Below are 71175 nucleotides of genomic sequence, written 5' to 3' on the forward strand. Positions count from 1 at the left end.
AGCCTATACTAGGGGAGGGACCCAACAGGGTCACGGGGAACCGATGAGGACTAAACCACCATCGGACCATACGGGTGCACAGCACCCACATGGATCTTGAGTAAGGCCATATTAAGTGACAACTTTTTGATGGGAGCAAGGGTTGAACCCTTGACCTCCCACCCCACACTAAAGGCCAGCTCCACTAAAGGGAGTTGGTTCTCCTCTTGCTTTCCTTAGTACAAAACCTCAAGAATTTTTTTGTTTTTGTTTTTGGAAGAGTTGTAAAGAGCGGTGTGAGAAATTTTTTTTTTCAATTGTGCAAAGTGCGAAACCTGATTTCGTCTCAAATTCGATCCATTCTGACCAACTAGAATCAAACATGCCTGCCATTGTGACCCGCTCCTCACAAAGTCTCGAATCAAATACATGCCAGACGAAGATAGTGTTCAACGAAAGCCATTCTTCAAAGAAACATTTGCGTTTGGTTCGCCAATTTTTTGTCACAAAATTGGTATCAAAGGAATAACAAATCGACACCAAATATTGCCACCATTAGTGCTTGGCACGGTTCAACACAGGTATTGGATTTGGGTATTTGGAAGATACTTCACTGAAGGTTAAGACTAGAGTTGCACAGCAATCGAACCGCTCGCGAGCAGATCGAGTCAAAAGTCAATTCGATCAATATCGAACTTGAGTCAACTTCGAGCTAATCAAGTCAAATTCAAGTTCAAAGATATTCAGATCTTTAACTCACGAATTAACTCGATTATATATATATGTGTGTGTGTGTTATTTTTATTTTAATAGTGAAATTATATATATATTCCTAATATTTTATTATTTGTTAAAAATTACTATTTTATTCATTTTTAAAAAATAAAATATTTTTTTAAGTTCGAACTTGAGCTAGATTCGACATGAATTTGAATTGAACTCGAACTCGAGTTCAACAAAATTAAATCAAAATTCAGCTCAATTAGGCCAAAATTCAACTTGATTCAATTCATTTATAACCCCAGGTAACACACCTCACAGTTAATGAAAAGCAAGAACTACAAAGGAGGAGAAAAGGGTGCATGTGCAGATATTAATCCTCATTGTGACGTCTCCCTTCTTTTCTTTTCTTATATGTTTTTTTTATTTCCTCTATGCAACACTAATAAAATAGTTTAATTAGGATATGAGAAATTAACAATGAGTGACATGGTGAGCATATTCATTCATCTAAAAAGAAAACAGAAAAGAGATTTTAGTGGTTATATTATAGCATCCAAATAATTTTCAATTTAATTGTCAAACTAGCCTGCTCATGTACATAGAGTAAAGAGTTAAACCACAATCACTGGCAAAAATAGCATGAACCTCCCAACTACAACATGGCAGGAAGGAGCTTTTGCTTGCTTGCCGAATTAGTTTGGAACTGCAGCAAAAGGCAAATGCTATTTGCTAATTCCATCAGTTGCTACTGTCTTCAGCTTGATTTACCCTTACAATGTAGACCTGCATGCCCAGTCAGTTAATCATGAATACAGGACAAGACATACGAATCTCAGCTGGAATTGGTAAGAACTAAACACACAAAAACTTTTAACATGGTCATGATTGCTAGTTTCACCTCATGTATTAAGGGTGTAAACGAGTCTAATCAAACCGAATACAATAGTATTCCAGCTTGTTTGATTCTTTTAACAAACTTGAAATTTTGTTTAAGTTTGGCCTGTTTATTTGCCGAACCAAGTCTCAATGAGTTTTCTATCGAAATTGAAAGTTACTGAACATGAAATGCTATTCAAGTTTTGGTTTAACTTGTTAGTGAACCAAGCTCAAATAAGCTCTTACCAAACCAAGCTCTTACCAAGCCAAACTCGATTCAAGTATCGAATAGTTTGGTTCATCTTTCAACCCTACCAACTTGTGGCAAAAAAGAAGAGTAATGAGCAATAGGAATTTCTATGATGTTGTCGTAAGTCCATGCGATTTACATGCAATATCATAACATTAGAAAATTTCACTTTTTATTAAACATTTGAGCCTTGCTTGGATGTCACTTTGTCATGCTACAATGTATTCAAGTCATCGCATACATGAGCCCCAAGATTGAAAGAAATGTACCTTAAACTTTGTAGGCTCAATTAATTGGAAAACCAGGGCATCCCCATCAACCAACTCATGTTCAATGGAGAAACCCCTCCATCCACCACTAAGCCCGGTTTTCACAGCGAGGTACTTGGTGGGATACTCCTCTTCTTGCTCATCAACCAAGGTAACAGTTTCATCACGCTTTGGAAGGTATGTCTTGCAAAATTGGACTGGAAGCCCCTGTTAGGATTAAACCAAGTTAATCTTTTCCTCGATTATTGATACATCACCATGGACTACTTGCAATTAGATATTTCTGGTTTTCAAACTTACCAGCCAAAAACCACCGGTAACATGTGATTGAAGCATAGGCTTAACAAAGCTTGGGATTTTAGAATCTAAACCTGATTGTAACACCTCTGCTCTCTCCTGAGCATACTCTCTATCTTCGTCTGATGCATAAACTCTATTTGACAAATCCCTTCGCGAATAGCGATAGCTGAGCATCCAAATGCAATATAGGATCAGCAATCAATAAATGAGGTTTATATTAGTATGTAATACTACTTAGTAAATCACAGAATTTAAGAATTCAGGGAAGCTGTGGTTAAAAACTCAAACCGTCTAGGCCTTCCCAAAGGTTCAATTGGAACCTGCCAAAGAACCAAATAGATACATTAATGATGCAAGCTCTCTAGCATTACTACAGTGATTGCAAATTCACAACAGAGCATCCTGGAAAATATGGAAGACTTCGTCTATCAAAGTGTCTTAAGACACTTCTCTTGTTGCACAACTGGAAAAGCAAATAAATCTTACAAAATGGCACCAAAACATCAGATACATTATACTAATACCAATGATAACTTTGAGCGACAAATGGCTCGTTCAACCACAAAATTGGCACCTATTCCAGAATTTATACTAAGGATGGTGTTTAACATTGTTTGTGGCTGTTTCTGATTAATTGAACGACGGGAAAATTAGCCTCCTTGTAGTTGGAGGGAGACTTATCAATGTAACATCTATGACAGAACAAGTAGAAATCGGAAGAATCCACATATCAAATCACTCTTACAAATGACACTGAAAATCAAATAATTTATTTAACACTTACAAGTAAGACCAATTTCAAGTTTTTAACATGGAAGAAAATGGTAGATTCCATCAATGAAAGCACATTAAGCACTAACCTTTTAGCGAATTTGGAAAAAAATAAATCACTCTTACAAATATGACACTGAAAAATCAAATAAATGAACAGTGATGACAACAATAACAGACAAGTACTCTGTTAATCCACAAGATCAGCATATACTCCAGAAAAGTACTACTATAATCACATTTTAAATTGTTTTACAACCATTCATGATTAGTTCAAATAGAGGAAAAAACAAACCTCCTTGTAGTTAGGGGGAGGCTTGTCTGCGACGCGACTAGACCGTCGGATGGTAGAAGGGTCCACAGGCTGTCGAGCCACCTTCGGCTTCACCTTCTTCATCTGTTGGCAATCGTGAATAAGTATCAAAAGAGAAACAACAAAAAAAACCCATTACTCGGATTAAGAAAACGATCAAGAAAAATCGTTGGATAGAGGACAGAGAGAGGAGAAATACAGGAGAGGGCTTGGGGCTAATGGTGGAGTGGAGCGCTTGAGAGAGCTTGGTGAGATTGAGCTGCTCCAGTTTCTTCTTGTTCTGCTCCAATCTCTCATGCCGCCTTTCCTCGTACGCTAAAGCACCCTTCTTTGACACCACCATTCTTGATCTCTGCCTTGAACAACGATCTTGATGGATGGATACGAAGGAAGATGAAGGGTTGGACAAAGAGGAAGGGCGGAAATGAGACGTTTGAATTTTGTGAGTCGACACAGAAGATTTTGAATTTAAGAGGTTTAGAAGTATGTAGTGTACATGTCGGTCTAGGATAGGTGGCAGGTGGGGTTTAGCGGACAATTGGGGGGAACTACTGGATTAGGGGATTTAGTAATTGCCACCAGAATAGGATTCATTATTCTTTTGTTAGGAGATTAATTAATTAGTTAGAATCTATTACTAATTGAAACAAATCACACTCTAACGACATCTGACTTGACACTGACACTCTAGCCTCCTAAATAACGCACTTAGAAACAACCAAATTACAGGAGTTAAAATCTCAAGGCAGGGCCCTATGTTTCTCATCTATTTTTCGTTGATGATCCTCTAATTTTCTGTAAAGCTAATGGTAATGAAGCAGGACACATAAAGTGCAAAATGGTTATACCTTAAGGGGATTTATTACAATTAACCCTTAGGGGTATCAATGTCTTTATGACATCTCTATTACACAATATTAGAGGTAACTAACGGTTTAGGAAGGTAAAGTGACAAAAAAAAATGTTAAGGGATAAAGTACAAAACAAGTTAAACCTTAGGGTGACTTTTTGTGATTAACCCCAAAATAAGTGATGGCCACCTCCTTACACATGATCATTTACCTCTTAAACACGATTTCCAATAGGAGTTAGGAGTACCCTTTTTTTAATTAGTATTAGTTACTAACTTAAGTAATAACTATTGATTTTTCTTATGCAATGCAGGAGTTGATGACTTTTTTCAAACCTATCATCTAGTGAAGTATAAAAGTATTAACAATCTATGTGTCAGTTTGAACCTATAAAATTACAATAATCTTGTTTGTGCAATTGTAATTTAACAAAATACGAACCAATCAATTTAATAACTCCATTTATTTATTTGTAAATCATGCTAACCAAACATACCAGGGCAGATCTTTGATTTTTTTTTTCTGACGGAGTGGGTGTTCGGATCAATCCTTACGGGGCCCGACTAATCTCACTCCGGCCCGGAAGGAGAGGCCCTATCCCCCTGAACACGATAACTACGGAACTCGAACCTTTGCGGGCACTGGACACCAGCTCCTAAGGAGGCTTGCTGAGACCAACCGAGCTGCCCATGAGGTACAGGCAATTTGAGAGGTGGTGGCCACTGAGCTAAAGCTCTGTGGTTGCAGATCTTTGATATGCCCTGACAAAAAAATGTACTTAGTTTCTTTTCAAACAAAAAATGTGTGCGCTGAAAAAACATATTACTTTAAGACATCTGTTCAATTCCATAACCAGCCACCATAATGTTTCAAATTGGGTAACAGAACATACATATTTAATTAACATATCCAGGGCAGATCTTGGATATGCACACTAATATCATTCCATTTTCTTTATAAGCAATCTATTTTGGGGTGCAAGATCTTGGGCACCTAGGGATACATCAGCATCAACAATAACAGAATCTCCCTCTGTAATATCTCCTCCTAAAATTCCCATTGCAATTTCACTCTCAACCAGCTTCTGGATCACCCGCTTCACAGGCCGTGCACCAAAGTTTTGGTCAAAACCAATGTAGCCAAAAGATTTAACCTTTCCTGAGTGCAATGCAGGTCAATTTTCTTTTTCTTAAGCCTTTCTTTAACACGATCTATCTATCGTTTGACAATTTTGATGATTTGCTTAGAATCTAAAGGTTGGAAAACAATGTACTCGTCAATTCGATTCATGTACTCTGGCTGAAATGTTTGTCCAGCCATCTCAATTACTTTATTCTTCATTACCTCATATGTGTCCTCCCTGCCTTCCCCCTTGTTGCTAAGAGTTTCCAAAATATACTGAGAACCAATATTCGAAGTCATGATGACTATGGTCTTTTTTAAACTGACTGTTTTTCCCGAAGAATCAGTGAGTCTCCCGTCATCCAACAACTGTAACAAGATGTTGAAAACGTTAGGATCTGCCTTCTCAATTTCATCAAAAAGCACAATTGACTGAGGACTCCTGCGGACTGCATCAGCGAGCTGTCCACCTTCTTCATAACCAATGTAACCTGGTGGGGCACCAATTAATCCACTGACTTGATATTTTTCCATGTATTCACTCATATCTATCCGCACCAATTTAGGGTTCTGTGAGTTGCTAATGTTTGCGAGCTAAGTTTTACTAACACCTGAAGGACCTAAGAACATAAAACTTGCAATTGGCCGTTAGGGTCAGACAAGCCAACACTTGAACGCCTGATAGCATCAGCTACAGATTTGACAGCAGTTTCTTGACCAACAACCCTTTTGCAAATTTTTTTTTCCAATGAGACAAGCCTATCCCTCTGAGACAGGTCACGGTTTGATACTGGTGCGCCTGTCTGTTTTGCAAAGGTTTTCCTATCCCTCTGAGACTGGTCACGGTTTAATACTGGTACGCCTGTCCGTTCTGCAAAGGTTTTGCAAAGCCTTTGTAATTTCAATGCCAACCATTACAGCCCCAGCCCAAGCCCTTACTATTCCTTCTCGTGCCATATTTTTAATCTGTGACTTATCAGTGATCCCGTGGTTGGTGGTTGCAGTACTTGAGTAACACCAAGCCAATGTGAAAGCTTCACGTGTAACGATATCTTTGAAGCATGATGATGAGGATATAATATAATTGGAATCTCCTTGATTGCTAATCCATGGACTGATGATGGAGAGGGGAAACTGATCAGGGTTGTACTAGTGGAAGAAGACAGTTTTCTGGCGGCTAGAGACACTGCTGGAGGACAACGATGAGGGCTAGAGGACCCTCTAGGAGCCGCGACGGCAGCCAAGGGAAGCCTGCAAGTCGACATATCTTGGATTTTCGTGCGATTGTGCCGTGGTTAGTATATGCTTATATAGTAAATGTTGACAAAACCCTAACAAGTAAGATTCTTGTACAAAGGTAAGTTAAATATTTGTTTCTTCTTGTGGTGAATGTTTTCGTGCTAAAAAAGGTAGCATCTTGGCATATAGGAGGACAAACGTAGCAATAAGGACATTAGGAATCAAACACTCACCATGAGAAAAAAAAGAAAGTATTGATGAATGTCTACTTTTAACTAAAATCTAAAATGGTATGGCTACGGGTGCTATTGTACACTCTTAAATAGGAGACGAAATCAGAATTTTTGTTTGGGGCACGGATACTAAATACATGCTACTACAAGCCCACCTTATTTTGAGTCAAAATTTGATTAAGCTTGTTAGGTAATACAGGTATTAAAAGAGACGAATATTAGTGATCGTGAGGTCCGTGGTTTGATTATCAAGCCCCGTCTGTCCTTATGAAGTTTGGAGTATCTTTTTGAATAAAAAATAAATAAAAATAAAATTATAGATAACAAACTCTCGAGTTGCTTTAAGTTCTTCCAATTTAGAAGACTAACAATTATGCAACTTTGTATTCATACCATGTTATAATGTATTCTTTAATTGATTTGCACCAAAAAAAAATCTTCATGATTATAGCATAAGGGAAAATTTTTCATCCGTAAAAAATGTTTGAAGAAAAAAGAAAAACTTTAGGGCAAAAGTTAGATTCTAAATGACCGCAACATTAAACTGAAGTTTGTTCTTTTCCCAACTTACATCTCACACCTTACTCATTTATTCCATTTATTATATATTTTTCTTTCACATTTAATAGTTGTAATAATAAATTGGTTTGGCTAATGGGTGGGCAACGAGGACTCCTTAAGAGGGCAGTTCAGGTTTTAACATTTCGAATAAGTGTAGTTAAATTGAAAATACATACATAAATACACTAGGTGTGTATAATTATAATTATGTGTGTATATATATGTATTGGTGGAGTTAAGTAAGGTTATACCTTGACCTATACTAGAAATGGAAAGGAATGTATTCATGGGAAATCGAGCTACAATACTGCTATGTTCAAAGATTAGTTCCACAAAAAATGTATGTACTTGAATTTGATCTCAAACTCGTTTAAACATTTTCAAGACATGCTTGGCTTGTATACCCTATGGTAAAATTAAGCTAGCAACTCAATCCTGTACACTAGCAACTCAAATTTGTACATGGATCCTAAATTAATAATGTACGACAAATATGAAAAGTTTTTTATTTATACGTGTATAAAATCTATTAATTTTTTAAATAATGATTCGCCATTACTGGACTAAATACGACGGATACGAAAATATTAGGTACAGTTTGTCCAAAATTAACATCGAGAGTTTAAAGTGAGAATCCTTGAAAATGTAGGGAATATAAAGTAAAATTAGTCCTTTCCTTTAAACTTTTTACCACTACAATGAATATTCCCTTGAATAATCCCAAATAGAATAATAGTGAGGAAGAGAAACCAGGTAGAAATATATGGTGTAGACATTTGCATAGAAATGACAAACCAGAAGAAGAAAAACATCTTAGCCTGTATTAACTACTTGTGATTGTTTTGACTATTCAGGTACTGTTCTTCCAAAGTCTCCGCTTGCCTTATTCTGCTTTCTTTTCTCTCCAAAATTGAATGAAATGTAGCAGGACCATAAGGAGGAGGCATGGTGCATGGAGCTTCATTAGAGGGACCTGTAACAACTGAGTCCATCATGTACTTCTTCACCAATCCATCAGCTGGGCAGGCCATTGATTCTGAACAAACTTCAATTGCATTTGGAGGAACACTTGGCTTGTACTTTAGAAGCTTAGCATACTCTTTCAAGAGGTGAAACATGTAATCATACACATATTTCATTTGCAGCTCCTCTTGAACAAATCTACTTGCTGCTTTGCCAATGGCCTGTGCCTATGATGTGAAGCAAGATCTTAATTGATAAAAGTAAAACTTCTTAAGCCGGCATCGAAAATTTCGTTCTATTTAACTTTCTATTCAGAAAAAAAAAAATTTATAATCCTCTCTAAACAATTGCCTTAGTTACCTTTTCATCTCACGTGTATGATATTACAAAAATTGTTACAGTGCATAGTGCAAAACAATTTCTCAATTAATTAATCTTCAATTGAAAGCTGAAAGTGGTACTAGATGATCAATTTATTACCTCTTCCTGATGGTTATTGCCCCATTCAACAGCATACTTGATTGATCTGCACTTGTTTATATCTCTTATGGGCCAATAGTGTTGCAAAGGTATCAAACTTCTTGAGAAGAATTCGTAGTAACGTGGCTTGACCATTAAAGTAACAGAATCACAAGCAAGAATGTACTTTTGACTAACGGACCACCCAAATCCTTCAATATAAATCTTAAATCTGTGTCATTCATGCGAAGGTTGGAATCAAATCAAAGTTTATTCATCAAAGCACAATGCAGGTTAAGCAAAAATAAATATAATGCAAGATAATTTACTTGTTCTATACCTGTGAATGCATTGGTTGGCTAAGTTGGAGTTTTTGAAATCTTGTCGTTCTTCACTGTGCCAGTCCTGCTAATTAACAATAAATTATGAGAGTTTGGTTTTGTGCCTCCGATTCAACTGGCTGCTTTTGCTAAATGATCATGAATTAAAGGAGTAAAGTAAGAGAATTAATTAGATTAACATTAAGATGAAAAGCTTGTGAAGGTGATTAAATTAGGTGAAACTTACTTTCAATACTTAGGAGTCCATGGTCTATTGGTAAGTCAAATGAGCTAGGCTATGATATATTCCAACCCAATAGGGTAATGTACGCTAAGGACCTTTGATTTAATGGTAAATTAAAGTTAAGTTTGATTGATTTGTGTGGTTAAAAAGCCTCGGTTTCTAACTTCACAAGTTTGTACGTAAGTTAGTTGTCTCATCGTACATATAGATTTTTCTAATTGTATTATTAAGGCTAGCATTTAAACAAAAAACAAAAACAAAAAGTGGGTTTTTGTACTTGTGTTCTTGTTATTATAAATATGATTACTTTTATCTTTTGATAAGATTATAAGAGAAACCCAAAATAGTGGGAGAAATTACAACTCAACACTACCACAAATTAACACACAAATAGTGGAATTAGCATTAGCGTACAATTAGAAGCAATCCACAACGTTAACATACACTTAAACCTAGAAGTTCTAATTTTTGGCTACTAAGTTAGGGTTTCACCGGCTCGTGTTCTTTTTATTATAGAGAGAGAAAAAAGGATGGGATTATTGTTCTTGTACTTTTATTATTGTCAAAAAAAAATATATCAACTGTTGTTCTCATGATCCTATAATTGCATAACATTGCTGTACATATAAACCTCCAGCCCAAAAGAATATTACAGTCTTTTACGTACTATACAAGGAAGGATAAGAAACCCCCAAAAAAAAAAAAATCGATATGGTATCCTTCTCAATCTGCAGGTTTTGATATGGACGTAATCCATGTATATTATGTCTCACATAATAGGATTTTGATACCTACCATTGCTTTTGCAGCTGCACCATGCAATGAACAGCCCCAAATTGGACCGAAGGAGTCCGACTCAATCTTGGCCAATAATCAAAATCTGATTTGAGATCAACAGACCAAATTGGGACTGTCATTGCACGGTGCAGTTGCTAGTAGACTCCACCTGAACCCCTTTGTGAGCTCATATTCTTCTAAAACACAGTTCACATAGACAAGTCTGTATTATTCCCTCCGTCCTAATTATTTTATCATGTTTCGAGAATTTAACATTTTAAAAATAGTGATTTGATTGCAATATTTGTGTTTATCTTTCTAATTTTATCCCTACAGATTTAAAATTTGAATTTAAATGATAACATACATATAATCAAAGGGAGAGACTATATTGGAAGGAGAGATAAAAAAAAAGTATCTTGATTTTCTCACTATGACAAATATTTTTAAATATTTTAAAATGAAAAGTATGACATTTTCAGTAAGACGAAAGAAATAAAATTTCATATCATACGCGTATATGACATATTAGAAATAAAAAGAAAAAATCAAAAGCGTCTTATTGTGCATCTATCATTGCCTCAAAAAAAAGAGAGGGCGTGCAATGTAGCTACACCTGTTGGTAGATGCGAGCATTCCAGTCTTGTTTGCCCGAAACATTGCACCTAAGCAAATCCTTCCTTGAAAGCGTAAGTTTAGCGTTGCCCTTCCAATATGCCTGCGGCTCCTTGTCCACCCATTGCATCCGCTCGTTCCCTTCTTTCAAGTCCTTCGACAATTGCTCCCATGGCTTTATAGCAATTTCAGGCCTAGCTATTGAAATATATATATAGATAAAATATGTACAAAGAGCCTATATATAATAACATGTCTCGTTTCTTTTACATGTCATTACCAAACAAAGAACAAAATTGAAAAATGAATCAAATTATTTGATACTCGAATAGAACTTAGTTTAGTAAGAGATCATTCAAATTTGGCTCACCAACTAGTCAAGCCAAAATTGAACAGTATTTTATATTCGATAATATTTAAATTCGATAAAAAAAAAACTTGATCAAACTCGATTTAGCCAAAAAACAAATCAAGTTTGAACAAATTTCAAACTCGTTAAAATAATCAAACAGACTTGAATATTTTGGTGTTAGATTTGATTAGACTTTTTTACACCCTTGACAAAGAGAGAATAAGAAGCAAAATAATCATGTAAGTGGATTGCTAGGTCCATAATTAGTAAATCCCTTGTACTAATGTTGTCATACTTTCTATGTATAGTTATGAACATAAACTAATCTCGCTATATCAAGTAACTCTTACGACTTTTCATTTCTAAAACTGTAACTTAAACAGGTCATTATGATAGAACAAAATGATTATCAGTCATAATCTGTCTCGAACGATATACTTGTTCGATAGATTATGAATTTTCAATCGTGTTATTATAACCTATTTTGTAGAACGTGTAAAAATTAGGACACTATTATTATAACCAAATCCAACCCTTAACCTTGCCCTTCCTTCATCATTAACCACTTTAATTTGAAAGAAGTTTGTCTTTAACTTTTGTAACAAATTCAAAAGCAACTTAATATATCTCCTCGAGCCAAGGAAGTCATCGAACTTAATTAACAATGAAAATGCTTACCATCCCCAAAATGACCAATCCGGAAAAACAATGTCAAAGGTGGCATCATCTCCATCATAGCTAAACAGGGCTGGTGGAGCCGAGGCATTTGGATTGGGATAAAGCTGTTTTACCACAGTCGGCTGGTCGGCGCAGCTGAATATCATATCCAAATCAGGTAATCGACCCGGGTACAACCGTAGTAACTGTAAAATTCCCCATTGCGTGAAAACATCTCGAGTCTGAAATGACCTCCGGTAAGTCTCCACGTAAACTGTCCCATTAACTACTACCAGTCGGAAGCTAGCTGTTCTTTTAGCTGCCTCCACCATGCCTAATGTGATTCCTGTCTCCCTCCATGGCCAAAGATCTTCGTGGATCCAACAGAAGTAATCAGGGCAGGTGGGTTGCATTGCTGCGTCTGGGTCTGGGTCTAGGTCTGAATCTAAATTTTCGTCTGATTTTGAAAACTTTAGTGGATAGTAGCTTGTGGGGCAAGTAATTTGTACAGTACTGTTAGTGTGTGAGCAAGTCATCGGGATTTCAATGGGATTCCTCTTGGGATTTTTCCAAGGATCGTGAAGACGAGGGTATTTAGGAAATGTGATGCCAGCGAATATTGATTTTGGCGAGTAATTTCCTGGAAAATTTGACTGAAATGTATGATCAGATTACGAGATGCAAAACATTAGAAGTCAAAGAAAAAAACAAAGAATAGTAATTAGCAGCGATTTTTATGACTTACAAATGTATATCAGTAAAGTGAAGTATTATCAGTTTATATTTATGCATGGGATGTTCGTATTTTTTAAGGTGACTTGAGTATTATTTGGAGATTCACGGACAGCTATCATATGAAAACTTCTTATTAATTTGATGGAACTGGTTTTGGTATGATTAGTGAATACTGATACAGTCCCAAGTTGAGTGTGATCTTTGAGTTTCATTGGACAAATTCCTAAGATTTTACATTAACACTCACATTTGAGTTGTGTATTTGGATTAAAAATTATTTGAAAATCTACTTTCAGAACAATATTGCCGCATTTTTGTGGTGTGATTTATGTAAAATAAAAAGGCGTTTGAATATAGAATACAATAATACAATATATATATATATATATATATATATATATATATATATATATATATGGAGGGGCTAAATTCACACCCCTCTATGTATCTTAAATTCATACTTGGTACAACTTTTGATACTAATAATATAAGTGATCAATGCTCATGGAACAAGATATTAATGTATTAGGAGCGTGGATTTAGATGGTGTGTGTGTCTATATATATAGATATATATATGTGTGTGTGTGTATATAGAGGGAAGGTTTAAATTCATAGTGTGTATTAATTAAATGCTAATAACACAAGTCATCAAGAAATGAAAAGTGTAAATTCAAAATGAAGGGGTGTGAATTTAGCCACTCCCAAATTCAACTAATCACTTCTCAGTGTATTGAAACATTTGAGACAGTGGTACATTGGAAGCACGTAAAATAGAGGTATCCTTTTTATGGACCAGTGGACGGATTTTCAAGAAAAATTGATACAATCTTACTTCCATGCCACTTCTGCTAAACAAATTCAATTTTAGAATACTTATTCTAACAATCATGTGAAATCTTAAAATGTCATAAAAATTAAATTTCTTTTGAAAAAATGATATAAAACAAACCAAGAAATTTTAGGGTTGAAAACTGGAAAATTTGATAAATACCCACTCTGTGTGAGATTCAGTCCACATGATTGAAATTTAAGCATGGAGAAATAGATGAATAGTGAGGACAAAATAGTTAAAATAACAATTACACTGGAGTCCAGCAAGCGTGCCAGGACGAAAGCAACAATGCACAGAATGACTAAGAACAATGTAGCCAGGGAAGATCGGCAGTGACGATGGAGAATCCCTTGCAACACTACTGGATCTTTCATCTTTGCATTGTCCAAATGCACCTGCAAAATCCACCACCTTAGAGTGTTGTGTATATTGACTTAATATTAGATAATTACTTGAAGTCGGTCAAGTTTCTCATTAGCTAACATGCCCTCAAGGAAGAAGGCAGAAAAATATGGGAATTAAAGAAAATTGACATGAATTTGGCCATTTGACAAGGGATGGATCGCTAGAGATGAAAATTAACGGGGAAAGTTGTGGTTTTGGAGGACAAAAATTCTAAGTCTTGGAGCTTAAACGTGTTGTTATAAGTACGAGTCATGTGATACCTTTTCCTTTCTTGCTATCTTAGGAAGCAATTTTGGTGTTGCTCCAAGTACAAGTCTTGTGATAACTTTTTTGTCTTGTAGTTTTATCTTAGGAAGCCATGCGACTCTTGCAGGAAGTTTAGATGGTGTAAAATTCATCGGTTCAAGTGGCACTCTAAACCTTACAAGGAAAGAAAGAAAGAAAGAAACAAAAAAGAAAAAAGTTTGACTCTTGGAACGAAGTTTTCATGATTCCCCGATTAATGCACCTTAACTGTTAAACTGTGCTGGGGAAGATAGTGCAAAACTTTTATATAACTCACTTTTGGTATGTAAATGAAAAGAAAAACTAAGTATTTTGTTAATAAAGATCTTTTAGAGTTAACATTGGGTGTATCACTTGCCTACAATCTGGCTTTATATCTCTTGTTACAGATTGTTTTCAATTTCTTTTTGTGAGTTTGGAATGGTTTTGTGCAATGTTTTTAAATTCAGACCATTTACAAAACCGAATGAACTTCTGGTTCACGATCAAATCGGTTCAACCAATTTAGCTTGGTTCAAATGTTTTTCTTTTTTATATTTATTATGTACATTGAATGACTTTAAAATTTGGAAAAAAAAATTAGTATGAATTGATTGAAAAGCCTCCTTTTTAACTGGTTCGACCGACTCTTGATGGAGTTTGACTAGTTCAATTGATTTGTGGGTTGACTAGTGAATCGGACCAGTGTCATAACTGATTCATGGTTTGATCAATCGAACTAACCGATTCAGTCTAATTTTCTAAACGCTAGTTTTGTGCGCCCTCATCCATTTTTTAACCCCTTCCCTCATAATATAGAAATTTAAAGGACATTCTGTCTCCAATCAAATTTCAAGTACTAGTACAAGTATTTGTAAACATTTTTTAAAATCTAACATAATCTATACTACAAGAATTTTCTAAAATAGCTGAAAAGAAATGTCAATCGCTTAAACAATATGATATATTCATCTCTTCTCTTTTATCACTCAACCTTTCAACTCTAACTTTTTTTTTCACAAAAAAATCACTTTATTTCATGAAGAATAGAGAACTAAATTGCATACAAGGGGACAACTTCCCAATCAATTCAATGTTTGGATAGTAGATCATTGAAAATATTATATAGAATAATAATGTAGCATTTATTTGTGATGCGATACATGTGGGATTAAAAAAGTTGTTCGGAATATAAAAAGGTGACTAAAAATATGTCTATAATATAAATAATTTTTTTTACAAATAAATTTCTATCAAAATAAATGTTTGGATACGAGATTATTTGAAAACATTATTTAGATAAAAATATTATTTTTTTATGATGTGATGTATGTGATATCAAAAGTTGGTTGAAAATATAAAAAGCTGATAAAAAATGTGTTTATGATGTAAGCATTTTTTTCAAATAAAATTTGTATCCAAAAAGCCCACTAGTGATTTTCGATTCTACCTAGTGGTAGATACAGTCACGGTTCTAGAACTATCATTCTAGTTTAAAAATTGATGATTTCAGCTTTTTTCAAAAGTAGAACCATAGGGATGGTTATGATTATGGTTCTTGAACCTTTAGTTCCGATTTGATTTTGGTTTCAATTTTATTCCAGTTATGGTTCCAATTTCCTTCGATTACGATTCCAATTCTTTTAGTTATACTTAAACACTTATTGTTATAAAATTGATTCTAAGAAAATATGACATTGAATGTAGAAAAAAACTTTATTGTATTATCATATGCAAAGAAAAAGAAAAATGATGCAAATTTTATATAAAAAAAATACCTCATTATTGATTAGATTGGATTGATTTTGGATTTAGATGAGTTATAGAGTCTAGACTTACCAATAGAATGGGACAATGGATTGTTGGATTAGAATTGGAACTGTTGGTATTAGATGTTAACTATTGATATTGAACTTTAAACTGGCTAAACAGGTTTAGGTAGCAAAATATTTTTTAGATGGTTTGAACTGGTCCTAAACCGCCAGTTCCAATTCAAGTTTTTTATGAATCTAAACCTAAATCTTTAGTCACTAATATAGTTCTAGTTTCGATTTTCACTTCAACAAATCACCAATTCAGTTTCAATCCGATTCCGATTCAAATCTGAACCATGGTCACCTCTACCCAGCGGTTTGAAGCCTTCAAATTTTATCTTTGATTTGTTCTTTTCCCCGTAAAGCAATTACATGTATTCTTTAATAACATCCAATCAAACAAAAGTAAGCTTTTTTTTTTTTATCGAGTAATCGTTAACACACTTAAATTATAACTGACTTATCACGTGAATACACACAATCACAAATATTGCACCTTTACATTTATACACTTTTTCAAAATAACACACTTTTCTTTAAAAAGCTAACACTTAAAAGATCACTTCTTAATAAGTGGTCGATGAATACCCTGTTAGCCAAACTCATAAAAGTATAAAACTTAATGGATTGTTTCATCGCAATATGTAGTGATAAATAAAGGTAAGTGAGATATTAGCAACACTCTTGAAAAAGTTTCTGGTACTCCTTCCACGCTAAATCATGATTTAATGGACGAAACTACCCTACACTTCTTTTTTTTTTTTTTTTTTTTTTTTTTTTAACTTGACACGAGCATTTGGAGGTAATTGTGTGTTCCTTATTCTTTTCCTTTCAAATTTGTGGTCAACTAAAGATTTGAATATGTTCTATGTACGTAAGATAGATTTTTGTTAAATTTGTTGGTGATTGTGTGCAAGAGTGATGGTTTACACTCTAATTAGAGGTCCATCCATTATCTTTGTGATAGTCCAATGCATTTGCATCTAAATTAAAAAAAAAATTTCAGAAATAGTGGTTGGTTTAGGTTTTAAAACGCACTATAAAATCACAAAAGATTAATTGAGGTGGAAGCCTATATTGAATTGAAGACAAAAATAGATGATTTTGATTCGAGAAGAAATGCCATGAACAAGAAATGTTAAAAGGACATTTGTAGAATTCAAGGAACGCAAATGACCAAAATAATATACTCCAACTTCCCTTCTGTTGGGAGGATCGAGTTTCGGACTCCCTTTATACGTGGCAAGCTAGAGTTTTTTTTTTTTTATTGGATACGATAAATCTATATTACAGAGAGAAAGAATTTAAGGAGATTCAAAAATATATAGAATAATAATGTAGCATTTATTTATGATACGATGCATGTGGGATTGAAAAAGTTGTTTGGAATATAAAAAGGTAACTGAAAAATATGTCTATAATGTAAATAGTTTTTTTTTTTAACAAACAAATTTCTATCAAAATAAATGTGTTTGGATAGGAGATTATTTGAAAATATTATTTCGATAAAAATATTAATTTTTTATAATGTGATGTATGTGATATAAAAATCTGGTTGAAAATATAAAAAACTAATAGAAAAATATGTTTATGATGTAATCATTTTTTCAAATAAAATTTGTATCCAAAAAGCCCACTAGTGATTTTCGACCTAGTGGTAGATATCGTCACGGTTCTAGAACCATCGTTCTAGTTTAAAAATTAACAATTTCAGCTTTTTTCAAAAGTGGAACCTAACCATCACTTATAGGGATGGTTATGATTATGGTTCTTGAACCTTTAGTTCCGATTTGATTTTGGTTTCGATTTTATTCCAGTTATGATTTCAATTTCCTTCGATTACGATTCCAATTCTTTTAGTTATACTTAAACACTTATTGTTATAAAATTGATTCTAAGAAAATATTACATTGAATGTAGAAAAAAACTTTATTGTATTATCATATGCAAAGAAAAAGAAAAATGATGCAAATTTTAAGCAAATCAAACGATTGCATTATATACTCTGTATGAATTTTTTTCAAGCAAATCACATATTATGACGATTCTTAGGAGGCAAAGTTTGATCTTCTACCCCACCAGCCTTAATGCTTTGGTAGTTGGGCTGGCGGTTGGAAACGTCCGATTTAGATAGGAATAAGGAAAAGCGCGGTCCTGCACACGTCATTTACGCGTCTAAGTAACGCGTGGAATCTGCATTTAACTCGATATTTTGATAAACATCTCCTCAATATCCACAATTCCTTGTCAACTGCGTCCCAATACCAAATAATATTTTATTTATTTGGAATAAAAAGGCTTAATAATATTTAAAAACTATTTAAAAATATTAATTATATCAACAAGTAAATAAATCCAATATATATTCCTCCACCTTTATATATCTGCTCCTCTGATTCTTTCGTACAATCACCGCTAACTCACGAGTTTGTTTCATCCTTTGCAAGAAAAACAAGAACTGGTAAGCTCTCGCCCGCCTTCTCTCCACCCCTTTTATCTTCCCACACATGAAAGATAAATTTTGTTTAGATTGAATTTTTTGGAATGATCATTCAGATTGATGCTTTTGTAGTTTCTGATTAACATTTTGATTTTGAATTTCATCATTTTTTTTGGATGGGTTTGGAGTTATGGGAGATGAATGGAATGTGTGTGTTTTTTTTAATTGGAATGGGGAATTGTTGAATTTTCTTGTGATGGAAATTGTATTCCATTTTAATGTTTTGACGTATGTTACACAATTATGTGATTGTGATCGTCTGTGATTTGTGATCCAGTTGATTCTTAATGGCTGGGCAGATAATTAGCTTTAATCCGTTCTAATTGAATGGGAAAACTTTGGTTGGCTTTCATCTTCATTTTGTTTCTCGGGGTTGTGAGGAAATGGTTTTATTGCCGGTTTAGTTGTGTGTTTCTTATGCATGTTGATCTGGTATGCGGAGGGTAGACTTGGTTTTGGGTGTTTTCAGGAAAGGCAGTATTTATCAGAAAAGGAAAAGTGATTAAGCCAAAAGCTTTGCAGTTGAATTTCTTGTTTTCTTAAATTAGTATTCATTTTGATGAAGGGAATGATGATACGTTGGTTTGCTTGGATCCAAGCTGTAATCTGTCCCTGGTGCTGAATTAACTGATTTCTAGATCAGTTATTGAGTTATCTTGAAGGCTTTTGGCGTCTGCCTTTCTTGTTATCTTTGCATTGTTTGATTTTCCTTTCTTCATGTTCTTGGGATATCTTTTTGGGATGTGATTTCGACTGTCCTAATCACCTTTGGGTTCCGGGGCGAGGGGGTATGAGACTGAGTCAGATTATATTTTGTCCTTTTATCTTATTTGGAGTCTTTGATTTGTTTAATAATTGGGGTTGGATTTATATATAATAGTTAACCTTTTCTGATGCTACTGAGCATAAATCATAAAGTTTAAGGCCTTCTCCAGTCAATGCAGTGGGTTCATTGGAATATAGTGATACACTGTTGCCGACAAGTATAAACACAAATGTGTTCTGTTTACATTGGTGTTCTTAATCTTGTTATACCTAGATTTGATGGTACCTAAGTTATGCTTCCAATAATTTTGGCCGCAGACACTTTTGTTTCATGACTTTTAGAAAATATTTTGATGCAATATTCTTTGGTAGACAAGTCTAGGGAGCTAAAAGTTGTTCATTTGAAAAAATCTTTGTGCTGCTTCTCCATGGATGCGCCAGTGATACATGGGTCAATTGTATCGTGGCGTTGATCATTTGAGGCTTTTTTTTAATAATTTGCTCAGATGAACACTAGTATCAATTGCACTTTTATGGATGATTATGCCTGTTATTGTATTTTATATGCCTGACTGGCAGCTCTATGCTGTTGCTTTCACTCATTTTATCTTGATGGTATGCCCATCCTGTAAAGTGTGCTGGAGATGCATGTTTGAGGTTTTTATTCAATGTGGCAGTGTTCTAGCATCAGATTAATTCTAGTGATTTTTTTTCCATTAAATGTCCTTCACATACTTTAGGATAACTCCTGTATGTATTCATGGGTTTATCAGACTATTAGATGTTGGTTAAATGGTTTATGTAGTTAGCAAATTGATAACATAAACATACTTCTGAAATGACAAATGTCTCTGCACCTGAGAAGTGGAATATGTTCTTTTTTTTTTTTTTGGGTGATAGTGAGTTCTACTTGCTGATTTTTGGCTGATACCGGCCATGACACTTTAGTAATTTCACTTAAATGCATCAGAACAGTATCTGATTTGTTATCTTTAGCAGTCTTCTTAAGACATTTATCCTTTCATTTGATTAGTGTGTGTTGTCTTCTCCTTTAGGTGCTAGAAGTTGAAGTTTGAAGAAAAATGGGAGGCGGAAAGGACAAGCATGATGACCATGAGAAAGGGCTATTTTCTCATGGTCACTATCCCCCAGGTCAATATCCTCCTCCACCAGGTGCTTATCCTCCACATGGTGGTTATCCTCCAGCTCAAGGGTATCCACCAGCAGGATATCCTCCTCAGGGGTACCCACCATCTGGATACCCTCCCCAAGGCTACCCTCCATCAGGTTATCCTGGAGGACCATCAGCTCCACATCACTCAGGTAGAGTTGCTACTAAGAGTATACTCTGTTATTTTAAAGATTTTAAAGGCAGTCTTTTCCTAAATATAATGTTCCTGCCTTCTCCTGAACATTTCTAGCCCTAGGCATAAGTGTTTGGTGAGTAAAACAACAGGGAAGGGAAATAAAGAGTAACTTTAACAGATTTTTAGAAGCTAAATGGCTTATTAGTCCTGTGTTCTCTCTGCTCCCTCTGAGATGTGCTTCTGTGCAGCTTAATTTGGTAACTGACTGTTGAAGGAACTTGAATTTTGGGATTTAAGTATATCTGGACCTGCCATTTAGGCCTCTGTCAACTGAAGATTAAAGCGATTTATTGTGTTGTGTAGATCGTTAAATGCTCAAGATTGGTTTTTTCACAGTTGATGGGCCTTGAACATGACTTTCCATGGTTATCATGGTTTTACATTGAATGCTTGCTAATGATGCCTTTTTCTTGTCTGAATCGGCTGTAACTTCAATTTTTTAAATTGTCAGATTTGCTCACTTGATAGCCTTACCTGAACTGATATTTTGGAATTGACTCTTTCTGATTTGTCTGAATTATACATCCAATCAGTAATTTGTCCAAAATCTTTTTTTTTATTTTACATTTTTTTTCCAAGTTTGAGATGGAAAAGTCTGGAGGAAGTGGTTATATATTACGTTCTACTCTGAACTATATTTTCTGTGTGTGTGTGTGTATGATGGGCAAGCTTCCTACTGGGTGCATTAAAAAAATAACAAAATAAAAAAGGCCCCCTAGGGGGTGAATTTTTATTTTATGCTTATGTATGTCTAAGCTTGACTAGGTTCCATAGAATGTCCATAAAAAAGAGATGATGAGAAGTTTTTGGCTAGGCTTAGGTACGTGTAATGAACTTCTCTGATGATCAATGCTGTGCATTTTTGCAAGTAGACTAACGGCATGTTTTAGGCAAGTAATATATTTGTTCACTAGGATACTGGAAGCTTTAAGTGCCGGACATTGTCAAGGTTTTTCTCTACAAAGATGGAAAGTTGCTTCATTTCCTATTCCATGTTGTAGCCAACTTGTTTTCTCATGTGCTTTCAGGGCATGGACCTGGCATGGGGGCATTGCTTGCTGGAGGTGCTGCAGCTGCAGCAGCAGCTTATGGCGCGTCTCATCTGGCCCATGGTTCTCATATGGGGCATGGTGGACATGGTGGCTACGCACATGGCGGCCATATTCCTGGGGGTCACTATGGACATGGAAAATTCAAGCATGGCAAGCATGGAAAGCATGGAATGTTTGGCCATGGAAAATTCAAGCATGGCAAGCATGGAAAGCATGGAATGTTCGGAGGAGGGAAGTTCAAGAAGTGGAAGTAAGACTGATCGTGTAATTGGGCTTATAGATTCTGATTGCCTTCTGTAATCTTTAGTTTTGCAAATAAATAGACAAATGATGCATCCTGGCACATGTGCATGCTTAGGTGCATCTTACCGTGTTTCTTAAAGTATAATATGCTTTTGTTAGCTTCAATGTCTAATTAATGGGAGCTAACCTGTCCTTCTTTAACAGATTTGAGTACATTAGATAAATAGTAGTCTGAATTATTAGCTACATCTTGTGTTTCATTCTACATCCAAGTTACAGTAACAGAGGGCTTGTGGATGGTGTAAATGTATCATCATTTGTTTCATGCGTACGATTTCCTTGCACCTTTGTTTTGGTACGTGGTTTGTATATAATACGCTACGAAAAAGAAAACCTTCTTGTTATTCTGTTTCATTTGATTTGTTGGAAACAATCTAAAGTTATGCGCAAAGGCAAAATAGAGGCAAACATCAGTTAGGCAAGGTGGAGCATTCCGGGATAACTAATATCAATACCAAGAAGTACCATTGGCTTGGTAACTGAGTATTAATGACATTGAATGGGAAGCTAGCTTCCCTTTGTGGTTAACATGCTACACAGAAAGAGTTGAGGGTAGTTGTGTTTTTTGTAATTAGCTCTTGTATTATCAAGTGTTAATATCTATAAAATGTTGACGAAAAAAGTTTGCAGAGTAAAAATAGCAAATGTTAACTATTTAAGGTAATAATGAATATATAATAATGGTTTTTAAACTGAAGTTTCCTGACAAAAATCAATTTCACAAAATGCAGTGCCCATGAAAACCAATGGTTTGAAATCTGAATGGTTAATTGAATCGGTGAAGTGATCGGATCATGGTTTGATCGGTCGAACCGGCCCGATGCATAGAATAAGAAATTTCATGGGCTAATTCAAGACACCAATTAACAAAAAGTCAAATATTTCCAAATAACTTGACTTTCATATATTAAATTTTTAAATTGTAAAATCAAATAAATAATTGATCTCAAGTGCACCTATCAAAAAAATAATCTTTAATCTTACCCAAAAACACCACCATTTTCTGAGTTTAAACAAAATCCAATAAAACTCAAAAATACTAAAACCGCAAGAACATAATAGTAACATTAAAGTTATCCAAATTACATGTCCAATTGTCTTGAGTACTAGAACCAACAAAGAACAATATAAAAGCTCCAAAAGCTCCCACTTAAGTATTTATCCTACAATGGCAATAAAATGCACACAATTACAGTAATAATTATCCTACAAAACCAAATAAATTTCTCTCTTTTTATTGCAGTGACATATATACGTAGCAATGCACTAGTTATACAAATTAATGCACTGAAAAAGTGTGCATTCTTAGTTAATTAGACCCTTATTTCTTTTTTTCTTTAAAGAAAAATGGTAAGATATTGGAAAATCCACTAAGTAGCGTCCCCAGCCAGCATGTTTGTCGGTCTCGGCTTCATTAAATATTATTGTTCTTGAATACTCCTAATGGATAAGAGCAGTCCGAATAAATTATTTATTTTAGTGCAAAGTACTTCAAGAATTTTTCAGTTACATAATCTACAGAAGTGAAGTACATATACAATACCACAAATAGGAATTGAATCCTGAGCTTTTCGACAGAATAGTTCATGAAGTTCATTAGCTTTCTGCAATGATTTTCTCACACGGCACTCAAATTCTTTACCGACCAAAAAATGAGAAAAAAAATCTGAAATAGGCAAAGTGCCCTTCAAGGAAGAATCGAACAATAAAAGTAAAAATTGCAAACCTCAAGAATCATACAAATTGTCAAACACCAAGTAATAAACAAAAAAAATGAAAGAAAAGGTGAAACTGACCTGGACAATGTCTTGAGAGTTGAGACTTGTGAGATTAATCCAATCTTTTGCAAGAAAAAAAAATAGAGAATTGAAGTTGCGAAGCTCCATAGTTAGGAAGCCGATGCCATAGAGAATTCGGATTGTTGATTTGAAACAAGAAGAAAGAGAATTGGAGAACAGATTAAGGGTTTGGATTGCTATTTTTAGAAGCTTTTTTTTTTAAAAAAAAAATTGTACTGTAATCATTTGACGTGCATGAGATAAAAAAATGATTGAAAATTGTGTTTATGGAAAATATAAATTCTTTTTATATAAAAATTGCAATCCAAAGAAGGAGTCTTTAGAAATGAAGGTTAAAAAGAAAAGTTAGACAAATAAGTTTTCATTTTTTAAGACTTTAAGTTTGGTTTTAAAAATTATGGAAAAAAATAAAATACCACGGTTCAACGGGTCAATATGTTCTAATAATTTTTGTAATATAACAAGTCAACTTTAATAGCAACCAAAGACATGACTAGTCATGATTCGACCAATCAAACCGGTAGGTTCGATCCGGTTTTCAAAACATTGAAAATGGTTCAAAAGACACAAGATGAAAATTCCAAATTCTATTCCAGTCTACAATCAACTTCAATTCTATCAATTGTTTCTTGTCCAAAACGATTTTGATCCTATCAACATTTTGAAGCCAGAATTAGATTTCCATACTTGACATCCACATTTAGGTATGTCAATGGATCGGGTCTTATCCAAATCCAATTCAGACTCAATATATTTGGATAGGGTTTCGATTTAATTTCTCAAATCCATACCCTATCCAGACCCAGACCCTATGAGAGAGTCGTGGGTCTGGGTAGGGTCTGGTTTTCTAAAATCCATATCCAAATCCAAATCCATACCAGACCTTATTCAGACCCATGTATATTTAATTAAATAATATATATATTAGAAAATTTATAAAATAATATAATATCATAGTTATTAAACCCGGTCCGGCTCGGCGGTCGAACCGGTGAACCGGGCATGAGACCGGGCTGGGTTTCAAGTTGGATCGTTTAAGCAGTCAAACCGTTGACTAGTCAACGGATCGGCGGTTCGACCGGATTAAACCTGAAACCCGGCCGGTTTTGTCTAAGAACCAGGTTTCATATAAAAATTTTATGCCTATGCCGAGAGTCGACCCATGTATATTTAATTAAATAATATATATATTAGAAAATTTATAAAATAATATAATATCACAATTATTAAACCCGGTCCGGCCCGGCGGTCGAACCGGTGAACCGGGCATGAGACCGGGCTGGGTTTCAAGTTGGATCGTTTAAGCAGTCAAACCGTTGACTAGTCAACGGATCGGCGGTTTGACCGGATTAAATCGGAAACCCGGCCGGTTTTGTCTAAGAACTAGGTTTCATATAAAAATTTTATGCCTATGCCGAACCTTGTACCTCTGATACAGAGCAACAACGACGCAACCGCTAGGCTACTTGACGAGATGATGATAAGGCTGCTTACTTATAATATATAAACATTTTCCATTTTATCTTTCTTTTTCATTTCTCTAAAACAAATTTATTTGGAATCTTCTAATAAAAATTTATGACCCCCAAACTTATGAAATGGACTTCAAAAATAACATATTACATAATTCATTTTAAAAACATATATTATTTTTAATAATTTTTTGCACTTAAAATTTATAAATAAGTTAGATAATTACACTAAACATAGATAAAATTTTATACTTGAAATTTGGTGTATTACTAAATAACTTTATATTTTATTGATTCTTATATGAATTAGTTTTTTTATAGCAAATTAAATTATATGAGCATTTGCTATGACATTATTTATTATAATTTATGTCATATATCCTGTATCAACATTTATAATATATAATATTTAAATATATGTAGTGACCCACTGGTTCAACCACTCACCCACCGGTTCAACCAGTGACCCGTTGACCCACCTTCTTCGCCGGTCTCCCCTCCGGGCCGAGTTTAATAACTATGTATAATATTTTATGGCTATTGGATTGAATACAGTAAGATTTTATGGCATTAGAATCTGTATTTAGCGTTGGTGGTTGGGTGATTGATGAGACTCATGCCAAATTGCTTATAGATGTGGTTGAAACATTAGTGACCACTGGTGATTGGATTGAATCAACGAAAAAATGTGTAAGTGTTTATAAATCCTCTTATTCTATTATTTATTTCCCATCGGTTCTTAATCAAATGATTTTTATCTCATTTACTATTTTAGTGCTGAATTGCGAGACATCTGCCAACATTGAGGTTTAAATAAGAAAAAGAGATACAAAATTACTTTTTTTTAATAAGACTAAATATTTATATATATGTTATGGTTGTTTTCTTTTTTAAAAACATATCGTAGTTGTCATTGTAATTGGTACAAACTTTTTCAAAAAAAGGAGAAAAGGCAAAGACAAACAAATGAAATATTGATATGGATGCAGTTGAATCTTTAAAAATATATAGAAGTAGTCAATAATAATTCTTTCTTTGTGTTCAAAATATTGCATTCAATTTGTTGAATGTTAATTTTATTATATGAAAACAAAAATTGGATGGTATTCTATTATTTATGAACTCTATATTTTTTTAATACATTTTACTTTAGTATTTTCAGAAAATATTCATAGATGTCCATTGGATACTCAGATCCATAAGGAGGGTCTGGATATGGACTTACTTTTTCATATCCAAAAGGGTCTGGATCTGGATCTGAGTCTAATTAAATTAAATAGGTCTGGATCTGAATCAAAGGGATTCAATTCAACCCAGACTCTATCCATTGACATGCCTATCCACATTAGACAGCCTTTTCAGTACCCTTCAAGCCAAACAAAAAAGGAAAGAAAAGTTTGTAGTAAAAATTACCCCTATCATCCGAGAACTAAGGAGAGAAATTGTTATGTTTAGGGTACAACTAAAATGTTCAAGTAACTATTTATTGAAAAAAAGAAAATATTTATTGATAAGTTACGTGATATATTTTGATAAAAAAAAAAATCAACAAAGTCAACTAATACAGTCATATATAAGAATGGTGAGTTCCCCCCCACCCCAACCCCTACCCCTACAAAAATTTTTAAACCTAAATCCACACCTTATTCAAGTTTTAATACTCATGGTATCTATTAACAAGGTTATCGATGCATCAAGGGTATAGATATAAGATGCAATGGTGTGAAATTAACTTCTTCCTTTTTCTTCTTTTTTTGAAGAAAATATATGGGTGGGTAGGACAACTTCATAAAATAAAAAAAAAAAGATATCGATTGTTAAGATTAAAAAGTGAAAAAAAAAACTATTAGTATGGAAATTGCATTTGTATACTTGTAGGATTAGGTACCCTAGGTTTCCGAATGGCTTCAACGGGGCAACCAGTGAAAAGCAGCTTATGAATGGATCCAATTATCTTGTACTCTTACGGTTGGTTCAGATTTTTTTTGTAAACCTAATGAATTGCTTAACTTGTTCATGCTTAGTTATGAAAAAGGAAGTCCTACATACATAACACACAAAGGAAAAATATAGGGATTGGTTTGAAGTGTTCATCTTTGTAATTCCCTTCGGTCAACATTCTATTTTATTGTTAACAATTATTACCAGGAGAAATTTTACTTACATTAAGCAAAAAAGGATTAACTGAATAAGTCTAGTTATATGGTACCTAATTCCTATTTAATTTCCAAATTACTCTTTCAACTTGTGTCACATATTCAAGATGCCTTGGCATAAATAAATCTTACACCAGTGGTGTGGGAGAATTCAATCTTATTTAGATTATTATTTTGTGAAAATATTAGGCCTAGGATTCTTCTAATTCTTAAATACTCAAAATCAAATCATCTCTTACAACTCCATATTGATCATTTGCTCCCTCTGTTCTACTTTGATACTAGGCCCCGTTCATGTTAAATAATAGGCTAGATTTACTTTTCTAATAAAGTTAACTAATTTTTCTTAAATTGTGTGAGAAAAAAAAAATCAAACTATCAAAGTAATACAAAGGAAATAATAACTAAAATCCACTGCTTCCTTGTCTCTTCCTCCCTTCTTAAATTTCATTCTTCATCTGTTAGAAAAAAAAAATAAAAAAGTACTACAAATAAAAAAAGGAATAGCAAACTCACAAACCTCCAAATCCCAATTTCAATAAGAAATTCGGTAGAGAGACTGGGTCAGTGGGTCACTAATTCAACCGGAGAGTATTAATTTAATATTTATAAATATAAAATAGTAATTTTATTATATAATAAAGTGCTTTTAGATACTAATTATTATATTTAGAAAGATATATATTAAATATATAGATATTAAAAGAAGATTTAATTTAATTTTATAGTTCTTTTAAATAAATAAATAATATAGTCAAGTATAAAACAAAATTTACATCACTTGTTTTAAAAAATATAGCATTATTTTTTTATTATTTTTTGTTTAAAAACAAAGTAATTTTTTAACTAATCAAATATTGTCAGTTTAAAAGTTAAAAGAATTAATTGCAAAATAAAAAAAGTTTATTTAAAAAAATTTAATTATCAAATACAAACTAAACAAGTGATGAAATCTATATATATTTAAATAAAAATCCAATGTGCAAATCTTATCAAATGCATATATACATTTTGTTTCAAAAACAAAAATTCACAATTAAGAAAAAAAGGTAAACCGATTCGATTGAAAAACCGCATTACAGTAGAACCCCCTGTCTAATCCAAAAACATAAAAGCCCACAAAATCCACATCCAAATTAGCAATTTCCAAAAATATTTCTCTTTCATTGTGTACTAGAACCCTAGCTAGCAGCATTTCCTCCACTGCTGCCTTGTGCGGGCTCCCAACGTAAATAACACGCGTTTCCTTCTCTCTCAAATTTCAGGTTAAATTCCGGCTGCCCCTTTTTTATCTTCCCATTATTTTTTCAGATATTTATAATCATCTTACTCGTTCCCAGCACACGCCTCTCTCCAAATTTCCCCAATTTTCCCTAAGTTTCCCCAGTTCTACAAGCGATCAATCAATCAATCCATCTGAGGTGCTGATTTCTTTTTCCAACTAATTTTGCTGTGTTAAGCATTTGATTTTGAATTTTTTTTCTAGGGTTTGGTTTGTTTTGTTGAAGTGGGCTTTTTCCGCAGGTAGTAGAAAAAGCAAAAGGAGAGAGAGATGTCGGATCAGAGGTTGACACGTATAGCTATTGTGAGCTCCGACAAGTGTAAGCCGAAGAAGTGCCGTCAGGAGTGCAAGAAGAGCTGTCCCGTCGTCAAAACTGGTAATTTTTTTGGTTTCGTAGATAATTTCTTTTCGAATTTTCAATTGTAATTTGACTTTTTTGTTTCCAACATTTTTTTGGTGTTGTATATTTATCGCGTGAGGAGTGAAATTCGGGTTTACAACGTTTATTTTGCGTGAGATTGTAATGAGTGGATGTATGATTGCGGTAATTAAGCCGGTGTTTCTTCTTGATGGAGGGCAAGATGAAAATTTTAGTGGAGCTATTAAATTTGTGGAACTTGAATAAATTGGTGTCTGGATTAATGACTTCTGGAGACCCCAGAAATGACGAAATAGTTTTGATGTTTGTGTGGGATTTGGAGCATGGAGACAAAGTACATTAAAAGATATTAGAATATAGCATTATTCAGACTGACCCCATTAGAGATGGATACTTCCATGTGTTATATCAAATGCATGCGCATTATGCAATCTTGGGAGCTGGTTTAAGTGATTTGTTGCAGAATTTGAACTCCCAGAAAAGAGTTTTATTAATTTGGCATTGGAATCCATGAATCAGGTCCTTGTCTTTCACTTTATTTGGTTCAATTTAATGTTGATTCTGTAATGCAAATGTTTTTAGGTGTTATGAGGTAATTAATCTAGTAGATCTTTGATGCATAAAGTTAAGTGCAATACTTTAGAGAAGTCATGGAGGGCAATATCTCTATTAATTCAATTGGGAACAAAATTTGATTTTCCATTCTATTTTAGCTCTAACGAATTATCACCCTTCGTGTCCTTTGGTGAAGCTAACAATATCTTAAGCCTTAGAACATAAAATGTAGGTACTAGCTGTCTGTCAGATTCTTTGACCAATTCAACCTCATTTAGATGTGAGAATTAATGGGACATGTTGAACATTTGTTAGCTTCAGTTTGTTTTCATTGGAATACCAAGTGTCTATGGAAGACTATACATGTTTTGTTGTTGCCTTTTGGTTGATTTTATGCCATATGCAGACAACATTATCTTATAAATTCTCAATTTGATTGAATTGTTCTTATTCTAATAGCACTGGAAGCTTGTGAACATCAAACTGTTAAAAAGTGAACACAGATCTTTATCTATTTTCTCATTGACTTTGATTCACTGCATGCTATCTCTTGTTTTATTCTTTTCTGTTGAGGTTTTGTTTCTGTCTACTATCCTTGTTTTTTTTGGTAGAGGAGTTTACTGTAGTAATGTACATGTTGGAATTCAAGCATATGCGTTCTGACACATTTCTTTGTGCAACTGCCAGGGAAACTTTGTATTGAGGTGACTCCTGCATCTAAGATCGCTTTCATCTCAGAAGAGTTGTGTATTGGCTGCGGTATTTGCGTTAAGGTGTGTATGATGTAGCATATATTCATAGTATTTTATAGCTTGATGGTGCACATTAAGATTAGTCTTGCTGACGCTGACCAATGTCTCATTTGTGATTCAGAAATGCCCATTTGAAGCAATTCAGATTATCAATTTGCCAAAAGACTTGGATAAAGATACAACACATCGTTATGGTCCAAACACTTTCAAGTTGCACAGGTCAGTTTATTGGTGTTTTCAAGACATTAGATAAGCAATCATGTGGAACCTATAAATTCTTAGCTCATTTGGCATGTTTAGACAGTATCCCCTAATCCGTTTGACGTTTAGATTTAATAGTAAATTTCTTGGTCATTCTGATATTGGTTGAAGAGGTATTGGTTACTAGAATTTGGAGTTTCTTCTTTCTGAGCTTTCTTACGTCTCAAGTATCAAGGTTAAGCATCATTGAGTCCAACTCTAGTCTTGACTAGATGCAGAATTTTAGAGTGGCTTTTCCTTTTTCAGTAAATGATTTGAAAATCGGTTTCAAGTTTCTTCATCTGTTTACTGTGAATTTTTTGACTCTTGCTTGTTTTCATTTTTTTTACCTGTCATTTACATCAAGTGATTCTGTATGGTTTTATGTGGAAAGCATTTTTGGTCAGGGTTGTAAATTGGTTTCACCCAAGTGTACATGTTACAGGCTACCAGTCCCAAGACCTGGTCAGGTTCTTGGCCTGGTTGGAACAAATGGCATTGGGAAATCAACAGCCCTCAAAGTTCTGGCTGGGAAGTTGAAACCTAATTTGGGGCGCTTTAATGTAATTGTCTTGGCTATTATCTGACTTTATTTACTCTTTTTGTTGGATTCTTTGATGATGAGTTTCATCTATTTCTGTTGCAGAATCCACCTGATTGGCAAGAGATCTTGACCTACTTCCGAGGATCTGAACTCCAGAATTATTTTACTCGTATTCTGGAAGATAACTTAAAGGTCCATTGGTTTAAATGCTTTGACTCATTGCTGTGGATGACCATTCCATTTGTGACATGACCCACCCACACTCTCCAACCCCAAAAAAAAAAAAAAGAGATTATCGGTCATAGTAGTTTGTGATGACTATTTGGTGCACTTTGGTTATGTTGGTCATCTGATGGATTATCTGCTTGTATTACGTTGTATAAGCATCTTTAAATTAATTTTTATGGTCAATAGAGACATTCTGACCTTGGAATTACATGTTTATGGTTATGTGGATAAACATTCTATCTGCATGGTGGGTAGGTATTCCTGAGTGAAAGATTGGCTATGATTTATACTTGTTATTCCTGAATCTGTTTTGTGTATCCCATCTGTTGTGTTTGTTTATCATGGTGGATATGTGGCTTAATTGTGTAGAATGTTTTAAATGACCTGATGATAGGTTATTAGGGTAGAACCAAGACTCAGCTTCTTTGGAGATGATATCGTTAGTTTCATTGCTCTTGGCTGCTTGATTAGCTTAGCATCCCGGAGATTACATATGTTGGTCACTTGCAGTTAAGGCCATTAAGTAGACTCCCTGTGCTTAAAATTTTCAAAGTATGATATGTCCAGCCAAAATTGTGAAAATGTTTCAAATGCGAACAATTGATTTAAATTAGTGGCTTATTTGTCTGGGTTAAATTTACTCTCTAATCTAACATGTCGTTACTCTCATATGATAATTAGTGCTTTATCTTTTGATATGGCCTTTTGTTTTAATCTTTTTTGTTCCCTCCTTTATTAGGCAATAATCAAACCCCAGTATGTTGACCATATTCCAAAGGCAGTCCAAGGTAATGTTGGTCAAGTGCTTGATCAAAAAGATGAAAGAGATATGAAACAAGATCTCTGTGAGGATCTTGAGCTGAATCAAGTGTTGGACCGTAATGTGGGAGATTTATCTGGTGGAGAGCTTCAAAGATTTGCCATTGCAGTTGTTGCCATACAGAATGCTGAAATATATATGTTTGATGAACCCTCCAGTTACCTTGATGTTAAACAGAGGCTTAAGGCTGCCCAAGTTGTTCGATCTTTGCTCCGACCTAACAGGTAAAATGTTTATGCTGTTTCTACTTGCCTTCAGAGTCAGAGGTTAGTTACTTAGCATAAGAGGTACTGACACCGTTGAACCCTACTTTACAGCTATGTGATCGTTGTAGAGCATGATCTCAGTGTTCTGGATTACTTATCAGACTTCATCTGCTGTCTATATGGGAAACCTGGTGCATATGGTGTTGTGACTCTTCCATTCTCAGTACGAGAAGGAATTAATATATTTTTGGCTGGATTTGTCCCCACGGAAAATCTACGGTTCAGGGATGAATCTCTCACTTTTAAGGTAAATGTAACTGACCTAGCACGGCATGTTCAGTAAAGAGCAGGATGCTAATTTGGTGTACATTTCTACCAGGTAGCTGAGACTCCACAGGAAAGTGCTGAGGAGATTGAGACCTACGCACGATATAAATACCCAACTATGAGTAAAACTCAGGGTAATTTTAAGCTTAAGGTGATTGAGGGCGAATTTACTGATTCTCAGATTATTGTAATGCTTGGTGAAAATGGGACTGGAAAGACAACATTCATCCGCATGCTGGTATGTTTTATTTTAATAGTTTCTCCATTTCTCAAATGTTTAACTCTACTTACTCACTGAAGGCTGATCTTACATGTTGAAATGGCAGGCTGGTTTACTAAAGCCTGACACCGTGGAGGGTTCTGATGTGGAGATCCCTGAGTTTAATGTTTCTTACAAGCCTCAGAAGATCAGCCCTAAATTTCAGAATACCGTGAGGCACTTGCTACATTCAAAAATTCGTGATTCGTACATTCATCCTCAGTTTGTATCAGATGTCATGAAGCCTCTCCAAATTGAGCAATTAATGGATCAAGAAGTTGTAAATCTCTCTGGTGGAGAGTTACAAAGAGTTGCCCTAGCTCTTTGCCTTGGGAAGGTAAGTTTTCTGGATGATGGTGTTATTCCAACTTGGTTTCGCATTTTGTTTCTCCTATTCATTGTTCCTTTTCTAACATATGGAGCTAAAGTTATTCTTTTAAAGCTGATTTGAAGGTTTCATATATTTCCACTTCATTTTCTTCTTTTGTCCAATGTCTTTTGCCCCATAAAATCTAACCTGCTTTTAATGGATAAATTAATCTAGATTGTCTTGAACTTCTGCTGAGTGATGTTGTAAATGCTTTTATGTGCATCTTTTTTTTTTCTTTGTTAATTTGCATTGTATGCTGCAAATGAGCAAGGCATTTGTAGTTTGGTAGATTTGGAATCTGGACAATTGAGATGGATTTAATCTTGTGGTTAAATTACCTTCAACAAATGACCAATTGATTTAATGTGATTGACGGCTTGAAGTACATGTGTTGGATTAGGATGTCTATACCCTGAGATGGTGGCAACTTGATGCAGGCTGCAACTTGCTTGGTTAAAAACAATGGAAATAGTACAATGTTCTGTGTTTATTGGACAAAGAATGCTTTTGTATCCAAGTTTTCAAGTCAATTTCTTGTTAAAGTTTAGCTTCTGTCGTTCAACTTTTGTGAAACTGTAGTTTTGTTATTGGTTCTGCATTGATTGCCTTGGAAAGGCCTAATCTTGTCTATGGATCTTGGAGGTCAAATTGTTTTTAGATGTAGATTAAGCAATAGTTGCAAGTGTCTGCTGCTTTTTCATTTTTTTTAAAATGTAATTTGTGTGCCATGTTCTATTTATTGGTGAAATTTGCTGGGCTGCAGCAGGTGTGTCTGATTTCCAAAAACTTGAGCTTATATAGCATAGTGGCACTTTATTATGAAAAACAAATACCAAGCAGTTTTTTAGCAGGTTAATTTTAACTATACTTTGGGGGGAAGGGAGGGAGTGAGTGTGAGAGAGAGGTCTCGGGTTCGAGACCTCCCACCTACACTTAAAAAAAAAACTTAAATATACTAGATAATGTGTGGTACATAGGGATGGAGATGACTAGAGATGTAAACTGGTTGAGGCAGCAAAAGGGCGAAAAGTTCATAAAAAGTATGTTTAGTTGCCTAGAGAGGTCGATGATTACAAAGTGCGTGCGATTGTTACAATGAATCAAAGGGCAAGTGTTGAAAGTGCAGCAGTGATATAAACCAAATCTATCTAAAAAAAGGTAGTTGCAAAAGATGCATTAGCATGCTGCACAGTGGAACAGATTGGCTTAAATAGAGGTTATAACCATGAGAACTGGTAGCTACAATCATTTTTGGATAATGGAACTTATTCTTTAAGTAAATGGAATTTTGATCTGATTGTTTCTATTACTGAAATAATGGAAATGCTCTGTCCTATAGCTTTGCTAGCAGTTTGCTTGCAATGCAACTGGAACTAAGGACCTGAATGAAATTTCATGACCCTCAACTGCTATCTATAAGAAGTCTTGCAGATGTAGTTTTATTTGTTTTCTTTTTCTTTTTAATATGAATTTTCACGTTTGCTCACTTATGCAGCCTGCTGATATATATCTCATTGATGAACCGAGTGCATATCTTGACTCCGAGCAACGTATTGTTGCTTCAAAAGTCATAAAGAGGTTCATACTTCATGCGAAGAAGACAGCATTTGTGGTTGAGCATGACTTCATAATGGCAACATACCTAGCAGATCGTGTCATTGTCTATGAGGGAAGGCCTTCCATAGATTGTGTTGCTAATTCACCTCAGTCATTGTTGACTGGAATGAACTTGTTCTTATCTGTAAGCCTCCTTATTGTGTTTCATGTACTTCTTATCCATTAGGTCTCCTTGTTCTGTTTTATGTACTTCTTCCTCCATGCTTTAACTCTGGATCATTAAACCAACCACCTAACCCTTTTCAAAACCAAAAAAATATAAAGGAAGAAATATGTGAGTAAAAAAGTCGCAATCCTCCATTTTTCTACGAAACATGGATACATCTGTAGGATATTTGAAAGTTGCTGTACAATTGTTAAAGCTGTGTTCTGGCATTTCTTTCTTTCTTCTGTTATCATCCAATCTTTTCGTTTACGATTTTGTTGGGTTACGCAGCACCTTGACATTACATTTAGAAGGGATCCGACTAATTACCGTCCAAGAATCAACAAGCTGGATTCAACTAAGGACAGGGAGCAGAAGTCTGCTGGATCCTATTATTATCTTGACGATTAATTTGTACACGGTTCTGCACATGTGCTTGATTCCTACTTTGATATGCTCCCAGATGCTGATAGAAGGTGACCTTTTATTGGGTGACGCTACTCAGAAGGGCTGTTTATCCCTGCATGCACTGTCCTTTGATTTTGAAAGTGCAATCTAATAGCAAGTGCTTTTCTGATGAAGAGATCACTTGGAAGCATATAAGCATGGGGCCCCTCGGATGGACAGAGCTTTTGTACTGCCTGCTCGAGTCCATTTAATATGCTTCATTTACTTTTTATTACACCTTTAAATACGAGTCTGCCGCCTTTTGCCTCTGCTGGTTGAATAGGCTTTGGAGTAAATTTTTTTTTTTTTTTTTGGATATTCCGGCTTATCTGCTGTTGTAGTAAATGATATGAGAACACCCATTGGAGAGAAGCTATGGGATGAGGGATATTGTATTGTGGCTTTTTGACATAATTTATAATCGCTTTGGTTAGTGTCTGCATCCAATTTCATGAAAGGGTCTATGAATCCTGCTGGAGAATGAGATATTAGATTTTGAACTACTGCTGGGGTCATGGTAAAGGTTTTTGTTTCAAAATTTTTGGTTATTATCTGAGAATGAGAGAGATTATAGCAAGTACTTTATTTAGATTTCCCCAGCCATTTGTTCTGGCTAGAAATTTGGGGTGTTAGAAGAAGAGTAGAAATAAGACTTGTGCACTTGGTAGAGTTTGGAATGGATATTCTTGAGCGGTTGAGCCTAACGTCTAAATAAAGCTTAAGAAACTAAATTTATAATCTGCACCTGCTTATCACATTTTTATCCAATTCATGAGTTTGAAATGTATATTCTCGAGCCTAGCATCTAAACAAAGTCCTTTGTAGAAACGTCTGTGCAATTAAGAATTTCTTTCTGGATCTTCTCCATGAAATGTTGTACAAGAACCCGTTGCATAAACTAGACTGAACGTCATTCTGTTGTTTCTTTTATAAGCTGGTAATTTGTTCATTAATCGTACCACGTTTTAAGTTGGGACTCATGGGGAGTCTATAGCTGCTCCTTTTATCCAAAAACACAAAAAAAAAAAAAAAAAGTAAAGGAAAACAGGAGGCCCAATTTAAATATCAAGTCTCTTGCCTTTTCCCCCCGCAAAAAAGACATTTCAGATTATTTTCCCTACACTTGTATTGGTGCTGCTAAGAGATTAGCAACAACTATTTTTCGACAAGGGTATTTAACCTTTTATTTGCATTTTTTCCGATTGGACAACCACCAAAATTCTTTTGTACGTGTATACGTAATACATATTACAAACTATGCTATCCCAGAGATCAGCTAGCCAGCCTTGTAGATCTATAGATATGAACTTACATGTATGGCATGTATACAGCTCTATTGGTGTCAATAATGCAGCTTCAGTTATGAGAATAGCTCTAGCATTTCCTCCTCCTCCTGCCCTGCTCAAGTTACTTCAGCAGTGGACCGACATCAAGATAACCGGTGAGAGGTGTTAAACAGGTTGATGATCTTCCTCCGGAGTTTGAGGCGGTTTAGGTTTCCAATCGGGTTTTTCATCCCAATAGATGTCATAGAATATGTGACCCGGAGTATGATTTTCCACACAACACCATATACCTGTATATGTCTTCACACGCTTCCTGAATTTGTCCTCCATTGACTGATCATTGGTTTATTACAGTTAGTGCCTTTACAAAATAGAAATAAATTCCTAGAAAGCTTGAAGAATGTACAGAGACTAACACACAGACAGGCAAGCGTATGTATTACATACAAACACAAGTGAAGAGAGAGAGAGATATAACCTTGTCGGTGAAGCCTGAGAAGGCATCTTTCATCGATGAGAACTGGATGACTTCAACATCTTTGAATGATGAGAATACAGTCTTGTACTGATTGAAACAACCAAGTTTTAATGTTGGTCAGTAACAGATCTTCAAAGTCTGATGGATTGGCAGATATAAAATACATAGAACTGATAATGCAAAAGATAATACCCCAAAATAGATGAAAGAAATGGAATGGATTCAAGTTTGTTTGTCTGGATATAGCCCACCATACGTGTGTTTTCTAAAATATGAATAACTGATGCTGAAAACAATAAGGATTGAGATAAGCTGAAGGAAATAACACAGGTTAATTGGTGCTTGGCATATTCATGTAGGCAAATTTTGTTATCAAATAGGTTAAATAAAAGAATTCTGAATCTGTTCATTTGGGCACCTAATAGAGTTGTCAAACAACCCCTAGCCCATTTTCAATGAATCAACCATGATATTTGTCCTATTTCCCTTAAACTGCTATCGAATAGACCATCTCTGGCAAGAATGGTTGATGGTTGTTAGTAGCAAAGCTACTGCAAACTTAAAGATGCCATTTTAATGGTCACCACAAGTAATTTCACCAGATTTCTGTTTACTGGTATTTGCACTAATGCAGATAATTAAATCTGTTGATGGATAAAATGCCAACAATCAGCAATATCCAAACCTTCACGGGGAAAAAATTCTGAAAAACAAGTTGAATAACTATTACATATGAAACAGTAGAAGTTCTGGAATCCACACAATAGATTTGAAGTCTAGTGCAGAAATCATACCGTTTCTTCAGAACTACGCTTTGGAAATTTGAGAATTCCAGCTTGACTTGTACTGTTCGAAACTTCACAACCTCGTGACCCCTCTTGACAAAGATTTACATCAAGCCATGATTCTTTCACCTGGGAAAAAAAAAAAAGGCATAATCAGAGTTTGTCACTGAGATGTCACCAGAGATGCAAAGTCATAAAGCTGTTGTTTAGCAGCTCGAAGGGAAACCTTCTTGGGCATTGATGGATTATCAAATAAAGAATATTCCCTAATTCTGATCGGTGGTCCAAATTCATCCTCTGGCAATTCCTTCAACATTGTGTTAACCTGAATGAAATTTTACAAGGAATTAACCGAAACTGAACACAGTTCATAGGAAATTATAGATGCATTGAACAAAAGATTATACTCGCAAACCTATTGTGAGACAAGATACTTAAGATGATTCCACCTGCATCATGAGGTGGTACTTTTTACATACTGTAGAGCTTCTCTACAGGAAATTGACTTTATGAGAAAAAAACAAGGCTCCTTGAAAAGTATTGTGATAAAAAGCAGCAGCCTCAACTCAGTAATGAAACTTCAGAAACATTAAGAGTCCATTATTATTACTCGACCATAGAATGGACTCCTGGAAAGAACCTATCATTATCTGTGTATCAAATAAGCAGAGACTACTTAGTAAATACATAGGGAAACCATAGCCAATTGCAAATGTGAATTACTTCTAAGGCCAATTGCTAGATAGTCTTATACCAAGTACATCACTTGCAAGAAGACAGGACATAATTTTTCATTCCCCTACCTGCAATGCCATCCTATTTCTTTCGGTTAGCATAGGTATGAACCAATTAACTAAGCAACCAAACTGGTTTGAAGAGCGTCTTTATTATAATTCTTCTGAGGCAAATTAGTCCTAAAAGCATTTAGTACCTCAAATACATGATCCAAAGGACAGATAAAAGGTTGTTTCGTCATACTGCCTTGCAAAATTCCAGGATGTCCAAACCATAACCTATCCAACCTGCACCAGAGCGGAGGCATTACCTAAAATCACAAATAAGAACAAAGAGAGATCAAGACATGAAAATAATGCTGCATCTTAGATTCCATACAGACAATCAACTTCCAAGGTAATTTAATAATGTTACATAAACAAGATTAAGCTTTCACAGACCGACGGTATGAGAACTATCATGAGCAGACTTGCATTCATAAAGAGCCCTTGACAATCCAATTAGTGCTCATGTCACATCAAGCTGGGACTCTTAGTAAACAACCTTTTTCACTATCAGGGTTTAAAAGATTAACACATTAGAAGTACATTGTCTTAGATTGGGTTTCCTTACTTTTATTTTTTTACTTTAATTTTTTTTAGCTAGCCGTCCATTCAAAAGGCCTTCATAATTTTATTAGTGCTCATTGCGCATCAAGCTGGGCATCCTAGTAGAGAATTTTTCACTCAGGGTATAAAAGATTGGTTTAATCTTTTATACACTAACAATGTATACACTTCACCATTGGATGCACGACACATAATCCAAATTTGAATTTGAAACCCAAATTTTGTAAATGTGTCGTGCATCCAACCATGATAATGTATACACTATCAGTGTATATAAGATTTACTCTAAAAGATTTACATCTTCAAAGTACAAAATTTTAGACTGGGTTAAAGAGGAAAGGATTCTTACCAATGTACGATTCAGCAATGAAGCAACAGCAAGGGCAGTCCTTATTTGTTTTATCTGCATAAATGTATATAAGAATGAAACATGAGAAGACATGACAAGGTAATTAAAACCAAAAAAAAAAAAAAACATGTTAATAGGGACATACTTGGTAATTTACAAGAGCAAAGTGTGATTCAACATTATGTTCTCCATCTAGTAACAAGCTCTTGGGTATATAAGGTTTGAATGTCAAGAACCCTCCTGCATAAGATTCTCAAAAACATTACAAACTCAGCCTTATACCAGCAAGAAAATGACTGGGAAAAAGAAAGCTACAAATACCAAAGATATTCAACAAACACCACTGGAGATAGGTAACTAGTCCAAACACAATAGAATACAAGCAAAGAAGTTCAACCTTGAATCTAGAGAAAATGTCTCTATACTCTTCATGTGTGTATCCGTTGGCTAGATTAAGCTCATAGAAAATTCAAAACCTCTGACTGAGTAAAACAAAAAATGAATAAGAAGTATCAGAGAACGTATATCCCCCTTTGCCACAGTTAACACAAAATGAATTTCCAATTCATTGCTCTCTCTTTGAGACTCTAGGTCCGTTGTTACATTTCCTGGGTTCTTGAATTGTTGATTGAACCAAGTTAACATGGAAAGAACCTAGTCCAATGGAAGCTTAAATAAATACCAAGGAACAGAAATAACAAATAGAAAAAGAAAAGGACTTTCCCCCAAGAATCAAAACATATTGAAGTGTGAAGTAAGAAATGATGTCACAAAGTAGTAGATAGTTCAGGGGTCAGAAAGGTACACAGTGTACGCTATCTTGGATAGGCTCAGGATTAGTTGCAGATCTTTCAAGAAATTCTTTAACAACTTTATTGCAACTTTGGATAATATAGTAATAACAGGTATATTTGAACAGGGTTGTTCAGCAGCAGTCATGGACTTTGCTGAAATCTGCACGGACTTCAAGTTCTTTGTTCATTTTACATCTCCACAAGACATTTTAGGAACAGTAATATCAAACTTAAGACAGCAGGATCGTCACAATTAACAATTATATCAGATCTAACAATCCACCAAGGAAAAACACTTCATTGTTTAGGATCTGCTTAAAATAATGTATGAATTTAACTAGCAAAAGATTGGATGGGGTGAGAATTTATACATGCAAGCTGTACATGAGTTGAGCATAGATAACCTAGTCTAAAGTTTTCATTATTTTCACAACAAACGAAGTAAAAACTTCCAATTGATACACGAGTGAAGACCATCGATACAAAAATTACATACTCCTTTTAGTATTGGTTTTCTCAGATGTGACATGATATCCAAATTATCAATGTTGAGAGTGAAAACTATTCATCTAATAGCTCTTTAAAGATTCAAAACCTTTAAATTATAGGCATCTTTTCCGGTATTATACTCAGGTTCTAGCGAGGTCATCTCATGTTCTGAAAGATAATAGCCAGTACTTCCACTTGAAATATGATAATTTATGTAACTCTAAGACGTGGCTATGTAGCGTCCATACCGCATGTACTTGTTTCGGTAACCAGGGCAGTAGAAATATATAACAACAGAACAACTTAAATTTACACGTTCCCTAAAAGAAATAGCTCATTCCAGAAGGAGAAGCACTTGGGCTGCAAATAGACAAATATGGTGATGATAGAAACAAGAGGGTCCCAAAAACTCTTTGTAAACTTGTTATCTTAAATTGGATGGCGGTTGCGACCCAGGACAAGGAATTGAAAATATGATGCCCCTTAAAGGAAAGATTAACACACTCACAAGAAAGCTACACACAGAACCATTTATGTATACAGAATGAACATAAGAGACACGATAATCACCACAAGCCATTTATCAGAAGGAAATCCATGCAGATAGGTTTTTCAACATTTAGAAGAAAAAAACCTGATACATCGTAGTAATCTGGTGGATCATAGAAAACCATTGCTTCTCGTAGCCTATGACGCTTTCCCTCAGTACCAGCATATTGGAATGTGGTATGTACAGCATAAGGCTCCAGTCTGAGTTGTTGATACATTGCCTGTAAATTAGCATAGGGGCACAAGAAACTTTAGACCTAAGAATAGTTTTACGAAATGAAAAATAAGTTCCTAAATTGGCCAAAGATGTTTACCCGGTTATTACCTGCGCGACAAAATCAGAAGTTGAGAAGCAGAAAAATAGCATCATTTCAGGGGCTTACCTGGACAAAATAAGTATGGCCACTGCAAAAAATACTTGCAGGGAGAAGACCTAGCTTGATGTTTCCATCATAAGCATAGGCCAGTCCACTTTCTTCATCAACAGGTGGTCCTAGCTGCCTCCTGACAAGATCATTGAAACCATTCTGATCCCATACATCATCATTAGCGAGAAGCAATTCTTTCCATTCTCTTGCCAATTTTTTTGTAGAATTGGATGGCCGCCAGTGGAATATACCAATGTTATATGCAGCACCAACTACGCAAGAAAAGGCATTTCATGTGTAAAATGGCATAAGAGTAATTTTTTATTAGTTATATTCGAATATCTTTGTTCTTCAGCATTTTTCTAAATTCTATATGAAAATCAAGCACAGCTATCTGATCCTGAAATATATCAGAGAGAAAAGAAAAGAAACTTAATTGAATGTGAAAAAAATCAAACTTAAGAACTGATGTTTTACAACTCAATGGTGAAGTTCTAATTAGCTGGTTTGCGCAGGTCCAATAGTAGAACAGGAAGCATGCTTCTGAGGATTAAAATTGCATGAATACCTTCATATCAGCATTAAAAATGCACTCTAGCCAGTTCCGGTGAATCATTGTGAATAAGCTATATTAATATTACTTTCATGTGGGCTAATTATTGGTGTCATTGACACTATTATGGTTTTGTGATACTTGTCCTTTAGTTTTAACTGTGGGAATACAAATTCAGAGAGAAGTGTCTCATCAGATGCCAGTCTTGTAAGACTAGTAGTAGCGCAAATTATCCACATGCATGACCAAGTTGTCAGATATTCATTCTCTAAAGTCAAATGACTAAGTACAGGTTTACATGGTATAGCTTGTTTCAGCCATGACAACTAGCAGACTAAGTTATATTCAGCTGATACCCAGCTTCCCAATTTGCACTCTTCCAGAACAGCAACTTATGCTTTAAACTAAATAAAGTTTCCCTTATAACCTTATTTTTATGCGTAAAACAGCAGCACGAATAAAAAGCCCTCATTAAGTTCCATTTACTCTAGACCAATAATCTTAGACAAAAATGAAATATGTCCGTTTGGATTGGCCCATTTTTCAAAACTAGTTTTTTAAATACAATGCTACAGTAATACACAAACAAAAACAACTCAAAAAACATATCATCCATACAATATATCAAAACAACTGACAAATATACATAAAAAATTAAAAAAATAAATTCTACAATATTTTCCACCTATCACCGCCACCACCCACCACCGCCACCGCCACCGCCACCACCCCCTCCCTCTTCCTCCTCCCTTTCCTTCCCTCTTTCTCCTCCCATCTTCCCCTTCCCTCTTCCTCCTCCACCAGATCAAAGGGGGGAGGAGAGGGCCTCTTCCTCCTCTCCTCTTCTCCTTCCCCTTCCCCACCTCAATTTGGTTTAGACCAGATCGAGGGGGCAGGGGGGATGGAGGGAAAGGAAGGGGAGGAGGAAGGTGGAAGGGGAAGAGGGAAGGGAAGAGGGAGGAGGAAGATGGAGGAGGAGGAGAAGGAAGAGGGAGGGGGTGGTGGCGGTGGTGGTTGTGGGTGGTAGTATTTATTTTTAAAAGGTACCATAAAAATATTTTAATTTTAAACGTTACCCCAAAATATATTCCAAAAGCCCCTCCAAAAACATCACAAAAAACATATTTATGGTAAAAGTTTTTCATATACACTGCTACAGTAAAATATTTCAAAAACACCCTAAAAAATAGCTAATCCAAACGAAACTGTTTCAAGAGGCTGGTCTTGGCAGACGCACAATAGTTGATCGTATGCATCAGATCCTGGACAAAAATATATCCTGACAAGTTACTCCACGGATTGATTTTTAACCAAAGTGCACATTTAGACTTAAAATCGTAAATCTTGTCAGGATAACATTTAAAATAAATTCTTACAGGCAAAAGAAGGTTGATTATACTCAATAGGACCTTGAAATCAATTATTAACCCACCAAAGAGGATTCATTTGCCCATAAGAACAGAGGCACAACTTAAGATGGTCAGGTTTGATGACTGTTTCCTGCAGGGAACCTTGTTGGAAAATAGTCAAGCAAATTTTTCTATTCACCTCATTGCTTCAAATTCATAATACAGGTCCTAGTTGAATCAATAATCAATCATTATTATTCATCTTAAAGGCTCAAACAAGATGGTTACCAACCAGATTGCATGCATTTACGGAATACACCTCCCCCCCGTCCCTAATGCAAAGGACAGTAAAATTTCACTTCACATAATTAAATTCACTGATTAAGAAAACAACATTATGGATAGATTAATATCCTGAATGCTGAAAGGAGATGCATGAGGTTTAAGTTCAAGTAAATGAGCAGGACCAATTTAAAAATTGTCAATGCAGAAATGAATAACCACAATCCACTTTGGCCAGGAAAAGGGCTGCCACATTCCCCAAGTATTAACAGCAAGGCAACAGATTGGAAATGCGAAACTATTGTGATACCAGCATTTATGAAATTTAACTATTAATCCAAAATTAGTTTAAGTCAAACTAACTCCATTAAAGGATTTAAAGTTTTGAAGCGTTATTACAGAACTAAATCAAGTACCATTGATAAATTCAGGAAATTTAAAATTTTCATTTTTTTAGAGCAGATCCAACTATATGAACAAGAACACAAGATTAAGGAGATATTTCAAGCATAATATAAAATTTTCAGCAAGACACTTCAAGCCATCATGTGAGTTGCAGAAAATTCAATTTCCTATCAGCACTTAAGAATTCAGTATTTGCAACAAAAAAGCAGCATGTTCATCCATTATTGACCTAAAATAAGTGATAACATAGCAAGATAATTTCATATTCTTACAAAACTATCAAGCAAGAAAATCTAGTCATTAGCAACTGTATAAAAAGAAAATAGCAGGGAAGTAACTTCCTTCAAAGTTTACCTTGTTGCCAGATGTCCAAACTGTCATCAACAACTGTTGGTGCAACTTGATCAGTTGAGGTCAAGATATCAGCTTCAGGGAAACGTGCTAGATAAGGCAGCGGATTCTATTACACAGAAATTGAGAAAGTGCAACAAAGAAAAGGTGAAAATTAGGCATGCAGATCAAAAGTCAAAACAGATTTTGGTATACCTTTAGAAGGTCAAAAAAGTACCTTCAAAGTTTTTTTTTTTGGTTTTTGTTTTTTGGTTTTTGTGGGGGGGGGGGGGGGGGGGACGGACAAGATGGAACATGTAATTACCAAGTAGAGAATATATAAAAAAAAAAATTATTTTAAGGATGGAAGACAGTTTGAGATTCAAGCGCTTGAAATAAAAAAATCTGGATGACATTACTCTCCATTATCAATGTTCAATCACCCTTCTCTGTATTGGTATCTTGCTTTCTTAGTAGGGACTAGTGAAAGGGACTAACAAATTCATATTTTCTCATTGTTAAAGGTCATACTTAACCAGTAATACACAAATGATAATTTTCTTCTAAATCTCTAAAACATTGTTTTATGATCTCTCGCCGCATCTCTCTCTCTCTCTCTCTCTCTCTCTCTCTCTCACACACATGCAAACACAGCAATCCCATAACTCTCCGCTGCCCAAGATTCTAAATAGTGAATTCACAATCCATCAATAAAGATAAACACTACTGTCAGATTCATGGTACCTTCCCCATTGTCCCTCCTCCCTCTTGGAGATCTTGAGAAGTACTCAATATCTGACAAATAGAATAACATAGGTCTACAGACTTGGTGTCTATGGTTGGTCTTGTTACATTCAATGGTAGAATAAAAAAGTAGAATCGCACCATCTTATGTCCATTGCACACCACTGCATTAGAAGGATTTGCACACCCAACCAACAATATCCCTTCCCTCCTTCACTTTACTGAAATTCCTTATGAATTTTAAAATTTTGAGAAACAGCTGATTAATTCTACATGACTATGTCACAGTTGGACATACTTGACTGGCATCCATCCCTCCTTTCCTTCTTTCCTCTCTCACTCTCTTCTGGCATCCTTTGTGAAGCCAGCCAATTGGAGCAGTAGATTGACAAATTCAAGTTACTAATTCTGCCTCTTTACCCAGCTCATAAAAGGTGCAACAGGACTTACAGTACCAGATCATTTTTCAAGCCAAATGGGATCAGTCTAAAGATGACAACTTTACTTGATCAGGCAAACAAGTAGTTGAGCAAGAAAGGTTACCTTCAACCAGACCATGTCTGTATCGCACATTAGTATTTCAAAACCCATAGGAAGAATGGCATCAATCAGAATAACCTTCTGCCTTCCCATCTTGTGAAATGCTTTTGAACCCCATCCAACATCTACTGTGCTCATATGACTACCCATATCAAAAACTGGTACACCTTTCCAGTAAAGAGCCTCAACCAGTTTTGTGTCCATGGCACCTGCATCACAATTGAGTTGTTTTTGAACAATTACGTCACTGTTTCTTGACCTCTTTCTCCAGCTCTATGAGAAGACAACTATCACTTACCAACAAGAAGGTTATCGACACCTAAATCTGTCAAGTGCTTTACCCATGTGAGGATGAAATCCATGAAAGCATAGTTACCAAAGGTGATTACTATAACATTATCCTTCACCCTTTGCTGAACCAGTTCCTTGGTCAATCTAAAGGTTTTAAGAGGTGGCATCTTAGAACCAGAAGGGGGGGCCTCCCAAATAGGCTTCATCGATTTGCTTTGTGTTTGGGAGGTGGAACCCAGAGACACATTCACAACAGTTACATGAGAAGAATTTGATACCTGGTTTTGGACTGGAGAAAAGGCAAGTAAAATAAGATACTAGATTGGGAAAAATTCAGGCATGAATTAACAGCTTAGCAGAAATAACATCTAGATATTAAAGTCAAATAACATATAGTAGATACACAAACTTGCATGAAATCAGCATTTTTTTAAAAATTTTGTATTAAACTGTAATCTGCTTATTGCAATACTAAATTGCTTTTTAGGACTGTTAGGGGAGTTGTACACCATCTAACAACATGACATCCCACATCAACAATCCATATGGTTAACCATAAGATGCATGAACATTTTAAATGTACAATTCGAAACCCAGTCTTTTGCATATCTTCCTCTTCTTGGTATATTAGTTACTTGAGTCTTAACTAAAAGTTTTCAGGAACCTAAAGAATATCATACCAAATCTTCTCTAGAAAAGAGAAAGGGAAAAGCAGTTCTCCAATACAGCAAGCAATAGTCACCAAAATCACCCTTAGCATGCTTCCCCCTCCACCCCCCCCCCCCCGGCCCGGGGTGGGGGGGGGTGTGTGGGAGGTTACAATCAACCATTAACTTTTGAAATATCCGAGAAAAAAAATGTAATCCACATGCATAAAGTTTCACCAATGTAAAGTTCATATAATTGTGTTGGAAGTACTAGACATCATGATGTTATAGCCACATTATCAGCCAATCTCAGAAATATAGTCCTTGATCATCCAATGGTTGACGACATTGCAATAAACGAGCTTTTAACACAGAAATCCAATAAAGTATCACAGACCATGATATGATAGCAAAAGGGCCAAAAGAAAAGCAGATTTCCCTCCAATTCATCAATTAAACCAAAATCCAAAAAGACAGAAACTTTATCAAACAACAACTGAAAACAACAAAATGCTAATTGAGACAGCCTTAAAAATCATTAAGAACTTAAAATATGAATTGAAAAAATAAACCTTTCTTAAACCCCAAATGTACCTGGACTGAACCACAGGGAGGAAGAGGAAGAGGAGGAAGACGACGATGAGGAGCTGTAAACTGCCGAGAAAACATAGAAAGAAGACACCACTATTCCTACCACCACAGTGGCATAGATGGTCAGAAAAACTGGCTTGTAATTAGCCATATCTTTGATGGGACTGTTCCAAGAGGCCATTTTTGCAAATATTAATACCTTTCCAAGAAAACCCACCAAGGAATTTGGATTTTAATTCAATTTAATTGCAAAGACCCAATTTTCCTCATCTGGGTTCTCATCAAAACATCAGAAGATCTTCATGGCTACTCTCTCTAGGTAGATTGTGCTAGACAAGGCTTTAGGGTGGCGAAGCTGGGTATATGTGGGGATATTTTGGTGGTGGAAAGTCAACACATTACAGCCAATAGGATGATTATTAATATTTCATGTTAACTGAAATTTCATTTGAAAACTGGAATGTGGAATATAGAAATAAGGCAAGTAGAACAAATCTTCAAATGTAATTGAAGAAAATATATATTGTAAAGATTTGAATAATTGGAGAGCAGGTGGTGGATCAGTAATGGTGTTTAGCTGGATTTATACATATTTATTATTTAGTTGGTGGTCCTTTATGAAGTCTTCCGAAATTGGATAGTTTACTCGCCTTTCCAGTCCTACTGGCAACTGGCTACTACTTTGTTTTAGGCTTTTAACAGAGAAAAGTAACTTTCTTTATATAGTTAATTGCTGCCCCCCTTAACGTTTGGTCTGAAATAGCTTTGGGCCCTCAACTTTATTTGTTAAGCACTTTGTCCCTTTTATTCATCGCCAAAATAACGGTTGGATAAAATGACTAAAATGAGTACGCACCTTTAAATTAAAAATTGCAATTTACTGCTATGAACCATGATTCTAAAACCACTTTGCTCTCTCCCCAATGAATCTTATACTTAATTTTATATCCTAATTCATGTTTAAGCATTAAATACCCTTTGATAGTTTATTTATATTTATTTTTTTCCTTTTATTTCTTCACTCTTAGAGTATTTTCCTTATTCTTATCCCATTCTCTCTTGCCACTACTAAGAAATATATGTAATTATTATTAATAATTGATTAATCACAAACCTTAATCTTAAGGATGTGCCTGGATAATTTATTTTTCAAGTTAAATGTGCTTTGTAACACACACAACATATATTTTATTTTACAAAGGTTTGGCTTTCTTAATTTTTTAATTGCTCATTCTTTTATTTTGTCAGAAGTTCTTTATTTGTTAATTTTCATGATGATTGATTGGTTAATTACCAATTCCTATATTTAATTCTTTTGTAGATCGTTGTAGTTTGTTGCTTGTACTACGACATTCATAATCTTAAAAATAAATGTATTTAGATATAGATACAAAACTTAGAGTTTACAATTAATTAGTTGCTAATATTGTTTAAAAAAATCTTTAAAATGACAAGAGGGAGGGATAAAATAAAATAAAAGGGAAAATATAAAGTAGTTTGTAAACCTCCATTTTCTGTTTTATGTACTTCTTGCTTCATGCTTTAACTCTAGATCATTAACCCAACCACCTAACCCTTTTCCAAACCAAGAAAATTTTAAGGAAGAAATATGTGAGTGAAAGGGTCGCAATCCTCCATTTTCCTAGGAAGCATGGATAGGTCTGTAGGATATTTGAAAGTTGCTGTATACTTGTTGAAAGCTCTGATTTGGCATGATTTCTTTCTTTTTTTTCTTCTATCATCCAATCTTATTGTTTACGATTGTGTTGTTTTGCACTTGCGTAGTATCTTGACATTAGTTTTAGAACGGATCCAAGTAATTACCATCCAAGAATCAACAAGTTCGATTCAACTAAGGACGGGAAGTAGAAGTCTGCTGGATTATATTATCATCTTGACGATTAATTTGTACAGAAGGTTCTACATATGTGCTTGATTCCTACTTTGATCTGCTCCCAGATGCTGATATAAGCTAACCTTTTTTATTAGGTAATGCTATTCAGAAGGGCTATTTATCTCTGCATGCAGTGTCCTTGATTTTGAAAGTGCAATCTAATAGCAAGTGCTGTTCTAATGAAAATATCACTTGGAAACATATTAGCACAGGATCCCTTGGATGGACAGAGCTTTTATAGTCATGGTTTGTCCTCGTGGTTGTGGTCACATTATGGTCATGATTGCTCCATATCGGTTGCAGAATGTCCACTGTAAATCGGATGATGCGTACATTACAGCACATAAGAGTTTTTAAAAATTTTAAAAAATATCTAAAAATAGAAAATACCAAATATTCAACTTTTATTTGATTTTTGATTCAAAATAGTGTAACTCAGTGAGTTTTGGTCGATATGTAATTAGTTTGAATTGACTCGATCAATATTAGCTAAGTCAGATCGAGTCATATCCAAAATAGTTCCACCGACGAATCATATGTTGATATCATACTGAGAAGGTCCGTTCCAGTTACATATCGTCCGAGTCATCTCGAACTCAGGCGATATGGTGAACATTGTTTGTAATGCATGTTCAAATCTATTTAATATGCTTCATTGACATTTTAGTACACCTTCAAACACCAATCTTGATCCTTTTGCTTCTGCTGGTTGCATAAGCTGTGGATGAATTTTTTTTTTGGACATTCTTATTTATCTGCTGTTATATAAGATTTGCAAAAACTCATTGGCGAGAAGCTATAGAGTGAGGAATATTGTATTGTAACTTTTTGACGTAATTTATAATCGCTTTGATCGGTGTTTGCATCCAATCTCATGAAAAAGGTCTATGAATCCTGTTGGAGAATGAGATATTAGATTTTAAATTTTGGAAATTATCTATGAATGAACGAGATAATAGCAGTGCATATTATTTAGGTTTTTTCCAACCATTTGTTATGACTGAAAACTTGGGTGTCAAAAGAAGAGCAGAAATGAGTAGAAACAAGACGTGTACTCGAAGAGTTGAAATGGATGTTCTCGAGCATAGCATAATGAAGCCTAAGAATTGAATTTATATTCTGCACCTACTTACCACATTTTTCTATAATTTTTTTGTCAAAACGGTAGAAAATTTTCATTTCACTATGCTTACAAGTAAATACTGGACAAGGTTCCATATAGTCATCTAGGGACAAGCCTCTAGATCATATTTACAAGTCACATTGGAAAGCAATGTATCCAGTAAACATTATGTACTGATAATTTAGTGGCAAATTTTGCTAACTCTATAATTATTCGAAGATCTTCTTTTCTTCCGACACCAAAGGAGATAACTTGGAAATTCTATTGAAATGCCAAAATATCTTCAATTAGCTATCATTGGAGTTTCTGAGTTCAACAACCTATTAAATGTTTTCACTAAGGATTTTGACTTTGTACCAATTTTGTTTCATAGCTTTAATTATAGCACACTTAATTGCTTCAGTTGCTTCCAGTTCTGTAGATCCATCTTTGCTTTCTGGAGTGCCCATCCAGTTAGAAGTTTCCCTCTCCAATTGGTTCCTATGATCCCTGTTCCTATTCTATTGCATGCCTTCGTTCTTTCCGCAGCTATTTTAATATTGATTGTCAGCTAGTCTTTGCTTTCTGTTTCTTTCTGGTTCTTGCTATCCTTCATCTGCAATGAACTTCTGACTATATTTACTTTTAAGATCTTCTTGTACTCATTCCATTCCCCCCAGACTCTACATATTATTTGAACAAAATTTTTCCTATAGAAATGAAAATTGTTTCAATCTTTCCAGATTGCCTATAGAGTATTCACAATGAAGGCTATATGCTCATTACGTTCTATCCTATTTCTACTGGCCATTACCCCATCATGCTAGTTAGGGATGGCAATTGGAGTGGGTGCCCAAAAGGGTCTAATGGGGTGGGGGGAATTTTTTTCCCCCGTTTAGAAATGTGGCAAGGGGCGGGGGTATACCGCCCCGCCACCCGTTAAAAAAATTAATATGTATATATGTATATAGTTATATATATATATAACATTTAATTTAATTAGTTACAAACTTATGATAATGATATTATTAGTTATATGTACAATATAATGGATATTAGTATATGTATTATAATTGATATTATCAATTATACTAATAATTATGCATGTCTACTAATAGATTCCTAATTAAACCGAACACAATAACATTTTTTTTCTCAAAAAAATACAATAATGACTTAGTAATTGTATTTGTGTCAAAAGTAAAAACTTGACTACTTTAGTTGTATTTGTTTCATCATATTGGATTGTATTCAAATAACTTTTGTTTGATAGTTTTTATGGATTTCAATTGTGAAATTACAATGGATAATAACTTGGTAATGTATTGATATTTTAGAATTTGATTATTTGCTAAAATTTGACTATAATAAAATATGACAAATTTTTATTAGCCCCGCAGGAGAAGCGGGGCGGGACGGGGGGAATTAGTGTTCAGCGGGTCGGGGACGGGGCCCCAACCTCGCCCCGTTGCCATCGCTCTTGCCCGGTTGCCATTCCTACTAGTAGTCCCAAAAATTTCATCTTTTCTCAACAAGCCCATCCCAATAGATTGAAGCGAATTTCCATAATTTCATAGCCACTAGACCAAAAAAAAAAATCATATGTTCTTGAATTTTTATCTCATTGCCATCGTGTTTACCTCAGAAAAGCCCTTCTGCATTCTTTTGTAGATTGGATCATTAGTAGGCAGAGTACTTGTAAGGCATTTCTGCAAGAAATGTTTTAGTTTGTGCCTGGTTTTCATACCCGCAATCTTTTCTAAATTTTTTAGTTATGCTTGTTTTTGCTTCTGCTCATTCTTGCTTCATTCTGATTCCCTCTCCCCTTGTTCATGTCATTTTTCATGCTTGCTTTATATCCTAATTGCATCGACTAGATTCCATTAATTGAATGCTTCCAATATGCACAGTCTTCCCTACCAGATAGAATTATTGGTGTTTGCATAATTAATTTGGCATCTTCTTGGCAGGACAATTGATTTATCAATTGTTTCTTCCACCTAAAATTCTCTACCATAATTGCAACTTTTTCAATGGTGCATTCCTTTGGTTTCCTAGTAGAAATCTTTCCTGTCTCATTAAATGGTATCCAATGATCCTCCTATATATCAATGTGCTTTCCATTGTCCATCTTTTTCCTAATTCTCTTTTCCAAAAAGTCCCTAATAACCATGAAGCTTTGCCATATCCAAAAAGCTGATTTTGGAAATGGGGAGTTGAAGAGGGGCTTTCTATTCAGGTACTTGAATTTGAGAACTTTGTAGATCCCTAAAACCCAAATCGCCACTTTTTTTACATTTAGACACGTTTTTACAACTCATCAATTGTTAAAAAAAGAAAACTCATCCATCATATCCTTTTGTCATCCTCCTTATTTCTCCACCAAAAACTGGCCATCAACTTACTAATATCTTTGCACAATAGTCCAAAACAAGATATCACATAAGTTGGCATGGCCATTAGAAGTAGAACAGATTTTAACATCACCTCTTTACTTGTTGGGTTTAAAAATTTCTCCTTCCACTCTTTAACTTTCCTCTACACTTTGGTTCTAATGTAGCCAAACACTCCCTCCTCGGATCTTGTAATTACAATGGGAAGCCCCAGGTACTGGCCTGCTTCGCATGCTGGATATTCCCCATGATACTACAAACTTCTTTTTTGGCTGCTCTGGACATTTTTGCTATATTGACTATTGACCATTTGTGCTGAAACTTTCTCGTACTTGCATAAAATCTCTTTAATTTTCTTAGCTTCCCTTGCATTGGATTTACAAAAAACAATGGAGTCGTCAACCAAAATAAATGAGTAATGGATAGTCCATTTTTGCTAACTTTCACCCCTGTGATACTTTTCTTATTAGCATCCTGCTTGAGCATATTAGAAAAGGCTTTAGAGATTAAGAGAAAAATATAGGGGGATAAGGAATCCCCTATCTAATCCCTCTAGTTGGCTTGATATATCATTTTCTCTACCTATTCCTATCGAAAGAGTAAAAAAAAAAAGGTTAGTCAAGAAATAATCTAGTTTTATCCATTTGTTGCAAAAAAAATCCATTTTTTTCCATTATAGAAGTTGAAAATCTCCACTCCACTCTGTTATATGCCTTAGACATATCAAGCTTTAAAGGCATGAAATGATCCTTACCAGTTCTTTTGTTTTTAAGATAATGAATAATTTCATGAAGGATGATAGTATTATCAGTGATTTGTCTCCTTTGAACAAAGGCTGCTTAGCTTTTGCTAATACATGTACTAAGGAAAGGTTTTAACCTATTCAATAGAATTTTAAAAATGATCTTGTAAAGGGCATTGTATAAACTAATAGGCCTATAATGAGATATGTGAGGACCCAAAATTTTTTCTTATTTTATATAATTTTATTTTATTTCTTCGAATACATTCTCTATACTTTACTTTATTGTCTTAATTTCCTAGATATTATTACAAGTGAATCATGTTTCAAATCATTTTCCATGTATAAGTTAGTGCATGTTAAGTTTTGTGAGAACCCTCACTTAAAAATATAAATTTTCCTAAATCACTTGCATTACCCTAATATTAAATCAATTATGACATTTCCTTGCATTGCATTTGTTATTCTTGATTTTGATGATCACAAAGCACTTTGAAATGTTTATCTAATTCTCTTCAAATATAAGTGTTTTGCTTTTTAGAGAATCAGGTACAAAGGTGTCAAGGAAAGAAAATCAACCAAAAGAAGAAGCAAAAACAGGGCACTCATGTCAGACGTCCGAAAGAATGAAGAACATCAAGAAGGAAACTCTGTCGGACGCTCGTGAGGAAGCATCGGACGTCCGGGAGGATTGGACGCACGTTTCGGACGCACATCGATCGCGTTGGATGTCCGAAAAATTTCGCAAAGTTTTGATGACTCTTTGACGACATTCGGACGTAGAAGCTGTCGGATGATAAAATCTCATCGGACGTCCGAACGACAACTTAGCTGATTTTAGGACGATGGGATTGGACGATGATTAAGCTGTCGGACGTTCGACAGCCCCAACGGCTAGCTGACTCTTCATCTGCCTTCTATCCGTGGAAGCATTAATGAAACCCATTTTTGGTCCACTTTAAATACAAACGATTCTGAACCAGGAAGTGACTTTTGCACACTTCGTTTACAAGATCTCAAGAGATATTTTAGCTAGAAAATAGTCTCCTAAGCAAGATTTGTTCTCCAAGTAGTGTGAAGTTCTTGTAAACACTTCTCTTGTGTTTGAATTTTTCAATAGTGTAGCTTTGTTGAGGGTTATCTGAGTGATAGTAAAACTTCCAAGTTTGACTAAGTGAGGCTTGGGGCAAGGAGGAAGTGATCCCTCCATTGTACATTGAGTTGATTATTTTTCATCTAAGAGAAGGTGCTCATCTTTGTGATTGATCTTCAAGTTTGAGGAAAGCTTGGTAGACAATCGGTTTGATACTCTATTTTATTCTTTTTGTTTAATAAAATTCTCATTGCTTATATACACTCTTATTTCTGATCAACATTGCTCTCTTCTTTAAATTTACTTGGCTGATCACTACTAGAAAAGAAGGTAAATTTTTATTAAAGAAAAAGTGCATAAACTCAATAAAGTATTTTTAATCAACCTAATTCACCCCCCTCTTAGATTGTCTTTGGGTCTTACAATTGGTATCAGAGTTTGGTCTCCTAGAGATTAAACTCAAGCGGCTTGGAGTAAAGATGACAACCAATCATGCCATATTTGTTGAGGGGCAATCTGTCACTAGGCCTCCCATGTTTACTGGTTCCAATTATGTTAGTTGGAAAGAAAGAATGATTATCTTTTTGCAATCCATTGATATTAAGCTATGATTTATTGTGAATGAAGGACCGCATGATGCTAACGTTCTTGATGCAGATACAGGTTTGTTTCGACCAAAAACAAGAGCTGAGTTGAATGCTCAAGATAGAACCAATCTCACATTGAATGCCAAAACCATGAATGTTCTTTATAGTGCCTTAGACTCAAATGAATCAATTAGAGTAAAAGGATGTAAATCTACCAAAGAAATGTGGGATAAGCTAAGAGAAATTCATGAGGGTAGTAACAACGTGAGAGAACAGAAAAAGTCTATCTTGGTCACAAAATATGAATCATTTAAAATAGAACCCCTTGAGAATATTGACAAAATGTATTGCAGATTCAATGACTTGATCAAAAATCTCGAGGTGTTGGGCAAAGAGTACACCTTGGGAGAGAAAAATAGAAAAATTTTCAATGCGTTGGGCAAAGAATGGGAAAGTAAAGTGACTGCAAAAGAGGAGGTTAAGGATTTGAATTCTGTGCCTATTGAATCTCTCATTAACTCACTAACCTCCTATGAGTTGAAGTTGAAAACTAAAGTGCAGGAGAAAGAGAACGCTAGAGCAAAGAGAAACATAGCTCTAAAGGTAGCTCAAGGTGAAAATGATCCAACTCAGTTGGATGATGAAGACTCGGATGGTGATGACAACGATATTGCTCTCATCACAAAAAGTTTTAAGAGAATCTTGAATAAAAGAAAGTTTAGAAGGGGAGGATCTAGCAATCAATTCCAGAATCAGTCTTCAAACGTAAGGAACAAAGGAAAATAAGAATTCAACAAGAAATAATTAGACAAATGCTACGAATGTGGACAGTCTGGACACTACGCAAACGAATGCTCCCTAAAGAAAAAGAAAGATGGAAAAGCTGATCAAAAGCGAAGGTTCAACAACTTCCAGATTACATGGAATGAATGTAACTCCGAAGGCGAAGTTGAAGAAGAAGAAGAATCAGCTCAAATGGCCTTCATGGCTATTGGAGATAATGAGGTAACTTCCATACACTCTCAATCTGAAAGTGATGATGAAGATGATGATGATCTTGAATCCTTTGTTGAAAAATTGCATAATGCCTTGAAGAAATCTTATGATAAAAACAAGCAGCTAAAACAGAAAATTGTTTTTCTCATTCAAGAAAATGCAAGACTTTTTCAACAAAATAAACAACTAAAGGCTGACAATGAGTGCCTTGTAAGAGCCGGATTTGATGTTCAAAATGAACTTGATAAAAAGACAAGTGTTTGTAAAATGCTAAAGGAAAGACATTGTGATTTGAATAAAAAGATGGATAATTTGGATGAGACCTTAAAAGATAGAAAACAAGATTATCTCAAAAAGAACATGTCAACCACCTTTCTTACTGCTCATGAAAGAACATTAGCACACAACAAAAATGCACATGGTTTCACTACATATAGAAGGAGTGGATTGAGATTTATCAAACCATTACATGTTAAAGACTCTTCCATTATGTATAGTTTTTGTTGTCAAAGAGGGCATTTGAAAGGAGATTGTTATGTGAAAAGAAATTTGAACAAAGGAATGAGATGCATGTGGTTAGTTAGACACAATGCTAACTATTGTGGACCCAAAAGTTAAAGGGTACCAAACACTCTCTCTTTTCAGGAAAAAGGCTCAAACAAGTCCAAATGGTTCATTGACAGTGACAGTTCAAGGCATATGACCGGTGATCCTTCGTTGTTCATAAAACTAAAATCAAAATCAAGTGGAAATGTGACATTTGGTGATGACGTGAAAGCTAAGACAATTGGAATAGGTGCTGTTGGTAAGGATGGTGAAACTTTTGTTCATAATGTGCTCTTAGTTGATAACTTAGGTTATAACTTGCTTAGTGTTAGTCAATTATATGATAAAGACTTGAATGTGTTGATCAAAAAGCATGAATGCATTGTGCTTGACTCTAAATATAATGTTGTGTTCAAAGGTAAGAGGTTTAACGATATTTATATTGTTGTTCTTGATAAACTTGATTCATCTAGTTTCCAATGTCTTAAAGCTTCAAATGAAGATCATTGGTTGTGGCATAGGAGATTTTGTCATTTTAACATGGAATTACTAAAGGAAATTTCGAAAAAGGAGTTGGTTAGAGACTTGCCAAAAATCAGTTTTGAAAAGGACAAAATTTGTGATGCATGTCAATTTGGGAAGCAAACAAAAATTTCCTTTAAACCAAAGAAGTGTGTGAATGCATTGTGCTTGACTCTAAATATAATGTTGTGTTCAAAGGTAAGAGGTTTAACGATATTTATATTGTTGTTCTTGATAAACTTGATTCATCTAGTTTCCAATGTCTTAAAGCTTCAAATGAAGATCATTGGTTGTGGCATAGGAGATTTTGTCATTTTAACATGGAATTACTAAAGGAAATTTCGAAAAAGGAGTTGGTTAGAGACTTGCCAAAAATCAGTTTTGAAAAGGACAAAATTTGTGATGCATGTCAATTTGGGAAGCAAACAAAAACTTCCTTTAAACCAAAGAAGTGTGTATCAACTTCTAAACCTTTGGAACTCTTGCATCTTGATTTATTTGGTCCTACTCAAATTACTAGCTTGGGAGGTAAGAGATATTGTTTTGTGATTGTTGATGATTATTCTAGATATACTTGGGGTGATATTCCTTGCTCATAAAGATGATGCCTTCAAGAATTTTACTTCATTGTTTGCTAAAGTGCAAAATCTGCTTGGTTTAAAAATTGTTAGGATTAGAAGTGATAATGGGACGGAATTCAAGTTTTGTGATTTTTCAGAATTTTGTGATCATAATGGCATAACACATGAGTTTTCTATTGCAAGAACTCCACAGCAAAATGGTGTTGTAGAAAGGAAAATAGGACACGCCAAGAGGCTGCTAGAACTATGTTGAGTAAATGTAGTTTGCCAAAATATCTTTGGGCTGAAGCGGTAAACACCGCATGTTATGTGATGAATAGAATCCTCTTGAGACCTATTTTGAATAAAACATCTTATGAACTGATTTTTGATAAGAAATTTTGTGATTTTTCAGAATTTTGTGATCATAATGGCATAACACATGAGTTTTCTATTGCAAGAACTCCACAGCAAAATGGTGTTGTAGAAAGAAAAATAGGACACTCCAAGAGGCTGCTAGAACTATGTTGAGTAAATGTAGTTTGCCAAAATATCTTTGGGCTGAAGCGGTAAACACCGCATGTTATGTGATGAATAGAATCCTCTTGAGACCTATTTTGAATAAAACATCTTATGAACTGATTTTTGATAAGAAACCTACGGTTGGATATTTCAAAGTTTTCGGTTGTAAATGTTTTATTTTGAATTTAAAGGAACATCTTGGTAAATTTGAAAAAAAAAATCTGATAAAGGAATATTTTTGGGGTATTGTGAGAACAAAAGAGGATATAGAGTCTTTAATAGAAGAACTCTTGTGATAAAAGAAGCTATACACATAACATTTGATGAAACTAATAATGATAATTCCAAAAGTTCGTGTGAGGATGATGATGTAGGTGTTCGTGAAGGAATGAAAATAACAATTGGAGATGAAGGAAACTCTAAACCGGAAGCAAAGGAAATGGAGGATGAAACTTATGAAGATCAAGAAAAGGAAGATGAAGACAAGAATGATGATTCATTCAAAGACCTTCCCAAAGCTTGGAAATTTAGCCAAAATCATCCAAAAGAGCTTATAATTGGTGATCCATACGAGAAGGTAAAGACTCGTTCCTCATCTAAGAAATTGATAGACAATTTTGCTTTAGTCTCTCTTTTTGAACCTAAAAATATCAATGATGCTTTAAAGGATGAAAACTGGATTTTGGCAATGCAAGGGGAACTTAATCAATTTGAGAGAAATAAGGTTTGGACACTTGTTGATAGACCTCAAAATCAACCTATCATTGGCACGAAGTGGGTATTTAGAAATAAGTTGGATGATAAAGGTGTAGTTGTAAGAAATAAAGCTAGATTAGTTGCTAAAGGATATGCACAAGAAGAAGGAATTGATTTTGATGAAACATTTGCTCCCGTAGCTAGATTAGAATCGATTAGAATGCTTCTTGCTTTTGCTTGCTTCAAAGGTTTCAAATTGTTTCAAATGGATGTTAAAAGTGCCTTCTTAAATGGTTTTATTGATCAAGAAGTATATGTGGATCAACCCCCAGATTTTGAAAATACAAAATTTTCAAGTCATGTGTTTAAACTCTCAAAAGCATTATATGGACTAAAACAAGTTCCAAGAGCTTGGTATGAAAGATTGAGTGGTTTCTTAATTGAAAATGGTTTCAGAGATATTGTGGACACCACACTTTTTACTAAGCAAGTGTTAAATGATCTTCTTATTGTGCAAATATATGTAGATGATATTATTTTTGGTGTTACTAATGAGTATCTATGCAAGGATTTTTCCACCATTATGCAAAGTGAATTTGAAATGAGTATGATGGGAGAATTAAATTTCTTCCTTGGACTTCAAATACATCAAGCCCTAGAGGGAATTTTTATAAATCAAGCAAAATACACCAAGGAATTGCTGAAAAGATTTGGCATGGAGAACTCAAAGCAAGTTGTAAGGCCTGGTGCAACCCAATGAGTACAAACAATTTCACAATGATGCACAAAGATATATCATATTTAAGCACAATAAAGAAAACTTAATTAAAGAGAAAAGATAAGAAATGCAAACCAAATATTAATCCAATAGCCTCTTCAATAGATGGCGATGCTAACTAAGATGTACAAGTGAAGGCTCACTCCTTCCTCACCCCAAACACACTTTGGTTGAGCCAAGGAGTTTTACAACAATTCTAGTTAACCCTCAACAGCCTACACTTGAAAGATCACTCACCCAATTAAGAACCATTTTATACAAATGAGGCAACCTTCACCAAGGTTTTACCACTTCAAGTGATAGGTTCACCTTCACCAAGGTTTTACTCCTCCTAGAGAATAACCTTCACTTGAGCAACCTCACAACCCAACTTCCCCAACCCCTTATACAACCAACAAAGAATCTTTCTACTCAAAAATCTCACTTGTAAGCTTGTATTTTGTGTTGGCAAAAGTCTCGTGTCTTCTTGTGCTTTGGGGTGTTTATAGAAGGTGAGAAATGGCTCCAAAAGGCTCTCCAACGGTCAAATATTAAATGCTGTCAAAACTAGCCGTTGGCCTGTCGGACGTTCGAACCACCTGTCGGACGTCCGAACCCTGCGTCCAAACCACCTGTCGGACGTCCGAACCCTGCGTCCGAACGTCGTCAGAGAGTCATCAAATCTTTGCGAAATTTCTCGGACGTCCGATGCGATTGATGTGCGTCCGAGGGGTGCGTCCGATCCTTCCGGACGTCCGATGCTTCCTCACGAGCGTCCGACAGAATATCCTTCCTGATGTTCTTCATCCTTTTGGACGTCCGATAGCTTCCTTTCAGACGTCCCACATGAGTGCCCTGTTTTTGCTTCTTCTTTTGTGCCACAAGAATCTGTTCTAACAAATTGCTCACATAAAAACATTAGCCCAAATCTACATTTTGATTTGTTAATCATCAAAACCAAGGATTGATCGACCAAGGTCAACAATCTCCCCCTTTTTGATGATGACAAACAAAATGAAGATTTCTTTGATCAAATAAGTTCAAATAAAACTCCCCCTTAGAAAATGCCAACATACAAAGAAATTTCAATAAATCCTACTCCCCCTTTTGACATCAATCAAAAAGCAAACTCCCCCTTTATTTTCCAAATCAAGACCATATAGAATGACAAATCTTTCATGATACCAATTGTAATTTTTTATAGGGTTCTTGGGAGTTAGTACAACATGATCTAGCAATCCACATGGATTTCATACCTTTTCTCATATTTTTCTTTACATAGCAATCATTTTGCATATGTCCAAATTGGCAACAAAAGTGACACATAATAGAAGTATTTTGCACATAGGTGGATTTAATGCAACTAATTTTCTTACTTCTTATCATAGCAAACTTATTTGTACCTTGAAAAGATTTGCTTTCTTTTGTTTGAGAAAACGTTTGTTTTTCATTTTGGAGAAACTCGTTCAAGTCATTAATTCTTTTCTTTAACACATTTTGTTCCTCCAACATTTTTTCATAAAACTTTGTTTTCTCTTCCAACTTCCTTTTCAAATTATTTTTGCAATCAAAAACACTTTTTTGATTTTTTAAATCATCATTTTCCAATCTCAAACATTTGTTTTCTTGAAAAAGTTTGGAGTTTTCTTCCAACAAATCATTTATTTTTGTTTTCAAATCTTTATTTTTAGCATAAGATTTTCTCAAATTTTTATGCATTTTAATCATAAGAATTTTCACATCATCATCTTCATTATCTTCATCACAAGAAGAGTGATAAGAACTTACCTCATCTTCTCCAACGGCCATTAGTGACATTTGGGCCAACTTTTCTTTTTCTCTTTTTGAATTGCATTCATCCCATGTAATTTTGCAATCTCCTCTTGAACATCTCTTGTTGAAGATCTTCTTGAAACTTTTGATGTGAGGAGTTATATCATTGTCCACTTCCATGATTTCATTACCCATGAAGGATGGGTTATCCCCCACTTGAGATGCTTTAAAAGCTATGCCTCTCTTATACATTCTTGCATTTTCTTCCTCTTGCACTTTGAATTTCAGCTTTAATTCATAAGAGGTTAGGGTATCCACAAGAGATTCAATGGACATAGAATTTAAATCCTTTGCCTCTTCTATAGCATTTATTTTGTTTTCCCATTCTTTTGGCAAGGCATTCAAAATCTTTCTATTTTTCTCACCCAAAGAATATTCTTTTCCAAGCAATTTAAGATCTTCAATAATGTCACAAAATCTACTACACATCTCATCAACATTTTCAAGAGGATGCATTTTGAAAAATTCATATTGAGAAACAAGCAAAGATTTCTTTTGTTCTTTACTATCTTGGTTACCTTCATGAAATACACACAATTTATCCCAAATATCTTTAGCTGATTTACAACCTTTAATCCTACTAGATTCATTTACATCTAATGCATTGTACAATATACACATGGCCTTGGCATTCAAAGAAAGGTATCTCTTGTCTTTTTCATTCAATTCTTGTCTAGTCTTTAATCTACTCAAATTGGTGGTAGAGTCAACTATTCTAGCTTCATAAGGACCATCTTCTACCACATACCATAATTCAATATAAACGGATTGTAAGAAAATCATCATTCTTTGTTTCCACATGCTAAAATGAGAACCATTAAACATAGGTGGTCTATCAATAGATTGCCCTTCTAAAAAGGAAACTTTTATGGTTGCCATGATCTTTACTCCAAGCCGATTGAGCTTAGTCTCAAGGAGACCAAGCTCTGATACCAATTGTAAGGCCTGGTGCAACCCAATGAGTATAAACAATTTCACAATGATGCACAAAGATATATCAAATTTAAGCACAATAAAGAAAACTTAATTAAAGAGAAAAGATAAGAAATGCAAACCAAATATTAATCCAATAGCCTCTTCAATAGATGGCGATGCTAACCAAGATGTACAAGTGAAGGCTCACTCCTTCCTCACCCCAAACACACTTTGGTTGAGCCAAGGAGTTTTACAACAATTCTAGTTAACCCTCAACAGCCTACACTTGAAAGATCACTCACCCAATTAAGAACCATTTTATACAAATGAGGCAACCTTCACCAAGGTTTTACCACTTCAAGTGATAGGTTCACCTTCACCAAGGTTTTACTCCTCCTAGAGAATAACCTTCACTTGAGCAACCTCACAACCCAACTTCCCCAACCCCTTATACAACCAACAAAGAATCTTTCTACTCAAAAATCTCACTTGTAAGCTTGTATTTTGTGTTGGCAAAAGTCTTGTGTCTTCTTGTGCTTTGGGGTGTTTATAGAAGGTGAGAAATGGCTCCAAAAGGCTCTCCAACGGTCAAATATTAAATGCTGTCAAAACTAGCCGTTGGCCTGTCGGACGTCCGAACCACCTGTCGAACGTCCGAACCCTGCGTCCAAACCACCTGTCGGACGTCCGAACCATGAGTCCGAACGTCGTCAGAGAGTCATCAAATCTTTGCGAAATTTCTCGGACGTCCGATGCGATCGATGTGCGTCCGATGCGTGCGTCCGATCCTTCCGGACGTCCGATGCTTCCTCACGAGCGTCCGACAGAGTTTCCTTCTTGATGTTCTTCATCCTTTCGGACGTCCGATAGCTTCCTTTCGGACGTCCCACATGAGTGCCCTGTTTTTGCTTCTTCTTTTGTGCCACAAGAATCTGTTCTAACAAATTGCTCACATAAAAACATTAGCCCAAATCTATATTTTAGTTTGTTAATCATCAAAACCAAGGATTGATCGACCAAGGTCAACACAAGTTGGAACTCCAATGTGCACTTCTACAAAACTTGACAAAGATGAAGAAGATAAACATGTGGATGAAAAGCATTATAGAGGTATGATTGGAAGCCTACTCTATTTAACCGCAAGTAGACCCGATATTATGTTTGCTGTTTGCTTGTGTGCTAGATTTCAATCTTGTCCAAAAGAATCACATTTGAACGCTGGTAAAAGGATTTTTAGGTATTTGAAAGGTACATTAGACTATGGTCTTTGGTATGCTAGATCTTGTGAATTTGCTCTATATGGATATTCGGATGCGGATTTTGGTGGTTGTCGTGTGGACAGAAAAAGTACTAGTGGAACTTGTCACTTTCTTGGTAATTGCTTAGTTTCTTGATTTAAAAAAAAAATAAAATGCAATCTCTTTGTCTACAACCGAAGCGGAATATATTGCCGCTAGTGTATGTTGTGCTCAACTTTTATGGATGAAGCATACCTTGAATGATTTTGAATTGTTATATGACTGCATGCCTATATGCTGTGATAATAATAGTGCTATCAATTTGACCAAAAATCCAATTCAGCATTCTAGGACAAAACATATAGATATAAAGCACCACTTTATTCGCGATCTTGTTCAAAAAGGTGAAGTTTGTGTGAATTATGTTTGTTATAAAGATCAAATTGCTGATATTTTTATAAAAGCTTTGCCATTGGATCAATTCATTCATCTAAGATCAAAATTAGGGATAATCGAAAAATCATCTTAAAAATTTTTCTGTTCTAAGCTTTCGGACGTCCGAAAGCAGATGAACGGACGTCCGATAATGTTCTTCAGCTATTTTCCCAGAATGCACCTGTTCGGACGAAACTGTCAGACGCACGATTTCGTTCGGCCGTCCGACAGTGCAACGATACACTTTTTAAAGTAACTTCTCTCCTCATTTGTTTCAGACCCTTCTTCTTCTCCTCTCTCTCGGACGAAAACTGTCTCTCCTTTTCACTCTCAATTCATGCTATTCTGAAGCACTTATTCTAAAATTGACTCAACCAAAAAATTTTTCTGATCATTGCGAGTTCATCTTCCTGATCTTTTCACCAAATCTCATCACATTTCAACAGTTACCAAATTTTCCTCAAAACCCTATTTTCCCATAGCCATTCTGTTCAATTATTTTCAAGGCTCGTTTACCCCAAAATTCTTGTGTGATTCACTCCCATACTACTGTGTGCATCATTAGCATCATACATCTCACGCATTTCACACAATGGTGAATCTAAGAGGCGGAAAAGTGCCTGCCGGACGCAAACACACACTCAGGGATGAGGAGACTGATTCTCCTAGGGCCAAAAGATCCTCCAAACATGTCAAAAAGGGAGCAGTAAAGGCTCAAACTTCACAGCCTTCTACTCAGCCTGAATCCGGACAAGGGACTACATCTCAACCGCCCTCCCAATCAACCACAGTCTCCTCATTCTTTGATGATGCTGCCAAAGAAAAACACTCCTGGATATCCCAAAAAGGTTTCATTCCTCAACGTACCATAAATCCCTCTGAATTTCGCAAGATAGGTTTAGAGTCCATTCTGCGTCTCTTTGAATTCCAGAAATGGTCACATATCATTTCCATGCCTAACGTTTATTACCCTGAAATGCTATATCAATCTGTGCCAATCTTAGGAAAGGCACTGACCACACTGAAATTATGTCCAGGGTAAATGTGATAGATTTAGTGTTTGATCCTGCGATTGTGAATGCTGTTTTAAATACTGTTCTTGAACCAGGATGCAAAAGTAAAATTGCCAATTTCTTTTCGTATGAAGAGCATCCCACTGCTGATAATCACTTTGATAGTGCTAAGATGTTGTCTTATTTTCAAAAGAAGTTTTCTACCCCTGCTGATGCAAAACTAAATGACTTTGCTCCTGTGAATCTCATTGCTTTCTCAATCATTTCAAATTTGCTTGTGTCTACCGATGGTCATAGGACAGATGCCAATAAAATGGAACTGCATCTTTTTTATTGTTTTCGAGAAAAAATTCGCATTGACTTTGGCTTTGTCATGTGCAAGATTTTACTTCGCTTTACCACTGATTCTCGTAGAAAACTGTCTTATGAAAAATTTCTTCAGAAGATTTTTGAGTTTTACAAAGTACCCATCCTTGGTGTTTGTCCCAAAGAAACGTTTTCTTCTGCTTTTACTAAGGCTTATTTTGAGCGCAAGAATCTTGTCTTTAGGGATAATATGTGGGCTTATAAGGGGGCCACGTCTAATGAACCTAGATCTAAGGCTGCACATGATCCCCTTCACACTCCATCCTCTGTTGCACTGACTTCTATTCATCCTAGGAAGACTGCCACTGAGGCATCTTCTTCTTCAAATTCTGAAGTGGTTGAGCTCTTTCGAGATCTTAAACATGTTCTACTTCTTGAACATGGTCTCATGCTCACCATGTCATCCGAGCAACAAGCAGACTTCCTGGATAAAAAGAATCTTCTCTTTTCCCCACCTGTGGTTGAGGAAGTTCCTCATGGCAAAGAGCCACGCTCTACTGATCCCAGTTCATCAGCTCCTATTTGCTCCATGAGTCCTGCTCCCATCGACCTCACCTCTACTCCCGTGGCACCTCATGATCCTTCCACATCTGACAAAGGCAAGAAACCAGTTGGTGAAGATGCTGAAAATGATGAAGACACTGAAGAGGAAGATCTCTCTCAGTATCTGCTTACTCGAAAGATGCCTGGGTCCACTTAGTTTACCATTTAGGATCACTAGACCTATTAGGATCATTTGCATTCTGTTTGACTGTTTTCTATTTGCTGGATGTTAGATGGCTACCTCGGACTTTTTTGTTTCTTTGATTCTGGTGCTTGTAATGTTTAAAACTGGATATGTGGATGTAATGTTTGTGATGCTCGTAAGCTATTTTGTTATGAATGTTTAGTTCTTTTTCATGTTACTGGTTCTTGTAATGTCTCTTTGCCTTTTGACTTTTGTGATGACAAAAAGAGGGAGAGATATGAAGATATAAATATGGATATGTGCGGGATGCGTTGAATTGGCTGGACAAGTTGGTAAAATGTCGGTTGCTTAACTGTTTTTGGATGATTGAATAAATCTGTAAAGTAGTCAAGTGAGGGGGAGCTTTTCAATTTTTGTTCTACGATTGACTAAGTAAGGGGGAGCTTTTGTCAAATGAGAAAGGGGGAGCCTATTTGTAATCATCAAATTTCATTTCAAACCATTGTTTTGTCATCATCAAAAAGAGGGAGAATGTTATTCTTGATTTTGATGATCACAAAGCAATTTGAAATGTTTATCTAATTCTCTTCAAATATAAGTGTTTTGCTTTTTAGAGAATCAGGTACAAAGGTGTCAAGGAAAGAAAATCAACCAAAAGAAGAAGAAAAACAGGGCACTCATGTCGGACGTTCGAAAGGATGAAGAACATCAAGAAGGAAATTCTGTCGGACGCTCGTGAGGAAGCATCGGACGTCCGGGAGGATCGGACGCACATCGATCGCGTTGGACATCCGAAAAATTTCGCAAAGTTTTGATGACTCTCTGACGACGTTCGGACGCAGAAGCTGTCGGACGATAAAATCCCATCGAACGTCCGAACGACAACTTGGCTGATTTTCGGACGATGGGATCGGACGATGATTAAGCTGTCGGACGTCCGACAGCCCCAACGGCTGGCTGACTCTTCATCTGCCTTCTATCCGTTGGAAGCATTAATGAAGCCCATTTTTGGTCCACTTTAAATACAAACGATTCTGAACCAGGAAGTGACTTTTGCACACTTCGTTTACAAGATCTCAAGAGATATTTTAGCTAGAAAATAGGCTCCTAAGCAAGATTTGTTCTCCAAGTAGTGTGAAGTTCTTGTTAGCATTTCGCTTGTGTTTGAATTTTTCAATAGTGTAGCTTTGTTGAGGGTTATTTGGGTGATAGTAAAACTTTCTAACTTGACTAAGTGAGGTTTGGGGCAAGGAGGAAGTGATCCCTCCATTGTACATTGAGTTGATTATTTTTCATCAAAGAGAAGGTGCTCATCTTTGTGATTGGTCTTCAAGTTTGAGGAAAGCTTGGTAGACAATCGGTTTGATACTCTATCTTATTATCAACATTGCTCTCTTCTTTAAATTTACTTGGCTGATTACTACTAGAAAAGAAGGAAATTTTTATTAAAGAAAAAGTGCATAAACTCAATAAAGTATTTTTAATCAACCTAATTCACCCCCCTCTTAGATTGTTTTTGGGCCTTACAGCATTTCATTACCTTTTATTTGAATTGTAACATCTTCTTAAATTGGCATTATTTTATTTCACCACATACACTATGATCAAATATCCTTTTTATTGTGGTTGAAACTTTATGTGATAGTTTAGGGGTGTTAGTTAGACATTAGAAACATTTGGAGGGTAGCAACCTTATTTGGCAAAGATTGAAGAAAGAATGGCCAAGATTGAGCCATGTGGCAAAACCCTAACCATTCATCTTATTTGACCAAGAAAATTAGAAGAATTTAAACCAATTTGGCTCCATTTTTCTCCTCTTATGGCCGGCCATCTAAGCTTCCAAGGGAAGAGAGAAAAACTCCATTTTCTTGCCTTTTAACCCTAGTTTGATCTTGAGCAAAAATCAAAAGTGAAGGAACCTAGGTTAGTTGAGTGAACTACCTTCAAATCTAGTATGTGATTCAAGCTTGAAGCTTTGGTTTTGGTGGCTTTTGGGTGATTCAAGTTTCACACAAGAGAGGTATATGATCCTTAACTCTTAGCTTTATTGTGTTATATCAAGTGTTTGAGATTTTAATGGCAACTAGAGGTTGAGTTGAGGTTGTTTGTGGTGAAATTCCTTGAGTTAAACAAGTGGAAGTAGGGTTGGTTGTTTAGCATGCCATGTGTTTGATATTTTGTTTAAACTTTGTTTATGATTTTTCTTAATGTATTAACATGTTTTGGATTCTTTTAAAGTTAGGAATAACTAATGGAATGTTGTATGAGTTAGCTTTAATGAAAGGGTGGAAGTTGGAGTTGCATGTGAACTTGTGGACTGTTTTGTTTTCTCTTGGCTGACCGGCCTTGGAGTGGAGGTTTCTCTTTGATTTTTGTGGCCCTTTGTACCTTAATTAAGCCTAAGGAACTTGGCTAAACATTGGTTTAAACTTTGGTGTGAGTCGAAGTGGAAATGAAGCAAGTAAAGTGATTGTTTTGGGCAAGTTAGTGGACTGTTTTGGTTCTTCCTTGTTGGCTAGACTGTTTTGATTTATTTAATGATTTTTTGTGTTGCATTTTAAGTTTCAATGGTGCTAGATAATTTGATCCCTTGTATATGAACTTTGGGAGATTGAATTGGATGAATTTGAGCCAAAACGAGTGAAGTTGGCAAGAAGAAATAGAGTAACTTTGTTAGGGTTTTAACCTGATCAGAACAAAAAAATCAGCCAACTTCCTCAGACTACTGGTATTGATAGGAGAGGAACTAGAGTTTGAATTTTATACCATTGGAAAGCCCTTCGAGTCTAGTTTCCAACGCCATTAATGGAACATGATTCTGACTTTTCTACAGTGAGATATGGCCATTTTTCCAAGACTGCGCGTGCTTGACTGTTTTACCCGCGAAAGCTACTTTGAACTTGAATGAGATTTTTCTTTTGCTCAACTTTCTTGCACTTATCAAAATCATTTTCTTATGACCTTTTACTACATTTTGGGCCTAACTTGCATGGTAATTTGAGTCGATTTAACAACCCACTTGGTCACCTATTGAACTTACATTTGGGTTGGAAATGAACCTAAATTGTTAACGATTTCACTCGTTACTCTAGGACTGGGAAATGGAGGTGAATGTAACCAAGGAACTTGACGATTGAACTCTGCATTTCTTAACAGGTGAGTGTTCTAAGTGTATGAAAATATTTACGTGGAATCTCCTTGCTTGAATGACATGCTCGCTTGGTTAAAGTAATTGCTCTTGAATTGATGACCTTTGGGACGAGAATGTACTTTATCATACTCGATCCCTTGTAGTTCATTTCGTGATATTGATATGAAATGAATTGCTTTGCTTGAACTTGACTTGTTGGTCACTCGGGAGGTTTTCCCACTGACTTTCTTGTGTGCTTGGGGCGCGAGTTACATGTTTACTATTGCTAGAAATTGCTAAGTATTTGATTCATAGTCGCATAGGCAAGTGTGTACTTTATTGTGCTTGACCTAACTCGACTAAACTTTTGATATTTTGTTAAAATATGTACTGGCCGTTTTGTTATAACTGAAATGTGGCCAGAATTGGCCGGATTTGTAGCCAAAATATCTGATTTCTGCAGTTTTCCTCCAGTTTTCTTGTTTAATCAAGTTTTCGCACCCATCCGATTTTCAACTGTTTGGACTTGAAATATTGGAAATGTTTGAAACATGATATGCTGGGCTTATTTGTGACTTGAACCTGTTTAGGCGAGTGTGCTCTTATATACTCTCAATTGACATAACTTGACTAAACACTTGATATCTCATTCATGCGTGAACAAGTAACTTGATTTGCATGTGACCGTATTTTGATTTGAAATACTTGGAATGCTTGAGAATATGAATTGCTGTACATTTCTTATGACTTGATTATGGCGAGACGAATGCATTCTTATTCGTACTTGACCTCCATGAACTTGAATTAATCGATCCTGCATGTGGACTTGCCTGTTTATGTGCATGATTGTAGACCGGCTGCATACTTCTTGTAGCGGTTGAACTGTAGACCGGCTGCATTTCTCTTGTGGCGGTTGAATAGTAGACCGGTTACATTTCTCTTGTAGTGGTTGAACTGGGCCTTGGACTTTATCCAAAATGTTGGGCAAGGGGAATCTAGGATTATTCATGCATATGCGTAAATGTAGGTCGGTAACGGCTGAACTAAGCTCTCGTTGGATCTCTTGCTTGAGACCTGCCCCAGAGCGGTCGGGTAAGCTGGACAACTTTGGATAAAGGACAAGTTTCTAGCCTGTTTACTCCTGATTGAAATTTATCACTTGAACACTAATATTACCGAAAACGGAGCATTAAGTGACAACTAACGTCTCCAATCATTACTGCGTGAGCATTGGACGACAGCCAACGACTCCATTCTTGATTACTTGAATATTTGGGGCTATAAACCAGATCCTGAATTACTGAATATCTGGGACTACAAGTCCAACCCAGGGCTAGTTGGTCGAATTGAGCCGGCAAGGGCTTGGTCGAGGAGATCGACGATCCTTGGGTACTTCTTTGACATTCGGGCCCGGTAAGGGGTATGTTTGGTGGACAAAAATTGATGTAAAGTGGTGATCTACG

At 35.4% G+C, this 71175-nt stretch overlaps 6 protein-coding genes across 7 annotated transcripts; 2 read left to right on the forward strand and 4 right to left on the reverse strand.

Annotated features, from left to right (window-relative positions):
- Positions 1-1210: 1210 nt before the first annotated feature.
- LOC113781183 (B3 domain-containing protein At3g19184-like) lies at positions 1211-3905 on the reverse strand. The gene is made up of 6 exons (XM_027327055.1): positions 3681-3905; positions 3464-3565; positions 2686-2717; positions 2398-2563; positions 2098-2304; positions 1211-1485 (listed from the first exon to the last, which is right to left on the reverse strand). The coding sequence occupies exons 1-6, from the start codon at positions 3822-3824 to the stop codon at positions 1441-1443; spliced, it is 696 nt and encodes a 231-aa protein (XP_027182856.1). The 5' UTR covers positions 3825-3905; the 3' UTR covers positions 1211-1440.
- Positions 3906-4901: 996 nt separating this feature from the next.
- LOC113780305 (chaperone protein ClpB4, mitochondrial-like) lies at positions 4902-6000 on the reverse strand. Its single transcript, XM_027326116.1, has 3 exons — positions 5677-6000; positions 5336-5485; positions 4902-5093 (listed from the first exon to the last, which is right to left on the reverse strand). The coding sequence occupies exons 1-3, from the start codon at positions 5998-6000 to the stop codon at positions 4902-4904; spliced, it is 666 nt and encodes a 221-aa protein (XP_027181917.1).
- Positions 6001-8314: 2314 nt separating this feature from the next.
- Positions 8315-14246, reverse strand: LOC113780306 (O-glucosyltransferase rumi homolog). Its single transcript, XM_027326118.1, has 7 exons — positions 14109-14246; positions 13695-13838; positions 11896-12527; positions 10867-11059; positions 9250-9314; positions 8931-9141; positions 8315-8677 (listed from the first exon to the last, which is right to left on the reverse strand). The coding sequence occupies exons 1-7, from the start codon at positions 14244-14246 to the stop codon at positions 8315-8317; spliced, it is 1746 nt and encodes a 581-aa protein (XP_027181919.1).
- Positions 14247-18283: 4037 nt separating this feature from the next.
- On the forward strand, positions 18284-22197 carry LOC113779576 (glycine-rich protein A3). Its single transcript, XM_027325195.1, has 3 exons — positions 18284-18387; positions 20247-20514; positions 21587-22197. The coding sequence occupies exons 2-3, from the start codon at positions 20274-20276 to the stop codon at positions 21862-21864; spliced, it is 519 nt and encodes a 172-aa protein (XP_027180996.1). The 5' UTR covers positions 18284-18387; positions 20247-20273; the 3' UTR covers positions 21865-22197.
- Positions 22198-28481: 6284 nt separating this feature from the next.
- LOC113779568 (ABC transporter E family member 2) lies at positions 28482-35997 on the forward strand. Of its 2 annotated transcripts, XM_027325179.1 has the most exons (13): positions 28482-28605; positions 28681-28761; positions 28865-28998; positions 30244-30329; positions 30430-30527; positions 30994-31111; positions 31195-31284; positions 32060-32364; positions 32458-32653; positions 32726-32911; positions 33000-33269; positions 34798-35043; positions 35356-35997. In XM_027325179.1, the coding sequence occupies exons 3-13, from the start codon at positions 28893-28895 to the stop codon at positions 35473-35475; spliced, it is 1821 nt and encodes a 606-aa protein (XP_027180980.1). In that variant the 5' UTR covers positions 28482-28605; positions 28681-28761; positions 28865-28892; the 3' UTR covers positions 35476-35997. The 2 variants fall into 2 exon arrangements, with proteins under 2 accessions (XP_027180980.1, XP_027180979.1); XM_027325178.1 differs by having other exon boundaries at positions 28482-28761.
- Positions 35998-36669: 672 nt separating this feature from the next.
- LOC113781113 (arabinosyltransferase XEG113-like) lies at positions 36670-48243 on the reverse strand. The gene is made up of 13 exons (XM_027326963.1): positions 47688-48243; positions 46454-46735; positions 46159-46364; positions 44896-45001; positions 41968-42224; positions 41670-41805; positions 39898-39992; positions 39753-39806; positions 38992-39105; positions 38287-38385; positions 38070-38189; positions 37276-37362; positions 36670-37130 (listed from the first exon to the last, which is right to left on the reverse strand). Exons 1-13 carry the CDS (start codon positions 47863-47865, stop codon positions 36963-36965), a joined length of 1902 nt encoding a protein of 633 aa, XP_027182764.1. The 5' UTR covers positions 47866-48243; the 3' UTR covers positions 36670-36962.
- Between the last annotated feature and the right edge of the window lie 22932 nt (positions 48244-71175).

Source organism: Coffea eugenioides, chromosome 8 (genome assembly GCF_003713205.1).
Source record: "Coffea eugenioides isolate CCC68of chromosome 8, Ceug_1.0, whole genome shotgun sequence".
NCBI lineage: Eukaryota > Viridiplantae > Streptophyta > Magnoliopsida > Gentianales > Rubiaceae > Coffea > Coffea eugenioides.

Excerpts from the sequence above, each read along its gene's own strand:
- LOC113779568 (XM_027325178.1), top strand. The coding sequence starts at position 28,893 with ATGTCGGATCAGAGGTTGACACGTATAGCTATTGTGAGCTCCGACAAG. Across the intron at positions 32,365-32,457 it reads TCTTTGCTCCGACCTAACAG|CTATGTGATCGTTGTAGAGC; the intron begins GTAAAATGTTTA and ends CCTACTTTACAG. Across the intron at positions 32,654-32,725 it reads ATGAATCTCTCACTTTTAAG|GTAGCTGAGACTCCACAGGA; the intron begins GTAAATGTAACT and ends CATTTCTACCAG.
- LOC113780306 (XM_027326118.1), bottom strand. The coding sequence starts at position 14,246 with ATGAATTTTACACCATCTAAACTTCCTGCAAGAGTCGCATGGCTTCCT. Across the intron at positions 11,060-11,895 it reads GATTGGTCATTTTGGGGATG|GCCTGAAATTGCTATAAAGC; the intron begins GTAAGCATTTTC and ends TTCAATAGCTAG. Across the intron at positions 9,315-10,866 it reads ATGCTCGCATCTACCAACAG|GACTGGCACAGTGAAGAACG; the intron begins GTGTAGCTACAT and ends GTTAATTAGCAG.
- LOC113780305 (XM_027326116.1), bottom strand. The coding sequence starts at position 6,000 with ATGAGTGAATACATGGAAAAATATCAAGTCAGTGGATTAATTGGTGCC. Across the intron at positions 5,486-5,676 it reads GCAGGGAGGACACATATGAG|GTTAAATCTTTTGGCTACAT; the intron begins GTAATGAAGAAT and ends CACTCAGGAAAG. Across the intron at positions 5,094-5,335 it reads CTGTTATTGTTGATGCTGAT|GGCATATCAAAGATCTGCAA; the intron begins GTATCCCTAGGT and ends TTTTTTTGTCAG.
- LOC113781113 (XM_027326963.1), bottom strand. The coding sequence starts at position 47,865 with ATGGCCTCTTGGAACAGTCCCATCAAAGATATGGCTAATTACAAGCCA. Across the intron at positions 46,365-46,453 it reads TGTCGATAACCTTCTTGTTG|GTGCCATGGACACAAAACTG; the intron begins GTAAGTGATAGT and ends ATTGTGATGCAG. Across the intron at positions 39,993-41,669 it reads AGATTACTACGATGTATCAG|GAGGGTTCTTGACATTCAAA; the intron begins GTTTTTTTCTTC and ends AATCTTATGCAG.
- LOC113781183 (XM_027327055.1), bottom strand. The coding sequence starts at position 3,824 with ATGGTGGTGTCAAAGAAGGGTGCTTTAGCGTACGAGGAAAGGCGGCAT. Across the intron at positions 2,718-3,463 it reads CTCCCCCTAACTACAAGGAG|GTTCCAATTGAACCTTTGGG; the intron begins GTTTGTTTTTTC and ends GTTCTTTGGCAG. Across the intron at positions 2,564-2,685 it reads CCTTTGGGAAGGCCTAGACG|CTATCGCTATTCGCGAAGGG; the intron begins GTTTGAGTTTTT and ends TTGGATGCTCAG.
- LOC113779576 (XM_027325195.1), top strand. The coding sequence starts at position 20,274 with ATGGGAGGCGGAAAGGACAAGCATGATGACCATGAGAAAGGGCTATTT. Across the intron at positions 20,515-21,586 it reads ATCAGCTCCACATCACTCAG|GGCATGGACCTGGCATGGGG; the intron begins GTAGAGTTGCTA and ends ATGTGCTTTCAG.